The sequence below is a fragment of the Populus trichocarpa genome, chromosome 10 (genome assembly GCF_000002775.5).
Source record: "Populus trichocarpa isolate Nisqually-1 chromosome 10, P.trichocarpa_v4.1, whole genome shotgun sequence".
NCBI classification, from domain to species: Eukaryota; Viridiplantae; Streptophyta; class Magnoliopsida; order Malpighiales; family Salicaceae; genus Populus; species Populus trichocarpa.
This window is the reverse complement of record NC_037294.2, coordinates 11687939-11758698: the sequence shown is the minus strand read 5'-3', so window position 1 is coordinate 11758698 and position 70760 is coordinate 11687939. Positions and strand designations below refer to the sequence as shown.

General features: G+C 34.7%; 6 protein-coding genes, 1 non-coding gene and 1 pseudogene across 9 annotated transcripts; 4 read left to right on the top strand and 4 right to left on the bottom strand.

The window, feature by feature from the left end:
- Positions 1–15419: 15419 nt before the first annotated feature.
- On the bottom strand, positions 15420–15503 carry TRNAY-GUA (transfer RNA tyrosine (anticodon GUA)). Its single transcript is given in 2 exon segments — positions 15420–15455; positions 15467–15503. It is a non-coding gene; the product is annotated as a tRNA-Tyr (tRNA).
- Positions 15504–22002: 6499 nt separating this feature from the next.
- LOC18102525 (alpha-amylase 3, chloroplastic) lies at positions 22003–32892 on the top strand. Of its 2 annotated transcripts, none has more exons than XM_006378345.3 (11): positions 22003–22641; positions 22733–22846; positions 22989–23115; positions 23850–24166; positions 25452–26107; positions 26510–26699; positions 28342–28448; positions 29685–29934; positions 30808–30930; positions 31728–31895; positions 32294–32892. In XM_006378345.3, exons 1-11 carry the CDS (start codon positions 22132–22134, stop codon positions 32450–32452), a joined length of 2721 nt encoding a protein of 906 aa, XP_006378407.2. In that variant the 5' UTR covers positions 22003–22131; the 3' UTR covers positions 32453–32892. The 2 variants fall into 2 exon arrangements, with proteins under 2 accessions (XP_006378407.2, XP_024466049.2); XM_024610281.2 differs by having other exon boundaries at positions 23817–24166.
- A 2427-nt stretch (positions 32893–35319) lies between these two features.
- Positions 35320–38058, top strand: LOC7474231 (AP2-like ethylene-responsive transcription factor AIL5). Its single transcript, XM_052456362.1, has 7 exons — positions 35320–35974; positions 36118–36346; positions 36463–36551; positions 36698–36771; positions 36859–36909; positions 37013–37089; positions 37255–38058. Exons 4-7 carry the CDS (start codon positions 36728–36730, stop codon positions 37878–37880), a joined length of 798 nt encoding a protein of 265 aa, XP_052312322.1. The 5' UTR covers positions 35320–35974; positions 36118–36346; positions 36463–36551; positions 36698–36727; the 3' UTR covers positions 37881–38058.
- Positions 38059–38344: 286 nt separating this feature from the next.
- On the bottom strand, positions 38345–44727 carry LOC7474230 (uncharacterized). The gene is made up of 13 exons (XM_002314685.4): positions 44561–44727; positions 44416–44477; positions 44126–44203; positions 43949–44030; positions 43662–43732; positions 43403–43504; positions 43074–43163; positions 42461–42535; positions 42108–42140; positions 41262–41339; positions 40756–40821; positions 40143–40279; positions 38345–38767 (listed from the first exon to the last, which is right to left on the bottom strand). The coding sequence occupies exons 1-13, from the start codon at positions 44613–44615 to the stop codon at positions 38746–38748; spliced, it is 951 nt and encodes a 316-aa protein (XP_002314721.4). The 5' UTR covers positions 44616–44727; the 3' UTR covers positions 38345–38745.
- Positions 44728–48502: 3775 nt separating this feature from the next.
- On the bottom strand, positions 48503–53811 carry LOC7459042 (uncharacterized). Of its 2 annotated transcripts, none has more exons than XM_024609700.2 (8): positions 53489–53811; positions 53316–53374; positions 53053–53218; positions 52845–52933; positions 51203–51332; positions 50077–50169; positions 49724–49826; positions 48503–49070 (listed from the first exon to the last, which is right to left on the bottom strand). In XM_024609700.2, exons 1-8 carry the CDS (start codon positions 53771–53773, stop codon positions 48673–48675), a joined length of 1323 nt encoding a protein of 440 aa, XP_024465468.1. In that variant the 5' UTR covers positions 53774–53811; the 3' UTR covers positions 48503–48672. The 2 variants fall into 2 exon arrangements, with proteins under 2 accessions (XP_024465468.1, XP_002314720.2); XM_002314684.4 differs by having other exon boundaries at positions 53316–53371.
- Positions 53812–53962: 151 nt separating this feature from the next.
- LOC7459041 (single-stranded DNA-binding protein WHY1, chloroplastic) lies at positions 53963–57549 on the top strand. The gene is made up of 7 exons (XM_002315757.4): positions 53963–54273; positions 54401–54501; positions 54573–54665; positions 55024–55118; positions 55764–55837; positions 56324–56412; positions 57179–57549. The coding sequence occupies exons 1-7, from the start codon at positions 54036–54038 to the stop codon at positions 57302–57304; spliced, it is 816 nt and encodes a 271-aa protein (XP_002315793.3). The 5' UTR covers positions 53963–54035; the 3' UTR covers positions 57305–57549.
- On the top strand, positions 57451–63238 carry LOC18102524 (glucose and ribitol dehydrogenase-like; annotated as a pseudogene).
- A 3499-nt stretch (positions 63239–66737) lies between these two features.
- On the bottom strand, positions 66738–69338 carry LOC127905864 (uncharacterized). Its single transcript, XM_052456476.1, has one exon. The coding sequence runs from the start codon at positions 69336–69338 to the stop codon at positions 66738–66740; it is 2601 nt and encodes an 866-aa protein (XP_052312436.1).
- Between the last annotated feature and the right edge of the window lie 1422 nt (positions 69339–70760).

The following is a 70760-nucleotide window of genomic DNA, read 5'->3' as shown; positions in this document are numbered from 1 at the left end:
GGTTTGCTCCCTCTGTGGTCTCAGGTTCGAACCCTGTGGTTGCTTATATGATGGCCACTGGAGACTTACATGGTCGTTAACTTCAGAGCCCGTGGGATTAGTCGAGGTGCGTGTAAACTGGCCCGGACACCTACGTAAAACTAAAAGAAAATAAAAAAAAAAGAAGAACACGGCGGAAAGATTGATGGAACTTTTGAGCAAATTAATCTCCTGCTTCTGTCTTTCACTCATTACTCCCACGATGGGTTTATGTCACGTTTGCCCCTTTACTTTTATTTTTCTATGGATTTTGCCTATGTACAGTGTTTTTTTTTAGATTCTACCCTTGTGCAATGGATTTCTTTACAACTTACGTCTAACCCGGAAATTAAATTTAATTCAAATAGTTAAATAAATTCTTTTATTTTAATTTTTTTATTATATTAATTTAAATTTCAAATAAAATTCAATTTATTAAGAGGATATAAGAATAAATCAGATATGATACCCTTTAATTTGCTATAATAATCTCTTTTGAAATTAATATGAAAAATAATATTTCAAAAATACACATATATTAATACAATCCTTGTTTTTGTTGTGTCTCTCGTACACCTCTTTCTTTCCTTCCAAAAACCATTTGCAACGCAATAATATTTTTTTCTCCACTTGACATCAACCCTCACCAAGATATTTTTGTTCCTCATAAAGTATGTTATTAATCTTTCCTTTTTCTTTTTTGTCCGAATCTTTCCTTCCTTTTTTTTCTTGGTATTGCTAGGCCAGTTTTGAAGTTGAAAGTTGAAACTTCTCATTGCATGATATGCATGGTGATATCTTTTGAATTATCAAAGCTAATAATTATGGTGTCTTTTTAAATTATTAACATTTTAAAAATTATATTAGTCATTAATTTGTTTATTTGGTAATGTGATTTGTGATGGTTTAGTATTTATTTTATTTAAGATTGATTTGGGTAGAATATTAGAATTCTTATTGGAATATTTCTATACTTTTTTTGTCTCAACACTCCAATAAAAAGATCTTGAACGAGAAGTTTTTCAATAAATATATGTTTTTCAATAAAAAAATCAACAAATATTTAATTAACAATTGATATGAGATGGGTTTATAATTCGTATTTTTTTTAAAACGCCTATATTTTATGTCAATAGTTCTTATCTAGAAAATATAATTAATATTGTTAATTCAGTTCATTTCCATGAGTATTTAAGATAATATAATTAAATTAAATTGTATAATTTAATATTTTATTTCAAATATAAAAATTATATTTAATTTATTACATGATTTGATTATAAACGAGATGTTGATATCGTTGATATCCTTGACTGCATAACATGTACTTCTATTAAATTAAGTGACTTCTATTAAATTAAGTGACTTGCATGTGAGATTTGAAAACTTGACATCGTAGTCGTCATTATCATAGTAATAATAATAATAAAATAATTTTGAATGAAAACAATATAAAAAAAGTAAAAATGAAAAAAAAAAAACTACCAATGAAATAGATAACTTAATAATCAACCGAGAAGCCACCATTAATTAACTATATATAAGTTACAAGAACTTAGAAAGATCAACAAAGTTTTTTGTGGTTCAGTGTAAGAGCTTGGGATCAAGAGGTTTGTTTCCTTTGTGAACTCAGGTTCGAGCCCTGTGGTTGCTCTTATGATTGTCATTGGAGGCTTACATGATCGTTAACTTCAGGACCCGTGAGATTAGTCGAGGTGCACGTAAGCTGGCCCGGACACCAACGTTAAATAAAATAAAAAACAAAGATTAAAAAACAAGAAGCAAATAAATCACAAAACACTCGAAAGAACTCACATTCACCATACTCGACCTTTATCTTAAAACACCGCGTCGGCGCGTCCAAAAATCTAATGGCTTGAAAATTGGATCTACTTAAGATTAACCGAAAACATTTATCGAAGCAAAAATTATAAAAATATTAATTAATTTACATGCATGAACGGGTTCTTGCTTTCGGGAGCGGCGCGCTATGGAGGAAAGTTTGAATATTGATGAATGGCCAGCAACATACACTTCAGAAACTATCTTCCACATCAAAACACATTATTACTGTATTTGACCATTACAGACCACTACTCCACACCTTGTGTGATGCTGGCATCATCGTACACTTGTCACTCCATTTCCCTCTCTCTCTTTTTTATTTATTTATTAATATATGGATTAAACATGTAAATATTGTGACTTTTTATATCCATGTACTACTGGAAGTATATCTCATCTCAATATTCGTGACATAACAAGAGTTTGGACAGAGCTAATTAAATATAGATCTATCACTTTATTATTTAAAAAAAACAATGATCATACATATATACTCCTGTGTTACCCTTACTTGAACCTCATATTTTAACATGAATAAATGATTTTTTTTTCTTTTTAGTTTAACGTGGGTGTCCGGGCCAGCTTGCGCGCACCTCGACTAATCCCACGGGCCCTGAAGTTAACGACCATGTAAGCCTCCAGTGGCCATCATATGAGCAACAACAGGGCTCGAACCTGAGACCACAGAGGGAGCAAACCTCTTGGTCCCAAGCTCTTACCGCTGGGCCACCACCTAGATGGTTAAATGATTTTTTTTCTTATTATTTGATGTTGTGGTGTGGATTGTTTTTTAAAAATAATTTTTATTTAAAAATAAATTAAAATAATTCTTTTAACATTAGTAAATCAAAATTATAAAAAAATTAGTTTAATATTTTTTCAAAACAAATACATTTTTGAAAAGCATTTAATTTAAAGACAAAAACTACTATGTTCACAAACAACTTCTTAGAGCGTGTTTGGTATTGCGACCAAAACATCATTTGTCAAAAATTTAAATTTTTTTTAAAATTTTTTATAGTGTTTTTTTATTACTTTGATATGTTGATATTAAAAATAAATTTTTTTATAAAAAAATTATTAAAATATATTAAAAAAACATTTTAAAAAACTAATACTAGACCCGCTCAACGTGCATGCGTTCCTTGCTTCCATTCCATTATGGTGCCTTTTAATATTCCATATAGTCACACATTTGCTGTAGAACGTGTTAAAAAGTGTTTCGAGCGCTTCATTTTAAATTTCAAAGTTTTTGTTGCGACGTGGATGGTGCTGCCTGTTTGGTCCATGTGTACACGTCGCTTTTACGTAGTGATCGAGACTCTTCACTCTTGGAGCCCCTGTCTGATACAAGTTTAATGGCTGGTGATGGCGGTCCGTCGTCGTAGATGCTCTCTTCTGATAAAAATAATAAATGGAGATAAGTACCCTCGAGAATATTGATATTTTCTGCTAATTATTTTTTTTATATAATTGTATCATTTTTATGTTTTTCTAAACTCTCTTGTACTCAAATGAATAAAAGCCATATAGTTTTAATCTAAATAAAATAATCAACGAGATAATATCACAGTAAAACTGTGAGGCATGTTTTATGATGTGGTGGGTAGTAAGAGGAATATCAATTATCTCATGACGAATCTTATTTGCACTCTTTAGTTGAGGAGAGGTTAAAGGCCTGGCAAGGTGTAGCTTTCAAGAGGCCATAGCACAGCTCAATAATAAGTCTTCGGCGTTGTTTTGTTTATAAGTGAATTATAAATTATGTTTTATTGGAGTCTATTTTTTAAATATTTTTTTATTTTTTAAAATATTTTTTAATGTAATAATATCAAAAAAAATTATAAAAAAATTATTTTTTTAATATATTTTTTTAAAAAAAAATAATTTGAAAAACAAACACAATTAAACTTTCAAATATATGTTATGTAATTATGGATTGAAAACACGTGTGACATGTCTTTCATTATATGGTGTGTAGTTTTTTAAAATAACTTTTTATTATAAAATGTATTAAGATATTTTTTTTATTTTTTTATATTAATATATTAAATTATTAAAAAATAAATATATTATAAAAAAATTATAACACACAAATTTATATGTATTATAACTAGAGATGATCATTTTCGATTCGATTCGGTTTTTATCAAAAAAAGTAACCAAACCGAAATTTTTTTTTTTGAAAAAAAAACCGAAACCGAACCGAAACCGGGTCAGACCGACTGGTTTCGGTTCGGTTCGGTTTTTTATGGCAAAAACCGGTTCAAACCAGTTTGGCTCGATTTTTCCGGTTTTGGCTCGGTTTTTTTCGGTTTGGCTCGGTTTTTCCGGTTTGGCTCGGTTTTGGCTCGGTTTTTTTCCTGGTTTTTTTCGGTTCGGTTCGGTTTTTTGTTTATAAAACCGAAACCGAACCGGCCGGTTTTTTCAAAAATTTAATCGGTTTAATCGGTTTTTTTTTTCGATTCGGTTTTTTCGATTATTTTTTTTCTAATTTTCTCGATTTAATCAGTTTTCCAGTTTTTTTACTCATCCCTAATTATAACAAGTCTTTCAGGTCACATCTCCCATCATATCCATGATAATTTATTAGTTAGTGATGAGCCTTGTCTGTATATTTGGCTCAATAACAAGCCTTAAGTATGGTGTAAAGCTTCTTGGTAATTTCCTACATCTCTATGCATGCATGGGAGTAAAGAGAGTTGAGTTTAATGCTAGTTTATTCGAGTATTTCTGTACTTCTTGATAATTTCCTACATCTTTATGCATGCATGAGAGTAAAGAGAGTTGGTTTAATGCTAGTTTATCAGAGTATTTTTGTACTCTAACACTTTACAAAAGAAACGATAAAATAGCATGATATAAAAAATATTTAAGAAAGTAGTATAATTTAGAAAGTTGTCAATAATATTTATGATTTGTGAGTCGTACATCTCATATATGATTTTTTTAATTTTAAAAATAAACTAACACAATTTACAATAAAAAAATAAAAAACAAGGAAAAAAATAAATAAAAAGACCTCGAAAACATATCAAAATTCCAATGATAACACCACTAGAATTGTTGGAAATATATCAATTGTAAAAAAGACATGGAAAAAAAGATTAGAGTCAACCCGGTCAAATCTTTCTAACTCATTACCCAAGAGGCTAGTAAAATCCTAATTAATAAAATCTTGATGTATAAAATAAAAAAAGAGGTTATGGTGAAAAAAGGATCAAAACAAAATAAATAGTAATCAGAAGAAAATGGATCAAATATGATATAAAATAAAATAAACTAAAATATTGAGGGATACAATTGGAAAAAAAATTCAATTAAAAAATGATAAAATTATTGCGGGATGCAATTGAAAAAAAATTCTCCAATTAATATAATGATATAAAATATTGAGATATATAATTGAAAAGATAATTAAATCAAGAGAATAACTAAAAATCAAAAAAATAGGGATCAAATATGATTGGTGAAAAAAATCAAAGAATGATTAAATTGAAAGAAAAATTCAATTCCATGGATAATATAAAATAAAATAAAAACAATAAAAAAAGAGCCAAATATAAAAGAAAAATAAATTGAATGGGTGGTTGAAAAACGTCCTGAAGAAGGCTTTGAAATTAAGGAGAAAATAAAAAATAAAAAAAAAATAGTTATGGGCGCAAAACTCCATAATTTTTTAGAATCAACTAATGTTTTATAATTGACTAAATACTAAAACTGCACTTGATTAGAATTAATAATAAAAAAATAGAAAAATAATTAAAATCCAATGATCAAAGGCAAAGACAAATTTAATCTGAGGGTATTAGGTAATTTTTATGTGCATCTTAAAAGAAAAACAAAAAATACCACCTACTCTAGCTTCTTCTTTTTGGCCTCTAATAGAATATAAACAATTTTACTGTGCATAAAACAATAAAAGACCATTTTACCCCACTTTAAAAGCTAACTGTGTTATATTTACTATGCAAAATCGTCATTTTACTATTCCAACCTACAATTATAATTATTGTAGAGTAATTAATGTACATGGGCGTTTTAGTTTCTTTTTAACAATACTGTATTATTTAAGATTTGTATACTTCCACACAGCAATTGAACTTTTCATTGCCTCTACCGTTCCACGCGTGCAAAACGAGTAACCTTGTCTTGTCATTCTGGGAATGGGAGAGCCCTCCCAGGACGCCCAAGGCCCAAGAGCATAAATTAATAATAACAATAATAAAAACCACAGATTAACGGCATGGCCACCTCAATGGACGTCGTTTTCTTGACAATAAATCTCCCGCCAAAACTATGGCGAAAAGGTGTGGCTACTGATTGGATAAAACAGGCTCCATACAAGAGTAAAGCTACAAAATAGAAATGATCATTGAAACGGAGATAGAAAATATGCGAATTGACATGTTAAAGCGGAAATAACTGGCAGAGACACCTGGGGGGGACGGTGGATATTTCCCCCACAAGAAGCCATCAAACAGCAAGATAAACCCCCATGGAATCCTATTTAAGACTTTCAAACCTACTTTCGAATAATTAACCACACGAAACGCATACACAAGGACCCTAGCAAAGCTTCTTTTTTTAATTTTTTTCCCAGAGAGTGAAAGGACCCTAGCAAAGTTAGGCAGTGCTCAAAAAGTTCAAGAAATTCTACATATCTATGTGGCCTCATTTTTCGGCTTTGATTGAAGACGAACATCGATTTTTGTTCTTTCGGTCCTTATCTTGTTACGGCTTGACTCTATGTGCCTAGCTCACTTTTCCTATTATTGTTTTATTGTACTGATATATCAGCTCTCTCTCTCTCTCTCACACACCAAAAAAAAAAAGGAACTAGACAAAATGTGGTGGTGTGATTTTAATCTCTTTTTCTTTGTGATCTTTGACGAACATAAGTGAAAATCATTCGACATGCAGATGCTAGATAGGGTGCCCAGTAAGGAGTTATGGACAGTAAAAATACCTAAATCTGTCAATGCACCAGCAAGAATTTCACGATGAAATTTATGGTCCTCTTTTTCTTTTTTGGGAGATAGAAAATATATGGTGATTGTTCTTGCATATGGAACTAAAGAAAGAGGTGGATTGTGTCAAGATTTTTACATCTAGCTAGAGAGACCTGCTAGCTACGAGTCCCACATAAAGGAGGTTGATATATATCAAACTTCTTAGCAACCTGTTCATCTTTTGAGAAGGGAGAGAGACGTGGGGATTACGAATATATATAAGTGAGAGAGAATAATTTTGAACAACTTGTTATAGATATCACCCTAAAAAACTTGTCTAATTAAGTCTCACGTTAATCAACGCTGAGTTGATGAGTTATTTATTAATTTAACTGTTGAAAAAAAAATCTTTATCCAGGCCTTGTTTTTTTAATTTATATTGTTTATGATATTTCTGGATTTTACAAATAAAGAATTAATTTCTTAAATAATTTAGTTTAATTTAATTTCTTAAAATATATATTTAACGTCAATACAATAGTGAACTGTTAAGATTTTATTCACAACACAACAGTGCATTGTCAAATAGTTTAACGCATAGCGCAGAATAGTACAACAAGATGCTATACAATTACCCGAAGTTCATGTGCTAGTCAAATACTTAACCATAACACTCCAAAAAAGAAGAAGAAGAAGAAGAAGTACTGAGCGAAACTAATGTAAATATGCTTTCTGTAAAAGTGAAAATACTTGCCATGATTCGCCGAGCTTGGTAGAGGCCCAAGTTCCGAAAGAGATTGATATTTTGACTGGATGGGGTGGGGCTTAGGCGTCATCTTTTAGCGAACTCATGGTGTCGAGCAGAGCGGCCAACTCAGCAACTATATATCGTCTGCCATGTGTGTCTCCTTTCAAGTTTTCTTTAACCTGGAAAATACAGGGAAAAAAAGGGAGAAGGAATTAACACGAGGGCCTTTTTACGCTCCCATTCTCAACAAAAGGAGAGATGGGAATGATTAGGTACTAAATATTCAGTGAACACATGATAACTTACCTTAACTTTGGACTGCATAAACGGGGCTCTAGATTATGTCCATACATAAAGTTTTTCACTATAACTTGGCTCCATTAATGATGTAGTCTTTAAATTACATTGCTTTTTCGTTTTTAAAATCATCTTTAAATGATGATGATGATGGTGTTGTTTATGTGTGAAATCGATAAACCAGCGCCTGTATGGAAAAGAAAGAGCTCTATTTCGAAAGCTTAATTAGTGAAGATGGCAACAATTTGCCAAGAAAAAAAGGTGCCGATATTTGAAATGGGCCATATTTAATTTGTTTAATAGGAGAAATGGGCTAGTTTATCCCTATTGATTTAATTTTGTAATTTGTCATTGAATCAATTTTATTTTTATATAATGATTTCTAATCTATTATTATGTTAATCTTTTTTATTCAAATTAGCATAATTGAAAACTTAATTATAGGGACATATTAAACTATTTTTTTCATTTGATTATTAAATTTAAACGCTAGGAGAAATGGGCTAGTTTATCCCTATTGATTTAGTTTTTTAATTTGTCATTGAATCAATTTTATTTTTATATAATGATTTCTAATCTATTATTATGTTAATCTTTTTTTATTCAAATTAGCATAATTGAAAACTTAATTACATGGACATATTAAACTATTTTTTCATTTGATTATTTAATTTAAACGCGCATCTTTTTTTCTACCAAATCATAGGTGTATTTGTTATTGCGGTAATATTGTGTTTTTTAAAAAAATAAATTTGTTTTTTAATTTTTTTAATCATTTATAATATATTAATATATTTTTATAAAAAAAAACATTATAAAAATTTACCGCTACACTAATGTCAATGACAACCTTTCTCGAAAGCAATGAGTTTTATTTTTGATATGCTATTTCATTGCGTTGTTCAACTACAGGGCCCATGACCGAACTCCTTTAGACTCCAAGAAACCGATGGAAGGGAAAGAAAGGGCTATTAGGAAAGAGAGAAAAAATTACAAAAGCAAGAAAAGACGTCTTTTTGTCTATAATTTCTCAACTCTAAACAAAACTGATGAATCGTTAACACTTAAACTCTTATAGGTTTGTTAATTTGGTCGTACAGAGTTTAGTTACTACAATCTTAATTTGCTGGTTATGTTTTGGTCATTGTTACTATTGGTTTCATTGTTTTTCTAGAAAGGAAAACAATTTTGTCCGGAAAAACTTTATGACCGGTGAACTGCCTTTTCACTGGATTGATCCAAAGCAAATCTTGTCAAATTTTACCCCTAACAACATCTTAGTCTGTCTTGTTGTTCGTGCATTCTATTATATATTCAAATCCCAGCAGATAAGTTTTTCAAGAAATTATTGTTCTTGCTTTTCCTTCTAAGGGCCCCGATTTGAGATTTGTTTGCGCGCTTCCTAATTATTTCCTTTTCATCAATTCAAGTTGGACTATCAAAAAAGAGGACACCGAAGTCGAAAAAGAAGGCTGAAAAAGAGAGAGTGTTTTTACCCTACAATTAAAACTAATCAACAAAGCCTAGATCAGGAGCACCATTATTAAAGTTTTTATCTTTATATCACAATTCACAAGGGCGATTACCAGTTTTTCAGCTGTTCGATCTCTATGTTTGACAATGGTATGTAATTTTCAATCGATCGAACATGAAGCTTGAACCATAATGAAACTCGGCATACGATTCAATCTTGTCCCTGCTGTTTTCTCGTTTTCCTTCTTTTCCTTTTCTTTTTTGTAAAAAAATCAAAAGGCTTGTTTTTATCCAGGCAGAGTTTATTGAGTGCCAAAATATTCCTTGATCCCATAAGCAATGTATAAGGAAAAGGAAGAGGAAAAAGACCCCACGAGTGGAACCAAAAGCTGCACAGCATATTTTGGAAGGAAACACTTTTGTTTAATTCATATTTTAGTTTTGATGCGAATGTTGGGCCGGTTCGCTTGCTTGCTTGGGATTCCTACTACACCTATGCGGGCTCCATCACTGGTATTAGAGCCACCTTTTGAAGGCTAGGGCTGGATCTTCACTTCACTGATCACTCCCTCTCCCTATCTTTTCTGCAAAGCACGCTCTTGCTAAAGAGAAAGGTTTTGGGAATCCTATGCCCCCTTTCATGCATGTGTATATTCCCAATATTCCCATCACTTGGTTCTTATTGCTATGTCCCCTTTTTCTGACGACCAGATTTCCCATGTTATCATCACTTTCATGTGTATATGCCTTCATCTTCTTTCATAAACGTGTCATAGACTCGTAATATACAGTAGTCTTTTTACCAGTCTAGTTAATTTTTTCTTAAAATTACAGCAAGAGGGGAAATCTACACTAGTTTATAAGATCCTTTCAAACCTGGTCAAGACACACCCTAGTTAGAAGATCCATAAAAAAATCATCTTCTTGTGTATGACCTAGCAGGTTTGAACCCTTGCCATGCGTACTCGCACAATTATATAGAAGCTTCTCAGTAACAATAATACGGCAATGCAACAGTGTTAGCGAGCAGCAGTACTGCATAAATTAAGGGGTGGTCAAATTACAGCTTTTGACTTGAATCGTACACATGCAAAATATATTGGATCCCGGCAATACTCTTTATTACCACTATTATTATCTAAATTGTCCAAAAAACTTAAATATTGTGCTTTCTTTGTATTTGGAAAATAGTTTCTGATTGTTCAACACTCAGCATAGCAGACCATGATATACAGAGACACACCACACTTGAAGAGTGTGTTTTAATTTAAATCGAGGGTCCCGTGAAGTGATAATACATAGTTATGCAAAATACTAAGTGCCTGAGGCAAGGGATCGATTCCCATTTTAACTCTCATTAGAGGGTATGGTCCAAGCTGTGCCCTGCTAAAATGTAAACCTTGCTCCACCTCTTTCTTGGTTCTCCCGCCACTGCACCAGTATAACTAATCGAGTGCACTGCAGAGTATTTATAATTATCCACTGAGAAAAACCACACTTAGTTCCAGAGAATGATGTAGACTGCAATTACATTTATATATGGTGGAGTCATATTGTGATTAGATCATTTCTATTTAAAACATTAAGGGATTTTTGGTAAGTTGAATAATATTGATTGTCCTATATTAGATAGAACTGGACTGGATATGATTGGATAAATAATTATCTTGTTAATTATCTTGTTTTGTGTTTGGTATGTTTTGAATTGGATTCGATAATTTGTTTTATTGATCTAATCTGACCCGGTTAAAAACTCAGGTCAACATGTGACCCGGTCGATCTAGGATAGAATACAGGTAAAAAATTCATTGATTTTTTTATTTTTTGTTCAAAACAAGGTTGCTTTTATTTTTTTAATTTGGGTCAACCCGAGTCGACCCTCCTAGGCCGTGACTCGGGACTTACCTCGAGTCGAGTTTTAAAACTATAATAATAATTATCTTTATTCTTACATTGATTTGGGTCAACCTGAGTTGACCATCCAGACTCATGGTATAGACCTTACCCTAAGTTGACCCCTTCGTTGAGTTTTAAAACTATGATAATAATAATTTTTATCTTTACATTGACTCGGGTCAATGATCAACCTGACATATGATCTAAGTATACATGGTCCCGAGTCGATCCCTAAATAAGATTTTAAAACTATGATAATAATCATTTTACTATCATATCAACTTATGGCGTAGGTCTTTTAATGGGATAAAAATTTCTTTATTGGAATAACCTTAAACATAATAAAAATTAATTTTTATACTGTAAGAGTACACCAATCAACTTTGCAAAATTATAATCATGTTCAGTGTATCATTATTCAACGTACCAAACACTACCTAATAATTCGATGTCTCCATCCCAAAAATTGCCCATTGTCTTATTGGGGCAAGGAAAAATAATCTCAAAGGAAAAGCACATGGAAGATTAGTTATGGACTAGTTATGTATGTAATGGACTGGTTATAATTAACGTACGGCCTATTGAGTTTAAACCTCTCATCTGTACACAGACACACACACAAAAGAAAATAGAAAAAACACCGAGGCTTGTGGCCCAGCAATAAAGACAAGGTTTCCTTGCTTCTGTTATTTGGATTCGAGCCTCAGCGTGCATGTCTGTCATCCCCGCAGTGTTTTACCTGCCTACTGGGCTTGCAGGGTGTTCAGTGGATCCAGGGATTAGTTGTGGTGCGCGTAAGCTGACCCGGACACCCCGGGTTAAAAAAAAAAAAACAAAGAAAAAAGAGAGGCTATACAGTCTCATGCAATATTATTTCATCTGGATTGTTCCAAAAAAGCAAGACTTATAGTCTTATTAGTCTAACTAGAGGACTTTTTATGGGCAGGAAAGAACCTTCAGTGAGCTACTGGAAAGAGGATTTGATGACAACCTGTCACTCATCTTTCACTAAAGATATGCGTCCATAAAACAGTTCGGCCACTTACCCAACTTGGCAGACCCCCTTGAGTCCTTGACTCTCTGCCAAACAATGACTTGACACTCCTCCTCCCTTCTCATAGTCCATACAAACTTTCATTACAACAAACAGGTAAACCATTAAACAGTGTTCTAAAGACCTCCACTCCTCGTGACTTGTCAATTCCTGGCACTGGTTGGGATGTGGTTGAGACAGTGTTTTATAACAAATAATTTTTTTAATAGATTTATATTGTTTTAATATGTTGATATCAAAAATAAATTTTAAAAAATAAAAATATTATCTTAATATATTTTCAAATAAAAAATACAAAATATCAGTTACCGCGTTACCGAAAGCTACCTCTTTTCAGGACCTGAGGTCGGTCCATTTTTCGGATTTTCTTTACAACAAACGGGTAAACCATTAAACAATGTTCTAAAGACCTCCACTCCTCGTGACTGGCAATTTTTGACACTGATTGGGAACGCGATTCAGACAGTGTTTTATAAAAATTAATTTTTTTAATAGATTTATATTGTTTTAATATGTTGATATCGAAAATAAATTTAAAAAAATAAAAAATATTATCTTAATATATTTTTAAATAAAAAATACTTTAAAAAACAACAATTACCGCATTAGTAATACTACCTCTTTTCAGGACCTGAGGTCGGTCCATTTTTCGGCTTTTCTTTTTTTCACTGCCCAAGTCTGCTGGGATTCCATTATTCCATCATTTGATTGAACAAGGTGTATACATGGGACATACAGAAATGTGTCAGCTGTACCCTTGCCCGAACTTTTGATGATTGATGAACTTGTACTTCAAAAACTACCACGCTGTGCGGATTCATAGAATTCTAAACCCAAAGTTCAAGGAAATTAGCCCAGGTGTATTCAAGGTAGAAAGCCCAGTACAAATCCAGCACCAAGCCCCCATTATCCGAGTCTCCGATATTTTTATACTAGCAAGCTTGTTTTTTAATACGATATGGATACGGATATTTTTCAAGAGATTTTTTTTTAATGTTTTTAATGGTAGCAAATAAAAATCATTTTAAAATATCTAAAAAATAACTTGATGTTTCTACAATCTCCTGAAAAAACACTTTTAAACACAATACAAATGTATCACCGGACACTAATTAAGGAAAAACTCTCCGAGGAGGGATGATGATATTTCCCTCGAGGATGCTATCCCGACTCCAAGATATCCAGCCTTCTTGAATCTTAAAGTTTACTTTGACACGTAACAAAAACTATAGTCATGAAAGGGGACTACATTCCAAATAAGTGTTGATCGAGGATAAAGAAGAAGTCCATTCATATCAATAAATTAATATTTTTTTATTCGATACTAAAAGATATTTTTATTCAATACATACAAAATTCTATCTCTTGTGCTTCTAGTTAAAAATAAATTAAATTTAACCAATGAGGCGAGCTGCGCTTGAGGAAGGAAGCGGCCACTTGGTCTGCACTTGAAGTGCAGAAAATTACAAAATACCCTTAATGTTGGATTAAAAGAGATGATAAGGGCTAATGAGTTGGAGCTCAATTTGCATTGGTGCATCGTCTCTCTATGATATTTTAGGCTCAAAATTACTTTTTACAATCCAAAAAAAAATAAAAGATGATAAGAATTCAGAAATATCTTCAAGGGAGGAGAAATAACTTTGTTTTATTTTAGGCTCAAAATTTATTTTTACAATTCAGTATTAATCTTGTTTAATTTGTTGTTCAAAACAAGATTACTTTGATTTTTATTTTATTTTGGGCAACCCAGGTCGATCCTCTCAGGCTGTGACTCGGGACTTATCCAGAGTCAAGTTTTAAAACTATAATAATAATTATCTTTATTCTTATATTGATTTGGGTCAACCTAGGTTGACCATCCAGACCCATGGCATAGACCTTACCCCAGGTTAACCCCTTCGTTGAGTTTTAAAATTATGATAATAATATTTTTTATCTTTATATTGACTCGGGTCAATGATCAACCTGACACATGACTTAAATATATATAGTTTCGAGTTGATCCCTAAATAAAATTTTAAAATTATGATAATAATCATTTTATTATCATATCAACTCGTGGCATAGGTCTTTTAATGGGATAAAAATTTATCTACTTGAACAACCTTAAACATGATAAAAATTAATTTTTCTATATTAATTTTAAAAATGATTTAAACATTACAAAATTAAAACTTATTGTTTAACAGTGTATAATACAATTAATATGTCCGGTGTTAAGGTTGAGAAAATATGTTTTCTTCGTTCACATTTTGGATCGATATCTTGGATAATTCTACCGTCATATTACTCGATGCATTCATGTAAATTTTAATAAATTATCCAAGAAACTAGAACTAGATTAAAATAAAGAAAAATAAAAACTCTAGAAAATCTATGGACTTACTAATTAAGGATTTTGGTTGAAATATAAATGGATTATTAGAAAGAACAATAATTAACGTTAAACCACAAGGTTCAATTTAACATTCCACGTAACCTACATTCTCTCTTATCCTCTCCAAATCAAAGACTCGGTTTCTTTCTTCTCCCTTGAAGATTTTTCTGAGTTCTTATCATCTTTTATATTTTTGGACTGTAGAAAGTAATTTTGAGCCTAAAATATCATAGAGAGGAGATGCAACAATGCAAATTGAGCTACTACTCCATAGCTCTTATCATCCCTTGTAATCCAACATTAAGACATTAAGGGTAATTTTGTAATTTTCTTTATTTTAATTTTCTGCAAATCATCCTCTCCAAATCAAAATATTTTGTAATTTTCTGCACTTCAAGTGCAGACCAAGTGGCCGCTTCCTTCCACAGGAGCAGCTCGCCTCGTTGGTTAAATTTAATTTATTTTTAACTAGAAGCACCTTATTTATTATTAAAAAAAAAATGAAAATGAAAATCAATCCTACTCAAGAACACGACATCTCTATTCAAATCCTAAACGACACCGATAATCGTGGAAGTCAAAACCTCGACACCGATAAATGGTTTTTTAGCGTCCCACCCACCCTTCAAATCAAACCAATCCCATGAACCCAATAATCAACCGTCGCCCAAGCTTCCAGCCAGCAAGTCTGAAAGAAGACCGCCGGAGAATAAGAGAGGAAAAAACAAAAGGAGAATAGGTGGTTAAAATGAAAAATCCGACCTGCCGGATTCGAACCAGCGACCTAAGGATTACAGCGACAACTACAGTCCTCCGCTCTACCAACTGAGCTAAGGTCGGCTTTTTATCAACTTGCTCGGTTAACTTGTATTAGTCGCAGATGTTTTCTCTTGCAGAAACCATAGAAAAGTAAAAGACTGTATTAATATCCTTGTTGACTCTCTTCTAACAAGAACTCAAAATGAGTTTAGAGAATGGAGATTGGTAACCATTAAAATTTCACTGATTGGTGCGTTTAAGTCAAAGAACTTACATATCACATGAAAGCTAGAGAGTAATTTCGGTGTATTAGGCTGAGTTTTATCATATTAATTAGACACGTGTCGTATTAATTAAAATTTTAATTTTCTCAGACAAATAAAATCACAAAAAAAATTTATCCACGTGTGTGTTTATTTAGTATTGTAGTGTAGTGTGATTTTTACTTAAAAATATATATATATATATATTTTTATTTTTAATATCAACAAATCAAACCCATAAAAAACTATTTACATGTTAAGCAACTCTGACCTAAATAATATTCTCTATTTTCATATATATATATATATATATATATATATATATATATATAAAACACATTAATTTGATTACAAAAGGAAATACTGAACTGCAAGGGATAAAAATCCAGCTTTTAATTTATCCATAATTATATATTTCCCCGGATAAATTTTATCATTTGATTCTCGGAGATACAGCCTTATTGGCTTATGTAACCCTTCAAGAATTCTAAATCATGACGGTCTTCTCAACAGGGTAATTAATTCTCAGTAAATTCTCCTAATTTTAAATCGTAACAATAAAACATATTATTTTCAACTCCTTAGTCCTTCGTTCTCAAAGATATGGCTTAAAAAAAAAAGTCAAATATCTTTCTAGATGTCCATTGAGTTTTGATTAGTCACATCCTTCTACTACATGTATGATTAACGGGTTTTATTACTATGTATTATATTAACATGAGTTTTTTTATCCCGAGAGATCGGTTAAGCTAGTGACATGTCATATCAGGAGTGCAACATATGTCAAAAAATTGATGTTTTTTTTTTTTAACAAAAAAACTTAAAATTTTTACCAGCTTTTTTATTTATTTATTTGTTGATAGCAATTGTATTTTTTTTATTTGTGTTAACCATGCAAAATTAAATAAATTATTAAAAAATCATTAATCTTTTTATTAGTTTATATTGGATATTTTTCAGTATTTTTCATTCTTCTATATTCTTATTTTATTTAAAAAATAAAAAATATAACTATAAATCAAAAAAAAGTTATATATAATAAAATACAATGAAAATTATACATGTAAATAAAAAAGTACATAAGATTTCAAGTTATTTTTTAATGTAGTAAAAAAATAAGACAATATTGCAATTGCTATAATGAAACATCATTTCTCTTGTCTTTATATATAGTATTTTTTTAAAAAAATATATAAAGAAAATAAATTATAAAAAAACTAAAAACTACATATTTGTCATGATACAATAAAAAAAATAAAAAAGTATGTAAGATTTTAAGTTATTTTTTAATATAGTAGAAAAATAAGATAATATTGCAATTGCAATAATAAAATATCATTTTTCTTGTCTTTTTATATAGTAATTTTTTAAAAAAAAAAGTGTAAAAAAATAAATTATAAAAAAACTAAAAATTACATATTTGTCCCGATACAATAAAAAAAATAAAAAAGTTTATGATTATACCATTTCTTCAGTGAAAAAACCCTTTCCTTTTCGTATATTCATAACAATAATAATGTGCGACACAAAAGGAAGATTTATTACAAGTTAGAATCAAGGAAAAAGTATGTTTGAGTTAATCTAAAAATCGAGGCGCTTGTGAAGAACTGGTTCAGTATCGAACTAAAAAAAAAAAAAAAAACTCTTCTATATGTGAAATAGTTAGATGGTGATATTAGCTGTAACTTTTTTATGCCTTAAAGTTCGATGGCGACTGATCACTCATTTATACATATAATGAACTTATCATTCAGCTTTTGTTTCGGGATAAAACCTAGGAAAAACTCTAGAAGTTAGCGTGAAAAGTTACTTGTAGAGCAGGAAAGATGAAAATGACCCAGTGAAGCTCCTCGGTCGTAGCCTCGTAGGGTTGCTAATAAGATTCAACAAAAGGGATTGTATTAGTTAAAAGTAGGTGCGGTAGTTCCTATTTTTCTATACTTTTTAAAAGTGTATTTATTTTAGAATTATATTAATTTTTTTTTTTTGATGTAATCATATAAAAAATAAAAATAAAATTGTTTTTGATATATTTTTAAGCTGAAAATATTTTAAAAAAACTATTGCACCCAACACCAAACACACCAAGGGTCTATTTGAAGATGCGATAGATGTTAATTTTCAAAATATTTTTTGATTGGAAATATATTAATATAATATATTTTTTAATTTTTTAAATTTATTTTTAACAATATGAAATAATAAAAAAATAATTTAATTTTTTTTAAAAAAAAAAACATAAACACGGTATTGCCTAGTGGAGCCTATGTTTGATATCCTGCCTTGCTTCTATATTCCTACGGGGTGGGTTTTTTATTTTTTTTGGTAAAAGCTAACTTTCTATTTTTAGGTAATCCAGGGTCCAGGGGAAAACACTTTATTTCATCCCCGTTTATTGGTTCGAATGGAAGTAGTGATTTCGATTTCGATCTCTTTATCATTTTCGGTCGAAACCGGGTTATCGGAATCCTTCTAACGCGAGCTAGTCTTCTGGGATTTTCGAAATCCTTTTCCGAAAAAATGAACAATCACATGACACGTGAATAATTAAGATTAATTATGAGATCATGAGAGTAATTTAACTTATCAAATTTTAAATTTGTTTTAAAATAATAATGAGTTTGAGTTAGTTTAGAGATTTACATAAATGTTAATTTTATAATTTGTAAGATTACTCCGCGTAAACTTTTTCTTCATCTTAATAATAATAATTAAATGGGCCATACGCCGAATGTCCTTCTTGCGAAATAAAGATTAAGGATACGAAGTACACATACTTGGTGTGTTGCTTTTTTATTAAAATATTTTTATTTTTGCTATTTAAATGTTTGTTTTTTTATGGTTTTTTATAATTAAACACATCGATTAGATTGTGTGAAATATTGTCTGATATGAATATTAAATTGAAGCCGACATGCCTGTCAAGTGTGAATTTTTATTTTTATTTTTGAGTGTTTATTTTTTCTGGTTGATTATCTGTATTTTAAAAAAAAATTCCACGTGATATAAGATAGTGATGATATCATCCCTTTCTTAACATTTATTACGAAGAGTACCACGTCATAAAATTAAAATTAAAAGTTGAAAAATTAAAATAGATGAAACTGAGATACTCCAATACAAATTTAATAAAAGATCATATTTTAAATACGTGTTTTTTAATTTTTTCAATTCACACCCACATTTTTTTTTTCACATGGCACGTGATTACGATTATTTTCACCATTTAACAGATATAGCATGTAAATTAACTAAAATCGAAGTAAGATTATTTAAATAAAAAATCAATTAAGGCTCTTTCACGATACAACACATCAATGATCAGGGTGTAGCTTGCTGGTCAGGTTTTAAATTTGTTCTTTGAAGATCACCAGTTCGAGTCTCATAAACCTCAGGGCTACTAAAATCTTATATGGTCGTTAACTTCAGAGCCCATAAGATTAATTAAGATTCGCACAAACTGACTCAGATATCCACGTTAATATATATATATATATATATATATATAGAGTATCTTTCAGGATTTTATTTTATTTTTTTAAAAAAAAGACTGTGCCCTAAGCCACCGCATAGGCTGCACAGCTGGCTCGCATTGTATTTCAACGGTCAATTTCCATTTCAACCCGTTTGTGAATCTTGTTTTCTAAGATACTATTCGAAATTTTATATCCATATCGAAGCCGATTAACTCTGTCCTTTCGATGCTTGGTTGGGATCGTAAATATTGACCCTTACTTTATACGCAAAGATGACCCGTTTCAGAAAAGAAACGAAAAGGTCGGATCCTGAACGCCCGGAATTAGAAAAAAAAAATCAATGAAAAGATTCGTGTATTGATCTTTCTTTTTTCTTTCCCTTCGATGTTTGTGGATAACGTTGATGCGAACAACAACTGAAATCTTTTATTTTTATTTTTTAATTTAACAATAAAAAGGAATACATTTGATTCATCTCCCGAGCTCCAACCCATCTCACGAGTCATGACTGGCTTGATCTTTTCAAATCAGGCTTCGGTCTTAAAAAGAGTAACGTTTTCGAAGATAGTATTTGATACAGCTGGCTCTCCCGGTGAAAACTAGAAAGATGGCGTTACACTATGAATCAAACCAAATTTTTTCTAGTACAAAACAAATGCTTTTTTATCAGTGGCTTGATTAAAAAATGATGACAAATTATGTTTAATAAATTTGGTTGATTAAATAATATAATAAAAAAAATGATGACAAATTAATCAAATACTGAGAGATTAAATTGAATACAACATCCAATTAAAAAAAAATGATAAAAGAAACAAATAAAAAGTAATCAAATGAACAAATGCCAAATTTGATATAAAAATAAAATCAAATCAAATGTCTAGAGGTGAAATTAAAAAAAATATAATAAAATGATCTAAAACAATTAATAGTCATAATAATAAGGATCAAATTTGATATAAAAATTAAATGAAACCAGATACTGAGGGATAAAATTGAAAAAAAATCCAAATATAACAAGTAAAAATCAAAAGAACAAGGACCAACTCTTGTACAAAACAAAATGACATGATACCTTTCAATTATGACAGGTTTGCATGTTTTTTTAGGAGAGGAGATGAGAGAGAAAAGAAAAAGGACACGTTGGATAATTAAAAGGATCGTTGTACAGTGCTTTGAAAGCAACCACGAACGACACCAATACATTGCTAAAAGAGGCCGCGTGCACCATCTGAGCACAACGATCTCTTCCCACACACTAGTGCATGTGGTGCACATGTGAGCAGGGTAGCCTTGTCTGTCCTTTCCATACCCTATATATATTTTTTTAAAACGTTAATTGTTCTAAATCACTAAAATTATATTTTATTTTGCTAAAACCAAACATTTTTTCCTTGATATTATGGAATCTTCATGTCTAGGCAATAAAAAAAAAACTATCAAGTCCAGTTTCCAAAAACTGAACATGAAATGGTCAAATTATAAAAAATCTAAGGAACAAAAAAAGGTTGAATCTCTCCTCTAACCATGAGGACCAAGCTGTCATTTTAAGAGAAAGAGATAGAATATAAGTGAAAAAAAGCCTAGCCAACAATAAACCAGGCACCCAACACTAACACACATTGCCACATATGAAGAGGACATAAAAACGTTTCCAACACCATGATGGAACGACACTTTTGGCAGCAGAGAGGTGCTAAACACACCATCCACATACTGACGCGTGCTATGCACACAAACACTAACTTTTATTTTTTTTAATTATTTTCTTTATTTGTCAAAAGACCCAAATTGCTCCTTATCTTATCACATAATAACCAAAAAACCCTTATGAAACGACGAAAAGCTCCTTGAGACCAATTTTAAGTTTTTAGCTCAGTGAAGGATCAAATTGCCCCTCGTTTAACATGAAACCTACGTAAAAACTATTTAAAAATTCAAAAGTGCCCCTTGACTCTAGTTTTTTTTTTAAAAGGTGTTTTAATTGTTTCACCGTACAATCTAAAAGAGAAAATATTTATTTTTTCCCGATCAATTTAATAATGACCGATGTCCCTGGTAAAAAGACAAAAACACCCCCAATTATCGGTGTTTTTTTTTTTTTTTGAATAGAGAGGCAAACCCGTTAAATCACTGTTCAAGTTAAATTAATGAGCTCCTTTGGTTTTTTGAATCCACAGTGTTTGCTTCAGGTTAAAAGAACAAGACATCAATGAGCTCTTTTAGTTTTTTCCCTCGCAACAAGATTCATTAGTGTCCTCTCTTTCGGGTAAGATTCGGTAGAAATAAGTCAAATAACATACAGTGCATCTTTATACATGCGAGGATGGCAGGAGGCATGGATATTTCGTAAAACCCCAATTTCATACTGGGTACTTTTCAATTATACATACGAGCCTGGTATGACCCAATACGTATCAGATACATAAATAAGAAAAAAAATAATTATCGACGAGGACACAGCATCACAGGTGAACGATACAACTAGAAATTAACTGGAAAATTCCAAAAGATTGACTAAAATATATGAGGATTTTTTGAGTAAATTCTAGACAGAACAAGTTATTAACAAATATAATAAAAGATATTTAATAATTCCTCACACCTTACGGGCTAATTACTAGTTTAGAGACTATTTTATAATTGAATAATAAATATGATTTAAAAGAAAGTATATTACAAACAAGAAATGTTTAGCACGCAACCAGCACGAAGAATTCCATGAAAATGTCGCTTTCACTCCAATGTCTACCTTTTCAATGTATTTATACACACATGTACGCTCCTAGTAATTTTACACAGATGTAATAAAAAAGGAACCAACCTTTCATCACCACTGCCAGTTGTTATAAATATCTGGGAAAAAATCCCCGTCTTCCCAGTGCCCTGCTCCACTCAACTCGGCTCCCCTCCATGACTATACCGAGTGCATAAAAAGATCAACAAAATCAGAGAGAAGATCTAAGAAAAATGTCGGCAGTTAGCGTAGAGCCTTTCCTTCGATACTCTCGCTTTGAAAAGCCCGGATATGCTCGTAGCAGGAGAAAGGCTGCTATAACTGTCACTACTGCTGCTCTCATCAAATCTCCTTCGTCTTTTAATTGTTGCTGTTCACTAATACCAAGACGAAAACTCCTGTCAAATGCCTCCTACTTCCCTTTTCTTGACCTTCATAGGGTCAAAACCCACACGGCTAGAGCTAGCTCCACCGATACGGCTCTTGTTGAGTCCACTAATGATGTCGTATTCAAAGAGACCTTCCCTCTTTCGCGTACTGAAATGACTGAAGGAAAGATTTTTGTAAGATTAGATCAGAGTAAGGCCAAGGAGAAGGAGGATCAATGGCAGCAGCTTACTGTAGGGTGTAGTCTTCCAGGGAAATGGATTCTTCATTGGGGTGTTTCTTATGTCGATGATACTGGCAGTGAATGGGATCAACCTCCTGAGAATATGAGACCCCCTGGTTCGATTCCTGTAAAGGTAAATCTTATTTATTTATTTATTGCCTTCCAATGGCCATGGCACTTGACCGTCACTGGCTGGAATGTAATGTAACGTTTTGCTTTTGCAGGACTATGCCATAGAGACGCCGTTAAAGAAGGCATCAGAAGGAGATAAGTTTCACCAAGTGAAGATAGGGATTGATCCCAAAAGTCCGGTTGCAGCCCTGAATTTTGTTTTGAAGGTTTTGAGTTTAGCATGCTGCTTTTTTTTTTTTTTTTTTTTTTCCACTTGTCCTAATTATTTTTCAATTTTATGCTGGTGGTAATAATTCTCTCTCTCTCTCTCTCATTTTTGTGGGGGATTGCGGTGGCTGGCTGGCACAGGATGAAGAAACTGGAGTTTGGTATCAGCACAAAGGGAGAGATTTCAAGGTGCCTCTTGTGGACTGCTTGCTCGATTCTGGCGGTGGAAACGTCATAGGAGCAAAGGGGGGCTTTAGTATGTGGCCAGGTTATAAAATTAATCACTAGTATTATTTTCATATGCTGCTATTTACATGATCTCTTTTCTTTCCCCATGTTTTGTACTACAGATTTGTTACCATTTGCGAACAACATGCGTCCGTGTTTATGGATTTGGTTTTTTAACAAGATTTTTTCTAAAACTATCACAGAGGATGGTCCTAATCAGAGATACTAATCTGATTGATCCAGAGGAAGGAAAATCCCAAGTAAAATTTGATCACCATGTGGATGAATAGGATTTCTGGAAAACTAGAAATCGGATTAGTGTAACTTTCCTTTGCCTGTTTTCCATTATAGACATACAGAATTGCTGAATAGTGAATCAAATCATTTTAGTTTCTAGTCTTTTTCCTGTTCTTCACTTTCCTTTTCCACATAAGTTGCAAACTGGCATAGTTCAATGCTACATTGCTAATCTTCCATAGTTTGTTAAGTACTCTGTTGCCTGATTTCATCGTTTACATAAATCTTGGTTGAATTAGAAATCGACTGGGAAAATAAATCAGGTGGCATACTTGTGGCTAAGTTGTAGATCCCAAACTCATGCTTGCTATTATGTTGGCGGTTAGTTGGGTCATGAGTAGGTGGTCTATGATTTCTGTTTGCTCCTCTCTGTAGCTCTCTCTCTTCTCCATTTTATATTTGCTGATGAGCTGACAGATTGTGTTAACTCATCTTCAATTCTAGGGGCAATGCTTTCTAACATGTTCCTCAAAGCAGATGCATTGGCTTCTGAAGGTAAAGATAGCAGCAGCAGATCCAAAGACCCTAAACAAGAAACTAGGAAGGTAGAAGGATTCTATGAAGAGCTGCCTATTGCTAAATTTGCCGTGATTGAAAACTCAGTGACTGTTTCAGTTATCAAGTGTCTCAAGACAGCCAAGAATCTTCTCTATTTAGTAACTGATCTACCTGGAGAAGTTGTTGTTCACTGGGGAGTTTGCAGAGATGATGCTAAAAAATGGGAAATTCCAGCTGCTCCACATCCACCAGAAACAACTGTGTTTAAGAACAAGGCTTTGCGGACTGTGCTACAGGTATAGAACTTAATTTACTGTATAAAGAGGAAACTGAATAGCGTACCTGGACATTTTTTCCAGAATGTGCACTGTTGTTGCCTTGTAAAAATATTCATTGCAGGTAATCATGGTTCAGTTAGGTAATGATATATACAAAGCTATAATTAAAATTGGCATGCACTTTCTTTATTTCTGGATAGTAATAACTGCCCATTTTATGTGGTACTATGTAAAGTTCATCAAACGAAGCTAGAACACAGATTGCCAAGGCTAAAAGCTCTACTTTGGCACAGGGACATGTAGGCCAACTGGCACCTCTATCTTTCCAACAAAGTGATGTCATTGGTTGGAATAGTGAGGAACTATAGACCAAATGACACCCCGCAAAAATAAAATATAATTATATTCAAGTCTATCCAGATTCTTGCTTCTCTGTTCCTTGTATTTCCTTGCCATGGCTGTATCATGTTTCTATTTTTTCTTTACTCTGTTTTATTGGGCAACATTTGTATACTAATTGAAACATATCAAGAAAATTATTTTTCTTACAAGTGCATGTCAACTTTGCTGATTGATTCTTATTTTTCACTTATATACTTTATCATTGGAAGTTTAATTTATTAAACATGCACATAAATCTTCACTCACTTTATATTAGGTCCAATTGTTCCACTAGGCTTGTAGATTTTTTAATGATCTAATATTAAGGATAAAGAAAATTACTGGTAACTAACACAACTCTCTGCTATCTATCACAAACATAACCTGCATTCATCTGTTGTTTTCATCATTCTTTTTCCTCCTCCAATGTTGACTCTCCCTTTTTGCATAGAAATGGGATAAGGTGAAGTGTTTTTCTCAATTACAAAAAATAAAGGAAAATACCCACTGCCAAGAACACAATTATGTTTTTATTGTGGGCTTTGTAGCTGCTCTTTTACTTCTTATTCTTCCCCCTTTTCACTCTTTAGTGGCAGTGGATAGTTTAGCTGGAAGTTCAGAAAGATAGGCCTTACATCAAGTGGATGTAGAGGATATTGTCAAATTTTCTATTTAGTACTCACATACACTCAAATGTTTGTATAAATAGACATGATACACCATCATATATGGGTTGGGCTGGAAGCATTATTTGGCTTGTAATTTACCTTTTAGCATGCATCATTCGTTACTTGTGTTTTCCATTGATAATTGGAATTTGGGGTATCTTGATGGTTGGTATTGTCGGCTTATCTATTTTAATGTTAAGAATTCTTATTTCTTGCTTTTACTTTGTCACTTAAATGGCCATCCCATTTTGCAGGCAAAAGAGGATGGAAATGGACGTTCAGGGTCATTTACTTTGGACGAAGACCTTGTAGGCTTCCTTTTCGTTCTCAAGCTAAATGATAGCACTTGGTTGAATTGTATGGGAAATGATTTCTATATCGCTCTCCCAATCTCAAGTAGCATTCCTGCTCTATCAGGAGCCGGACAATCTGAAGTTGCACCAGTATCTGAAAACACTGTAGGAGCAGATCAAGAAGTTTCTCATGCTATATATACTGATGGTATAATTAATGAAATACGGAGCTTAGTTAGTGACTTTTCCTCTGAGAAGAGACAGAAGACAAAAACAAAAGAAGCACAAGAAAGCATTCTCCAAGAAATTGAAAAATTGGCTGCTGAAGCATACAGTATCTTCAGAAGCTCAATTCCAACTTTTCTGGATGAAACTGCTCTGGAATCCGAGGCAACAGAGGCTCCTAAAATATGCTCAGGAACTGGCACTGGTCATGAAATATTGCTCCAAGGTTTTAATTGGGAATCCCATAAATTGGGACATTGGTACATGGAGCTAAAACAAAAAATTGAAGAAATATCATCCCTTGGATTCACTGTGGTTTGGTTGCCCCCACCAACAGAATCTGTGTCACCTGAAGGTTACATGCCAAAAGATTTGTATAATCTTAACTCCAGGTACATATTATAAAATTATAAAAATGCATAATACTCGTCACGGTCTTCTTTAAATGATTTTCAGATTGGACTTGGTCACAGAAGCTGATGCTAGTACAGATCCAATTGTTCCTTTTGTGTTTGCTCCAGAACTAACCATACCTTTTACGTTAACATAATTGACATGTTCTTACATAGAAGTGAAGTTCTATAGTTTTTGGATATTTTCTTTCTTACCTTTTAACCTTTTGTGCTTGGAAACAAGTATCATATTTTAAGCCATCAAATTCATTGTCTGTCAATCATTGAAATTGTTAGTAGGTTATCAGATTTTGTTTTGTTTTTCTGAATGACAGATTATGGGCACTATCATCATACTGACCATGAAGTACTATTTGATTTCTATCATGTTGTATATATCAGATATGGAAATATTGATGAGCTGAAGGATCTTGTGAAGAGATTCCATGGAAAGGGTGTTAAAGTTCTTGGAGATGCTGTTTTGAACCATCGTTGTGCACACTACAAGAATGGGAATGGTGTATGGAATATTTTTGGAGGCCGCTTGAATTGGGATGACCGGGCAGTTGTTGCAGATGATCCACATTTTCAGGTACTTGAATTTTTTTATGTGATTCCCAAAGTTGGATAGCTGTGTTGCTGTTGAATGAAGAATCAATTACTCTAAAGGATAACACAGTTGCTAATTTCTTACGACTCAAATATTAGGCAGCAGGATGCTTTTACCAGAAAATGCTAGTTGTTAATATGCATAGAAAAAATGCCCTGGTGCCTTCAAACATAATTTTAAAACTGATAAGCAAAAAAAGGAAAGAGAATGACCCTGGCTCGTATTTACTTCTAGAAAGCATCTGTACTTTTTTTATCCATATATTGAAAAGATCTCAAAAGGTAACATTTGTCAATGCATAGTGAGGTCATAAATAGTCATAATATTGTGACGTCTATCTTATCCAAAACTCTAAACTTCTTCGAAAAGAAATAATACTAGCGTTCATATCTGAATATTTCAAACTTAAAGAGTGTTGATTTAATACTCAGTGCCTGAAATTAATCTGTTTGTTCATTATTGTATCCATGTGAACTGGTTTTGCTTAAGTTTTGGATACTTAAAGAAGGCATGATAACAATGGACACATATCCATGTGCATGTATGATACCTGTAGTTTTTAACCAAATTGGCTTTGTGGTATGATTTTCAACAGCATGAACTTCATTTATAGGATTTCCCAATGCTTGCTTTCCGAATCATTAAGCTATTCCAATGAGTATTTTTGCAATTGCAAACGTGCTGTCAATCACCACATTCATGATAGAATGACAGTTTAATGTGTTTGGATATTTCCGAGACAGCTAAGAATGGAACCTGGTACACTTTTATGTGAACTGCAACAGGAACTTGAATATAAAAGAAAGGGAACTCTTTTGCTGATGTTGCTTCAAGTTACTCATTTTTCTCAGATATTTATACTTAATTTGTCCTTTCCTAAACCAAGATAGTTGAAACCTGTGTCCAAGTACTCTTTTGTAAGTTAGCAGTGGCAAATAATATTCAAAATGAACATGTCATTGACCACTACTTCCCTGGATTTTGCTGCAGATATTAGTATTACTTGTGGATTCTTTGTTCTGATATCCTGAACATACCCCTCTACTCTCAACTGCAGTAGGAAAAGGGAACTTTGTTGGGATGATTAAATCAGTTTATGACTCGACTGTACAAGTTTACATTCATTTATGTTGTATTTCTGGGGACTGAGGTGGATGCATCTGAATGTCTGAAGTATGGACGTGGGGGAACATTTCCTTACTGACGCAAGAGACGAAAAGATTAGCATTTATTTGTCATTTAAATTCTAGGATGCTGGGTAGTTTGGTACCTCATTTCTTTGCTGGAAATTTAAACTGTCCTGTGTCACATATGCTTGTCTTGGAATGTTCTATTTCCTGTAACCTTGTTTGCATGCTTGCAAATTATGGCCTACAACCTTGATTTTGCAGTTAATCTATAATAGCAAGACTTGTACTGTCACAGGAGGTTTGTCTGCTGATTTGATCTGCCAACTGTGCATGTTTGCTCTTTGTGCTTGATGCATTATTTTCACGCAAATGTAGTGACAAAACAGCTTTCAGGACTGTGCTCTTATTTCTTAATCACAATTTGCTCCTTGATGGTAAATGTGCCTGTAAAATATACTCTCGCATTTGTATAACTCCTGGGCTGTATCATGCAGGGTAGGGGAAACAAAAGTAGTGGAGATAATTTTCATGCTGCCCCAAACATTGATCATTCACAAGAATTTGTAAGAAAGGATCTCAAAGAATGGTTACTCTGGCTAAGGTAATAGTCCTCTTCCTTGTGTTTGTAAGGACTTGTATATTTATTAGTGAACACCAAGTAGAAAATATGTATCATCGTGAGAGAATGAAAACTGAACTTCATTTTTTATAACAAAGCATTTCTGAGTCTCTGACAGTCAAACTTGGTATCAGCATCCTAATTTTCTCACTTAGCATCACTACCATTTTTCTTCCAAGAAATAAATGGTACGGTGCTGTGTGAAATTCCTGCTGGAGAAGATCATCATCATGTGTTTCAAATCAATTGGTTAATGATGCAATGTAGGCTTTTTCTTGTTCTTTTTATCTTCTGGCTTTTCTAGCTCTCTTATCTGAAAGCAGGTTCGCTCAGCTCTAGGAAGCATAAGGAGCATATCAAATTTTTTTCCCACTTCTGTGCCTAAGATCATCTGATTTTTCTTAATGGTTCATGTTATTAGAGCACTGGGATATTTTCTCTGGATTTGTTTCTTTTTCCAGGAAATTCGCAGCGTATTTTTTTGTTTAAAACCTGTTTTATATTACTTTCAACCAACTTCTGCTGTATTTACTATTTAGTCTTTTCGTAAGCATCATGTTGGGTCTATGCCTGCTGGTCTGCTGTTAGTGTCTTTCTTCTTATTGCTCATACCAATCCTATGGAAATTCCAGTTACTGTAGTTCTAATGATGATCTAACCTTTGTGTCATTTGCAAATTATGATCTATCCTCTTGTGCCTGAAATGAATTTATTTATGGTGTGAAGCTTTTTTTTGCCTCCTATTCCCTGTGGTTTTGATTGCTTTAATGAGTGGATTGGTGGTGCCTTCCATATTGTTTGGTGACTGAGATGAGCTACAGACAATAAGGAGTGGAACTTGTATTTGCTGATTTCCCCTGGATTTCCTTCACATGCTCGGTTATTGCCTTTTCCTTCTGCTTTTAGATTTTGCAGGGAGCTGTAATTTCTATGGCTAAGATCAAGCTTTTTTTGTGCTTTGGATGCTGTAATCTGTTCTGTTTTGGAGGCTGAGCTGAGCTTACTAATAATGGAGTGAAGCTTGTATTTTGTGATTTTTTGTTGCCTTCCCTTCCCTTATCATGTTCTGTTGTTGTTTCTGCCTTGTGCTTTTAAATGTTGCAGGGAGCTAATTCCTATGGTATAGATCAGTTTTTTTCACCTTTGCATGGTTTTAACATATTTTATTTGGGTAGCATCATAACTAACCTTATTTAACTGGTTGCATCTTGCATGCAGAAAAGAGATCGGGTATGATGGATGGAGGCTTGATTTTGTGAGAGGATTTTGGGGTGGTTATGTGAAGGATTACTTGGATGCAAGTGAACCTTATTTTGCTGTTGGTGAGTATTGGGATTCCCTCAGTTATACATACGGTGAATTGGATCACGATCAAGATGCACATCGGCAGAGAATTGTTGACTGGATTAATGCCACCAGTGGGACTGCTGGTGCATTTGATGTCACCACAAAAGGGATTCTTCATACGGTAAGTGCTCATTTACATTATTGATCTTAGATTTCTTTGATAAATATGCTTTAAAAGGCCAAAAGGGTGCGCGCTTCTATATGTATGTACAAAGTGTGCAAAATGAAAAGAGAAAAACAAAAGACATACATATGCTCTGATGCAGTTGGTACTGAATTGAATTATTTGTTTAATTTCTTGATATCTCTATGTTTTTTTCTCCTGATAATCTTTTATTTTATTTACTGTGTCAGTAGATGTTTCGAGTAAAGGGATAGGAATAACAAGAGCATTTAGATGATACTTCTGGTTAGACCTAGATACTTCGTGCAGGTTCTTGCAGAAAGCAGCATCTCTCGTGGATCTTGTATCAAAAGAGTTACTGAATCATAGAACACAGGGTTTTCCACTTCTGATGTTGATCTTTTCTTTTCTTGCCCACAAATGACGAGCCTGGTTGGCATTTCCTGGGTTATATATTTTAGACTGTAACCATAGATGGGATTGTAGTTGAAACATAAGAAACTGTTCTTGTTGCAAGTAGCACCCAAGCACCTAACTGTTTGGCATCTAGATTAATTGAGTTGAATAATGCCATAAACTGCTAGATGATCATTTTTGCCAATTAGTTTATGACTTGAGTGGTGTCATTGTATAATCATTAAGTTGGTGACAAGATGTCAGTTAATCAAGTCTCAAGTCTCTCTCCATGATACTTCCGTGAAAAGTATCCAAGGAAAGACTAGCTTTTTTTTAGCTTTCCAAGTGCTGTAAGCTCGTGCCACATCCCTGCCCTTTCACTTTTACCTTTCCATTTGTTTTGGTTTATTTGTTTGGTATAAAGGTAAGGTGGAGGATAATCATATTTACAACTTATATTTTTTCCCCTCGTAGACACTGGAAAGGTGCGAGTATTGGCGATTATCAGATCAGAAAGGAAAGCCTCCTGGGGTTGTCGGATGGTGGCCATCTCGTGCTGTTACCTTCATAGAGAATCATGACACTGGTTCTACCCAGGTTTAAATTTCTTTATTTTTTATATTTCTGCTGTACCTCTATTGAAGGAATTGAACAATAATGATCGTAAATCAGAAATTACGTACTCCAGAGAAAAATAGAAGTTAAAATTTGCTCATCCTTGAGGAACACGATTTCAACTTCTTCAATGTTATGGGATTAGTTACAGTTACATAAAGGCTGTAATGTCGTCATTTGTTTGAAATGTTATTATATATCTTAAAATGTCACATAACAGCAATGAATAGTGAAAAATACATTAAATAGCAGTCATTGCATAGTGTAATGGCCCTTTGTATAGATATATAACCATGGGATGAGCCTTTTCTTCCGTGACTTGGTCCTGTAAAAGTGGGTAGTTGTTTTAAGTCCACAAAGCGATGAAGCATCACTCTGAATCGCCAGTCAGCTTTTCGTCTCAGCTGTGAATTGGTTACCTTTTGGATTCATATTATTTGTGATTATTTGCATTTTCAAATGAGCCAATTGCGTGAGAGGATAGAAAGTGTACTAAATGGAACGGAGTGTAAAACAACAGATAAGAACTCAAAAGGGAGAAGGACAGACAAAAAAAAGTAGTTCTTAAAAGTAAGGAATTCATAGAATACCAAACGGGAAGATGGAAGATAATTTGAGGATGTCATCCAGGATCTTGATTTTGCTTAACTTTAATTGGTGGGTAGGAAATTATTTATTGGGAGATGCAAAAGGAATGCAAAACCTATATTTTGTGTTGCTGTCGCTGTTTCATACTGTGAAGTTATCTTGTTACTAACCAATACTCTTTCTTTCTTAAGGGTCATTGGAGATTTCCCAGTGGAAAAGAAATGCAAGGATATGCTTACATCTTGACTCATCCAGGAACACCAGCAGTGTTCTATGATCACATATTTTCTCATTATCAATCTGAAATCGCAGCTCTCATCTCTCTAAGAAACCGGAACAAAATCCACTGTCGGAGCACTGTAAGTATTGAAATTACATCTTTATACACATATTTTGAGCATCAAGATAATATTAGAATCTTTCAAAGATGATATATAGTTTATTTTTATCCTTTTTAGCATATTAAATAGTGTATGTATTGTGTAACTTCAAATTATATAACTTCTTTCTATGATAAGACAGAGAAAAGAAAAGGTCCATGTAAATAGTCCTCATCCTTGATTCTACTTCTCTACTGCTTGTTACATTAAAAATTATTAGTTGCATTCGACACACGTTGTTTGCTCATTTATTTTCTTGGCATCTAATTACACTTTGGTCATGATTCCCTTACAAACATATACTTGCATGGAAAAAAGAAAATGAATAAACAGCAAGCAATAAAAAATTGATCTCTTTGCTGGTTTGTTCATTTAAGGTTAAAATTACCAAGGCGGAGAGGGATGTGTACGCGGCCATCATTGATGAGAAAGTGGCGGTGAAAATTGGACCGGGTCATTACGAACCGCCAAGTGGGCCCTACAGTTGGTCTTCAAAAATCGAAGGGAGGAATTACAAGGTCTGGGAAGCATCTTAATATATCCATATTAGTATTGCTGAGTGTGTGATCAAGAAAGTGTCCGCCTGGACAAGTCCGCAGAATTATATTTACAAAGTAAAAGAACAGCAGAACAAGAAAGTCTAATAATAGTTCACCAGGGTGGTTTGCGCGCAACCAAATGAAGTAAAATCCCCATTCTTGACTTTACACCAAAGTCTAGCTTCTGGAAAGAGGTGTGCGCAGAGTTTACATGCTGGGTGCGCATGGGAATGCCGGGTTTTGAAGTTTCGAGTATTCATAGTATTTATTATATATTATTATTTATTATTCGATAAAAAAATAATAGTTAATATATATATTTTAAGTGTGGATATGTATATTAAATGATAAAGGGATAAATATTATATATAAATGTGTTTTATGTCTGAGATATGTATATATTATATTGTAATAAAAAAATTTAAATTTTCTATAAATATATTTATATAATAAAAAATATATTTTGGGATAGGTTTAGACGGAATCTGGGTTGAGTTTGATAATATTTATATTTTATCCCTTATTTATTGGGTAAAATAAATCAAAAAAATACTTGTTTATTTTGGTCGGGTTGGGTTAGTATTTATCAGGTTTGGGTTATATTGTCATTCATATATGAACATAAAAAATAGTATTTACAGTCGTGTGCTATATATTCATTTGTAATAATACATTGGGGAAATATCCTATTATTGTTGCAACATTGCCATAATGAAGATGCCAAAGGTTATTGCATGTACGAAACTTTAATGTTGCATGTTATATGTAAAAATAATGATCGCAAATATTATTGTTGGTATTATTATGTATTGTGATAATTGCAAGAATTACTCATTCCAATGCCATTTTAGTGATTATTTAACTTTACCGTTCAGCTGTGTTTTTATTTATTTTCTCATCTAGTTTTAAATTAATATTTTTTGAAAGTGTTTTTTATCATCTAGTTTTAAATTAATATTTTTTAAAAGTGTTTTATATCATTTTAATGTTTTGTTGAAAATAATTATTTAAATGTATTTTTAAATAAAAAATATTTTATAAAAACATTATATATTTTAAAAAGGCTTTTATTCGAGCTCTTGCTTGTGGAGGCTTCTTTGAGATATCAATATTTGTCAACCTGCGACGATGTAACTGGACACCAAAAAGTGCCATAACCATGGTACTTGATAATTCAAGAAATTATCCAGACACAAAACCTCTAAAATTTAGCTATACATACCATAAAAACTGAGAGGAGAATTAAGAGAGTTTAGATACCTGATTACTATATTTTTTTAAAAAAATACCTGATCAATAAAACTATACAGATATAATTTTCTTGATTTTTAAGGCGTGTTGGGCTGGCACGTGCTAGCATCAAATGTGCCCCAATAAAAACGTGTAGTCTGACACTGGCTAAATTAAAGCCAGACTTAACTCTTGCTAGGTTTGGCGCTACTAGACCTAATTGTTGATGGGCTGACAGTAGCTATCAGGTCTCATAGCTTGGCGTGACGCTGCCAGCCAACAAGCTAGGCCTAGCGCGCGGCTCTCGAGGGTGTTAGCCTGTAGATTTGATGGTTGCAGCTCATGATAGCTACTAGCTAGTAACGAAACCATTGATGGGAGGGGAGGGGAGCCAATGTGCATATTGCTTATGGCGCTGGTATTACTATCCCAATTAATTTGTACAAAATGTGATCATCCATGGCCTTCACATTCATGACATTGTTTTGGGATCTGGTGGGCTCATCAGGGATTCGGCGGATCACTATGGATTCAGGATTAAAAGCGATGGAGATGGGATTTCAATCTATGATCCTCTAACATTTGGTTGCCCTAGTACACCACGAAGGTTTTTTCAAATTTGAATTTTTAAAATTAATAATTATAATTTTTTTATAATATCAAATAGCTATTTTTTTTTAAAAAAAAAATACATTAACAACGTTAAAGTATTATTTTTTTATATTATAAGGTGAAGCATGAGACACCTAACTAGTTCTTTTGGTCTTTTATATATATAAATAAAAGAGTTTTATATACATAATTAGGGAATCCTTACATTACATTATATTTATATCTCTCGAGAATTTCATGTTAAGAAAATGTGCTCTTTTAAACAATATATTTTCTTAACATAAAATTCTCAAGAGATATAATGTAATTAATGTAAGGGTTTTTTTGTCGAATTATGTATATAAAACTCTTGTGTGTGTGTGTGTGTGTTTGTATAAAAACAAATAAGATGAAGAAGTTGGTATGTGCTTAATTATTAGTGGTATTGATTTGCTCCGATTTTATTAATTTATCCCTATCACTGTATTTTTTTTATATAAAAAAAATAGAATGTACTATTAATTATTTATTTGAAAGTATAATATATATATATATAAAAAAAGGGGTGGATTTCATGGAAAACACCGCGCCATAATTTAAAGTAAGAATACGAGACAAAGCCAAAACAAGTCTGAAAACATGACCAATAAGTTGACGAAGAATCCCATGGATGAATGACCAAGCTAAAGGAAAAAAGAAGACGAACGACGAGAATGCGGTGTTTGTCATGTAATTGTACACTTGTCAGGTTTGCATCGCAGAAAACAAAAATCTATAAGGCATTTTGGAAGCTTCTCTACTAGTAAAGCCAAATTCATTTTTGTCCAAGCTCTTGGTATTATTTAATCCGTCAACTTTAATCCTCCAAGGATTTCAACAGTGCATTTTATTTTCTCTTTTGGTTACAAGTACAATAGTAGCTATTAATTTCCTTAAAACTACTGCAAGCTATGAAATTGAAAACTGTGGTAATTAAATCCGGGCATTTACCTTAAATTCAATGCATTTCTGATCATTTTCCAGTAATTAAGTTAATAATTAAAGATGCTGTTAAACTTGAGCACAATCGTATATAACGGATCTAATTTCGAATACTACAGCAAAGAAATCCTGTCAAATTTTTGAAATCTGATGATACCGAAGAATATAATGGTTCGGTGTATGTGCAAGGATCTGGAAATAATTTTGGTGATACCCTGTAATCATGTAGTCTTAGCTAGCACCTTATTATAATGAGAGTGCAGACAAAGGGAGTTTGTCGCAGATGATATCGTGAACATCGACATTTCTTTGTCTGGGTGGGCACTGCTGAAGCATATAAGCAGTTGTTACAATACTTGCATAATTAGTTTTTGTAAACGTCAAGCAAACATATTAATAGCTTTTGGTCTGGTCTGGTCTTGTCACTTTCTATATTCCCTGGAGAGTCATTTAGACAAAGATGGAGATGACAAGGAATACTGGCGATCAGATAAGCCTAGGAAGGCGTCGCTTGTGCATGATAGAAGAAGAAAGGAGAGCCGGGGAGGCTGGTAAGTGTATTAAAAGACGACGAAGAGACCCTTCCACATTTGCATTAAGCTGCAATATTAATGATCAACAAAGTGACCAGCAGCAGCAGCAACAGTCACTTGGTGATCGAACTGCAGCTGTTGCCACTACTGTCAAGAGAAGTTCAAGATTTCGGGGAGTTAGCAGGTTTAATTTGATATAGCAAGCTAGGATCATTTTCATGGTTTTTTCTACATATCATTATCAATGCAATTATGTTTCTCGTTTGCTTGACTAGTTGTTAATTAGAAGCTAAACATGTGTATTCATGTGCTAATTATTTACTACAGGCACCGTTGGACCGGACGATTTGAAGCTCATTTATGGGATAAAGGAACTTGGAATCCAACACAGAGAAAGAAGGGTAAACAAGGTACGTACGTAGTTTCCAAGCCTTCTTGGCTTGTTAAATCTGCTTCACCGTCCCTGCCTCAGATACTTAAGGTACTTGATTACTCACGATCGGCCTTTTCATCTGTGTGCATATCAACTTCATTTTGCTCGGGGAAGTTTATCTTGGTGAGCACTTCGCTTTCTGGTTGAAACCAATCTCAATTAATTTGCTCTAGAGAAAACTGATTAACAAAGAAAGAAGAAAGCCAGTTAACCTTTGAGAACATCTGCAAATGCAACAGGAGCTTATGATGAAGAAGAATCCGCTGCAAGAGCATATGATTTAGCTGCTCTCAAGTACTGGGGAACGTCAACTTTCACAAATTTTCCGGTAAAGATTACTGCAGTCTATCTGATAAAAAAATAATTATTTTTTATGTGAATTTCTTATTTGATACTTGCTAATATATTTATGGAGCCGAGACAATTATCTTTCAATGTTAAGTTATATTCTGTGTGATCATCAATTTGTTATAGGCGTCTGACTACGAGAAAGAGATTGAAATAATGAAAACGGTAACCAAAGAAGAATATCTAGCCTCCTTGAGAAGGTTTGTTCTTGAGCATTCTCACCAATTATACATAAGAACTTTGGGGTATAATCAGAAGAATTAAGAGAGTATAGTTTTTGTTTATAGGAGAAGCAGTGGGTTTTCAAGAGGTGTATCCAAATACAGAGGAGTTGCTAGGTAAGCGCAACACCCTTTTCTGCTTACTAATCTGAAGGAATTATGCATGCATGCATGCACCAGTTAACTCGGAGACAGGTGGCCGCTTTCTTTGAAATTTCAGGCACCATCACAATGGGAGATGGGAAGCAAGGATAGGGAGAGTGTTTGGAAACAAATATCTTTATCTTGGCACGTACAGTGAGTTAATAACCTGAAACGTTGTTTTTTTTTTTTTTTTAATGAAACATGAAAAACAAAATATAATCTTTAAAAGATGGCATTGATGAAGCATTTGGCTGGTGCAATCTAATCTGAGCCGACGTCCTTGCAGCTAAATACAAGATCTGTTTCCTCCTATTGCAGGCACTCAAGAGGAAGCTGCTCATGCCTATGATATAGCAGCCATTGAATACAGAGGGATCAATGCTGTAACCAATTTCGATTTAAGCACATACATCAGATGGCTGAAGCCAGAAGCCAGTCTTCCTGCACCTCAAACTCAAGAATCGAAGCCAGCTTCAGACCCCCTGCCGATGGCAACCTTCTCCAATCACCTTCCGAGCGAGAAACCAACCCAGCTATCCGTTCTCCAGATGGACCCTTCTTTAATGGATAATTTAAACACCCCTAAAAACGAGGACATTTTTCACAGGAAGACGCTTCCCGTTAGCCCCCTCACTAGGTCATCCTCCTCGACTGCCCTTAGCCTCCTCTTTAAATCTTCAATATTCAAAGAGCTTGTGGAGAAGAACTTGAATACCACCTCCGAAGAAATTGAAGAAAATGATTCGAAAAACCCGCATAATGGCAACAACAATGCTGGGGAGGCATTCTATGATGGACTCAGCCCCATTCCTCACACAGGCACTTCAACCGAGGATCCGTTCTTGTGCTCAGAGCAAGGAGAGACAAATACATTGCCACCATACAGTGGAATGGAGCAATCTCTTTGGAATGGAGCCTTGAGCATGCCTTCTCGTTTCCGTTAACTAGAGATTCCAACTTCCTTCTGCCTCTTCCTTGCATGAGGCAATGCAGCTAACTAGTCTGTGAATGAGTACCATAAATTGCTCTTACAAATAAATGCAGATACCCTCTCCTCCCTCCAACACTCTTTAAGTATCTCATCTATAATGAAAATAATACACTTCCTATTTTCATGATCAATTATTGTGAACATGAAGCAAAATCTTCTTAAGAACAAGACTACTCTTTTCATTCTTCATCCATGGCACCAAAACACTCTATTCACAGTTGAGCAAAACTAAATTATACAATTACACATCCAAGTTTGTAGCCAAACTAAACTATATCGAATCAATTGTTAGGAATTAAAGGCTTGGCCTCGATAAATAAAACTGAGAAGTTGGAGGGCTTATTTTTAGTAACCAACTGGTGAAAACAGCAAAAAAACTAACCGAGAAAATCACACATCCCTGGAATGCCAAAACACTTTAAAGAAACACAAATACATTCGCACTTTACCTTTCTAAAGAAACACATAATTCTTATGTTCCAAAAAATAAAAAAATCATCATAACAAGCCAATTTTGACTATAAGTGTCGGTTTAATACCAAAAAATTTTATACTTTACAGGACTACGGGTAGTTGCCATAACACTTGCAACCATTAAACAATACTGATAAAATGAAACGTTGTAATACAAACAGATTGCATGTCTTATTGAATTTCTAAAGCAGGGCATCGTGGGGTAATCTACTATAAGAAATCAACCACCATTTCCGAGATTGTTCCTCAGTGTGGTTAAAAATCTCCTTTATTTGTACATAAAATAATCAACGAGACTGTTGCAGAGATGCGGTTTGGTGATGATTGTGTTTAAGGCATTGCAATCAACACCTGGCAGAATTAAACCTGCAAATGTTAAGCCATGAGTAAGCAACATAATTGCATGTCAGAACAGGAAAAAGAAAAGTGGGCATGGGCATTTCAACATTATATTTCTGAGAAACAAATAATTGTGAGCAACAAGTTAAATCAACAGAACCTAGAAACTTTATCACCACCTTTCCTACCAGAAAGCACCAGCTCAGTGTGAGAGATGACCCAAAGCTTAATCACCAACCATCCTAGAAGGATCCCTAATCCGTTAACAAAAGCTTTCTTTCATTATTGCATATACTCAAATCTCAGATTCCATCGTTTCCCAAGCTAACAAAATGCAGAATAAGGAAACAGGGTGTGCTACCAAATTATGAAATGTGGTTATACTGGTCAATGACTTGGGAACCAAGAACACAAATTTGGTTCAAGGAAAGCTTATAAATTACCAATAGAAGTTCTATCTCCACATCATCAAACTCTAATCTAAGGAAAAATATCAATGCGACCCACATTATCTTCCTACATTCTTTCTAGCTAAGCATCCAAACACTATCTTCTCCTGGGGTCACCCCTCATTCATCCCTCTCTGCAAAAAGCCACACTAACCCACCCTTTCTGCAAAAAGCCAAATTAATTACTCAGCAGTAACACCAGAAGAATTCGAATATTTAATTGACATGACCGATGCCAAAGCAATTTTTGTAGCACTAGAGTTCTGAAGCCATCACCAGCAATAGCACCCTTATTTTTTTAACACCAACCTAAAGCCTTGCCATTAAGTTCATTTCTTTTAGCACTCCATATACAAAAGCTCACCAAGTCCAAAACAGAGGGGTCCAACACTTGAACTCCAGCAATGATGGTGACCAGATGGGAGATTGAAGGCCACAGAAGAACAAAATATTTGTAAGACAATGCCTAATATCAAAGTAGTTATTGGACTTAGATTGCTTCAAGAAAGAAAAAAACTAAAGGAGCTCCCTCACCATCACAACTTGTAAGAAGAAAGCAGAGGGAGGGAGGTAACAGCAATAAAGTTTGGGTGCAATTCAATTTGAAACGTCAAATTCTTGGAATTCAAATTGAATAGATATCATTGGAATTGTCCAAATTTGATATAAAAATCAATTAATTATTCACCTTACAAACAACTTGTTAATGGTCTCATGTAAATAGATTTTGGCTGTGGAAACATACCCACCCTAAAAGTTTTACTCACTGGTTAACGAGCACAGAATATGATTAATATGATTTTCCCTTTCAGATAAATAAGAAAAATAATAATAAATAACTGATTGTTCTGTCGGCAACAAAGAAACTGTTCCCAATTTACTGTTATATGCACAAGCACCATCTTCTCTGGCAGATGAATAGCAATGAAGTTAGAAAATGATGGAATACAAACCTGAGAAGAGCTCTTGGTTGATCATTACGTGGGGTTCTTAGCTGGTCTTCCAGATTATCAGTTCCATCTTGCAAAGTAGCATCAGTTGCTGGCTTGCTGAAAGTTTGGGATAAATCATCTGCAAGCTCCTTTAGACCCTGTCAGGAAAAGGAGAGCCATCAAATTCGAGTTCAGACTATACTCGGTGAACACAAAGCATTTTATTGTCACCTAACATTTTCACCCCAAATCCTCAATGTTTTGAGCATCAAGATTTCCCGTTACCTGCAATAAGCAGTACTGACAGACCAGGAAGCAGGAATGGGCCGGGTCAAAGCAATCCATAAACCAGACATGCAGCATACATTTTACATTTGTTTGCATTCTCTCCCATTCATCTTTTCTGGGATTCAAGACTGGTTTAATGGGACATGATTGTGTATTAAAATGACAGTGCCCAGCCCATTGGGGATAAGTTTGCATGTGGTGGCTAAAGGATCAAACTGTAAATTGGCAGCAAAGCTGCACGTCTAACTTCAGCTAATCTGTATCAGGGTATTAGGACACACGTGTGTGCAAGCGAGAGAGAACCAGATCACAAATTAAAATTAAATTCATTGTATAAGAAAGATACCGTCAAACTTGGGACTTCAGCGTATGCGAGTGAGGCACGAGTTCTCCCTGAAGGTTTAAGCTGATCCTGCAAGATGTAGAAACAAATATTCAGGTCAATAAACTGAAGTTAGATATAAAACAGGACTTTGATAGTGAGAGAATAGTAAAAGACACTGAGTCAGAAAATGAGTAATATGGAAAAGAAGCAGGGTCGGAAGATAGTTGAGAAGAAAAGTTCAGCAAGGAAAATTATCCATCAATTGCTTCAATGATGGTGTGTTTTTTTGGTCTTGTGTAGAGAAAAAATCCCTAGCTTATATGAGGTCTAAAGGCTCAACAAGACAGGTAAATGAAAACTAATACTGTCCTCTGTCCAAAATCTCCACTTCAGGATGGTGGTGAGAGCTTCATTTTACAATGTGATAATTCAAGTAAGCAATACCATTTAGTTATAATGCCCGCTAACAATTTCTATATGAAAATCAGATGCATTAAAAAAAAACTGCATTAAATGCTATATCCAACCTCCAGAGCTTTAGGCATTTTTGCTTTTTTGCCACCAACAAAGTTGCACAAGTACATCACACCCATATTTGCAATATCCTGTCACCATAAAATTGGATCAGTACATCAGCAAGAATACGAACAGGAGATCAAACAACAAGATCACTCACTTATGCAATTGCAAGGCATAAAACACTGGTGAGTACTCTCACAGATGTATTCTTAGGAAGTGACCAATTTATCATAAGCAACTATAAAAGGAATTCCACTATAGTCATCAAAAAATAAACAATAAAAAGATTAAGAGAACACTCTCAGCTTTTAGTTAACTTCAATATTAAGGAACAAACACATGATGACAACAGTATTGCAAAAGAAAATTCAAGTATTCATCTGACTATCAGAGCACTCACAACTCAAAGATTATTACTTTCAACTCTCAACAGGAATTTGGAACAGGAAAAGGTTTGTTCATCCACAAAAACTTTACATAATTTCGGTTAAGGATCCCAGATGCTCAAAATAGGGTCTCTGAACTACTCTTCAATTCCTTGAGTAAACAGGAAGAATATCACAAAAAAGTGTTTGATGTTTATGACAAGTAAACTTCAACATAACAAAAAATTCATTCAAACATCTTTGACACAAAACTCGTCCAATGTATTATGTATCTACTGTATATTCATTTTCCTGCAACTCATAAAAATGGATAAATAAACCAAATAGAGCATTGCAAACTATTCATAGGACAGATGTTAAGCAAGCATCAGTATGTTCTAGAAGTGCTGGCAGCACATGGATGTATGGTGTGAAGATATGATTTTCAATTTAAATTGAAAAATGTATATGTTTTAAGTGTTGTTTCACCTGTTTCTCCTCCAATGAACCTATCTTCCCATCCTGCAAAAAGAAACAAACAAATTATAATGAATTCAGTTAAGGGACAGAGAAACAATGACAAATGTAACGGGATTAAAATAAAAATTTGGACTATTTCATCCCTTCACTATCATTTAACTTTTTCTCCTTTTCCTATTTCAAATTAAAATAAAACATATAAGGAAGTTTCATAGAGCACATCTTGAATTTTTTGGTACTTCAGTAAGATTAATGGGGGTGAGTGCAGAAACGTGAGTTTGGGGATTTGAGAGATATATTGACAAAGAAAGCAAGAGCTAGCAAAGCCAAGAAGTAAGGAATAATATTTAGGCAAAACCTACCAGACCAGATACCAAACACTGCAACTGCCACAGCTCAGAACCAATTAGTGTTAGATTTTCAGAGGCAGCATTGACCTGTATAAAAAAATCAAGACACATTAGGATGATATTGCAGATAAATCTTTGGCATGCAATAGACTGTTCCACAATTACCTAATATCACCTAGAATATCATAAAAATAAGAAGAAAGTGAGACTGATGTAATAAGTTTCAAGTGATAACTATGCGGCTAATATATCACACTAGAATATTTATTCATCAACAAAAAAAAATACATGCAATTAGATTTTTAGCACCTAAGATGTACAAAATATAAAGTTTATTACTTGAAAGACAACTTCAATGAGATCAAATCCTTCAATCGGTGAATCAATTAATAAGAAAGCCAACCAGAATCAAGATTTCAATTATTGCATTTAAATGATTCTGTATGAAGCTTCATACTGTTTCCCAAAACAAAGAATCACAAATTTGATGATGAGGTCAATCAAAAAGAATAAACCTGGTCCTTCATTCACAGTTTAATGTTTTGTAGCAGTTTTAATGCGAATCTAGGGTCTAAATCTTGATGTAAGACAAATACCCCATGAAGAGAGAAAGATATTCTCTTACATCATTTTGAATTGCCTTTGAGATCTCCTTTTGACTCTCCATTTTATCATCCAAATGTTGTATTCTTTGTGTTAAATGTGTCTTGGCAGTCTGACAAAAGAATAATAAATAAATAAAATCAACAGCATAAATGGAAAATCAACAGCAAATAATGTTAGTGACCGGTAGAAATTGGCTGATCGCATACTACTTTTATTTCTTCAGAGATGGACTGGTACATTTCCAACTTAATTGAAGCATAAAATACTCTTTACCTTTTCTCATTAGCCACATTCTAGCACCCCCTCCCCCAAAAAAATAATTGAAATCATCAACAAAATAGCACTTACAGACAGAGCCTCGGATACTTGCTCCAAATGTTTTGTCAAGTTTGAAACAGCACTTGCCATACTGCGCTTTGTTACATACATAAGATCTGAGAATTTTAGACCCTGGTTTTTAACAAGGAAAAAAAAAATCAGCATCCTGAAAGTGCCTCGCTTCATCTTAGAGCCGCTAAATGAATAAAAAGGAATGAATTTTGAGTATATGAAAATAAATCCTGATAGAAGGAAACCCATGATAATGCATTGGTATTTAAGTACATACCTTCCACCACATGTAACCGTAACCCAATGCCCCCAGGGTGGCAGCTGGAATTATAAGACCTGTGAGGTTACCTGTACCAGGTAGAAGGGATTAAAACCCAATAAGAAAGTACGCCGCAATAAGAAATGATAAAAGGAATACTTAATCTCTAGTACCAAAAGTCTAACGTGCAACATTTTGCAAGCCAAGGAAAAAATATCCTAGTACTGGTTTTATACTTAAGGAAAAGAGAGAGAAAAATAGAACTGTTCAAAGAACCATTGAATAGGAAATACAGTAGAGGATACCCATTTGGCCAGGATTCCCACTGAGAACTGTTATTTGCCGTGCAGAGGCCAGTTGCCGAACTTCCATTGCCAACCTACGCACCTGTAAGGAATTTCAAAACAGAAAATTATTTGCAACAACATGCAAAGTATTGTTATATAATTCACTCTTTGAATTAAACTGTAAATATTTGTTACCTGTTGGGCAATGGCATCAGAGTAGTCAGAATCACCATCAGATTTTTCCCCGGATTTTTCCATCCCCTTCACCAAGCTCTAACAAACACAAATACGCATTTAATTATATAGAAATCAATTTTATTTTCAAGAAGGAGAATAAAATTCAAACCCCCAGTCATTTTCAACAAACAAATACAAGGCCAATCTAACTAAGCTACAACCTATCTGATCAAAACAAAAAGAAACTATATGATTCTTTAAAACAAACAATAATGATGATGATGATAGTAAAGCAATAATAAAAGCACCTGAAGTTCAGCGATTAATTCGGATAATTTACCGTTTTTGAGCATGATCGTACCGGTGTATCCTAGTAAATAACACGGCCAGCAAAAGTTAGTCAAATACGTGGGCAAGTACACATGATTGATCGGCGATTAATAATAATAATACCTGCTCCGGCGAGGATGAGGATCCTAGAGACGCCGATTCCAGCTTGCATAGCCATGACTAAGTTCGGTAAATCAGGAACCCTGTAGAGAGAGAGGAAGAGAAAGAGAGAGAAGACTCTGATTCTTTATTTGAGGAGGATCAAGTTGAGTTGTTGATCAGTTTGTGCCTCGAGCATGGTATACTGGGCCGGAGTCAATTTTATGATTTATTGGGCCCAATTTTCTTCACTTGGCCTTTTGAGTTTCGAGCGACCTCACTGGGCCACTCAGCCCATATACGTAGGCTCGACGGGAAGTAAAAAAAATCACTTCCATTTCCATATGTAGAAGATTAGAAATTTAACTCCAAGCAACCATCGGTGTGTTTTTCCATCAGTAAAGTGGATGACATGTCACCTACGATCCAATTTAAGAGGTTTTGATGGATAAATATCAAGTATATTTATTTATCTAGGTGATGGCCAGTGATAAAAACTTGGAACTAAGAGGTTTGCTTTCTCTGTGGTCTCAGATTCGAGCTATGTGGTTGTTCATATGATGGTCACTGGAGACTTACATGGTCGTTAATTTCAGGGTCCGTGGGATTAGTCGAGGTGCGCGCAAGCTGGCCCGGACACCTACGTTAAACTAAAAAAAAAAAGTATATAGTTTTATATTTTAAAAAAATCATTTATCAAAATTAAAAAAGCCTTGTGTTCTGTATAAAATGAAATATTTTTTATATCATAATATAAAATATATTGAATAAATCGATTAGAAAAGAGAGATTTTAAATAATGGGTCAAAGACAAAATTAAATCTACTTATATCTATTACTAGCGTTTCACTTGTCTCAGTCTGTAAGTGGTTCCTCATTTTTTTAACCAGCATCTTTTTTCCCCTCTTAATTTGGATGTAAATGTTAAGTTGTCCACAATTTATGTGTTATTTCTTCGTATGATTTTTGACTGGTAAATTCATGGGGTGCTTTTAACCATTGATTTATCACCTGTTACGATTCTCCGTGTTATTTTTACAATTACCGTAAATGCAATATGCTAGTATGCTTTTTATACAAGTCAAGCGGAGTGCATATGTTGGTTCAAATATATTATATATTGTTCCTTAAAGACCTCAGTTTATCTGTATGTTTAAGTAACCATCTCTTATTCACTGTTGATGTTAGTTTTTAAGGAAAATCTCAGCAAAATTTTGTAATTTTTTTTTTATTAATATAGATGTCCGGGCCAGCTTGTACGCACGTTAACTAATTTCACGGGCCCTGAAGTTAACGACTATGTAAGCCTCCAGTGATCATCATATTAGCAACCACAGTGCTCGAACCTGAGACCACAAGGGAAGCAAATCTTTTAGCACCAAACTTCTATCACTAGTTCACCTACTATATGGTTAAATTTTGTAATATTTTAGTTAGCTATGTATATTTATTCAATTTCTATCTTTTATCCTGTTAAAATAATTATAATAATAAAATAATTCATAAATTACCTTCCCATTTCATTGCCCGCTAACCTTGCAATTGCAAGTTACCTTGAGTCAAGTAGTTAACAATATAATGATGTTTGCATTGTGCGAGTTAATATCTCATCAACTGACTTCTTCTGCTTTGTTTTGGCAGTGGCGTATCATCCTTTCATCTCCTAATCTTGGATCTTGACATACAATTGAGAGCATGTTCGGAACGAGATTTAGTTTTTTAAATTTTTAAATTTTATTTATTTAAAATGAATTTTTTTATATTTTTAGATCGTTTTGATGTGCTGATATTAAAAATAATTTTTAAAAGATAAATCTTTTTTATTTTAATATATTTTTAAATAAAAAACACTTTTAATCGTCACCGTTGTCACAATTTCAAACATATTTTAAATTGAGTTGGCTTGATGAATCGATGTGTTTTTTTCCATAAAAAAAACTTTAATTTATTTGATAGTTATTGTTTGTATCATCGTGTTTGTTTGTGTGACAAAACCATAACAAACATGACGAATCAATACTATAAATAGCTCCATCAAAAAAATTAAAAAGTTAAGTTCAAAGATAAAAAGGCAATATGTTTTTTACATCAATTAAAAGTATTTTAAAAGTTCATCAAAAGGCACAAGCAAATTCAATTATAGGATACAAAAAAAGGCAATTAGTGTATTTTATATCAATCAATAACTTTTAAAACCTAAAAAAACCCTTAAAGAGCCCCCGAAATAAAAACCCAGGTTTTTCCGGTTTTTAACATTAATTAAACAAACCAAACTGAACAAAAAATTATTAATTTGAACTAGTTTCATTCCTGATTTTTTTTTAAAAAAATTGAGATTAGTTATTTTTTAAAATCAAATTGAAAATTGTCAATCCTAGTACTAGGAACGCATAGACCAAGAATGCTAGTTCGTAAAAATAAATAAACAATCTATAAAAACACCAACTTTTATCCAGACCACTGAACTACTCTATGAGTATACAATTGCATTTGCAGGTTCGAAATTATGAAACAGGGCAAAGATAAGGAAGAGAAATGGCACCGTTGTCTTTTTACCTCTCTAATTCAGTTCTTTATATATATATATATATATATATAAAGAATTTTAATTTGACATTTTTCGATATTTTGATGCAAAATTAATCCCTAAGAATGATAACTACCACTGTTGTCTTTTTTTTCCCCTTACATTTTTTTTTTTTTGAAAGTATAAATCGTTGTTCATCTGGATGCCATTGGATTTCATATAAAAGTTATTTTCAAGTCTAATATATGGAATTTTATTTTTTCTATCACATAACGTCGCACATGAAATTTAATCTAATTAATTTAGTGATTGCGTGTAATTAATTACAACCACAGAGTTATATATTTTATTTAAATAATTAACCAAGCAAGTCTTAAATTTCAAAATGTCGAGTATTGTTGTCAGTTGCATGGAAAAAACATGACAACAACCTAATTGAAAATTCCAACTGCGATAAAAGGTTAATACGACATTTAACAACGTAATAAGCTACCAACTAGCGAGAGAACCACTTGTCGAGTGGGTGTTCGATTATTGTTTTTTAATTTATAATTAACTCATTAATAGTAGATTCTCATATAATTTATACGACGTCGTGTGCTTGTAAGTTTTTTCATAACTACATGAATTTTTTTCAACCATATGTTCTCTTCCCGCGGTTTTAGGGTTGCCCTATTTTTATAGTATGATTATTTGCAAGTAAAAAATCTCCGATCATATTAATATTATCATACTAATTGATATAATTTTTCTTATCAATACTAGTCTAGTTTTATTTAAAGAAAAACAATAATAAAATAGATGCCCGTGAAAGATACTTATTAACCCAAATTTTAGAGGTCGTATGCTGCAATATTATTAATCTAAATTATTTTGTTATTAACTCAAAACACATGTTATATCAAATACATTTAATAAAAACATGCTTATTCATCAATTGATTGTTAATGATATGAATTAAAAAAAATGATAGAAAAAAAAACAAAAATAAATCGTTGATATATTTTACATTCTTAAAGTATATTCAATTAAAAAAGTTACAAAACTTGTATTTTGTTAATAAATGATTTAATTGAAAAACAATAAGGTTGCAAACGAAATATAATTTAACTATTGTACTATTATAAGTTTTTAAAATAATTTAAAGGGTTGTGGCAAGGACTGATCTAGCATGGATAGATTTTTTTTTTTTCTAGTTCTACTTCCCAACCAAAAAACATTAAATATACCTCTTAAATTAAGGTTTACAACATGGATTTTTAATTAATTTAAATAAAAACAATAAAAACAAATATATTATAAGAAAACGATTCAGATTTTCATACTTATTTTCTCAATCGTCAAAGCTGATGTGATATTTTATCTATCATTATTATTTTTTATTTCTTATATCAAAAGGCTAATCTTATTTTATAAATTTTTTATATAACATAATATGATTAAGAAATAATAGATTCCTTACACATTTAGTATTTTACAGAGGGATAGATGTGTCCTCGTAATCGTTATACAGAGCACCATCACAATTTTTTTTTTTTTTGGAGTTTCGATCACTTAAACATAAAATAATAGGAAGAAGCAATAATTCACCAGAAAGGCTGGTGGCTTCCTATTCACGTGGAGGACTAAGCATTGCAGGCCTTGTGTTTCTGCTAGGACATGTCCTCGCATTGTGGCCCTTTTCTCGACACAATCGACAAGTGTATTTTCTGCTTCCAGAAACCATAAAACCTTTGAATGTATCGCTGCCACCAAATTTTATCCCAACCACTTGAGGGCAGGACCTGCGATTGTGGCCTCCTTGACGACATATCCTGCAGCGATGATGCCATGTAACTTTGCCTTTATGATTGCTCATTCTTGACTTTGGACAGGTTCTTCTGTTGTGTCCCTTTTTTCCACAAAGCCGACACTTAAACCGCCTATCTACCAAGCTATCCTTGAGTTCTGGACAGTAGTGTTTCCTGTGCCCTTCACGTCCACAATTGGAACAGTAAAATTTCACTCCTGTTTCAGAAAGAGAACATAGTTGGTACTCCGAAATCAAGCTGATGAACACACATACCAAAGAATACATGAAGATTACTCATCTCACTGGAAGCAGCAATTCTGGTGGGGATCATAATTATTCAACTATTCAAGATTGATGAATGAATTAGTTTGAGTCAATAAAAATAATCACCAAGGATTGATTAATGAATTAGTTTAAATTACAAAATTCTCATGCTAATTGTCAAAATTAGTTTTGTTTATAAATCAATTCAGAATGACAAATAAAAGATCAAATGTTGTAATTGATCAATCAAGAACTTAGTGATGATAACAAAATCATCTGGAGTAGCATTCCCCCAATACCAGCAATATACAAAACGAATTTTTTGCAGATATTCCTGTCATACTCTCTCCCCAAATTTATGACGCTCTTAAAAGTCCTGAACAATTTTTTGGAAAGCTTAAAATGGATACCATGAGCAGAAAAGGCAGGAACCACATTAAGAAGAAAGGTAGCCTTCATCCAGGTTATATTCATAGATCATGGCAATAGGAAATAACTGAAGTAAATTAGTAAAAAGTGAGACTTGTATTAGTTTGGGAAACCAGAAACAGAACATTATATCGTGACAATGACAGCAAACTTTTAGTGGATGACGTGATCTGACCTTTCATGGCAATGCTCCGTTTTTTACGGTTCTCGGGATCACTAAAGAAAGCTTTCAAAGTTTCAGAAGCTCGTTTTCTTGCCGCAGCAGTTCCTTTTGCTTTCTGCGTTTCATATTTAAAGCACACCTTAGAGAGCAATCTCCATGTAATATTATGTTTAAAATTAATAGTTCAATTATATTCACTATCTCAAGATTATGAGACCATTTTGACGACTCTCATGCATCTTAGTAATTGAACTACAATTCCAACGCTGCAGGGCAGAATTTTGGATATATACTAATGGCAAAACAAACACAGTCAACAAAAATAAATGAAAACCCAAAGGTAAAGGAAATTATGAATCTTATACCTTGATTGCAGCCACTCGTTGTGCATGAAGCATAGGATCACGATGGATGATCTTCATTCTTTTACTAAATAGTCCAGTTTTCGCATTGAGACTCTGCAATTATCCAACTAAACAAAGAAGCTTAAAATCATGATCTGGCTACTTCAAACTTCCTTGTAAACATGTGCATCAGCCAAAACAATCACAGGAAACAATAAAGATTTTGTAAACTGACAAAGGATAAATAATTTAATAGTTGCCTATTTGAGGATTGCATTTACCCTGCGAGGAACTATAAATCCAATATAAGCTCTCTAATCTGAGTAACTAGAAAAGGCCATTAACTCAAATTCAATGACATCTTAAGTTTGCAGAATTGCAAGCAGTCCCCAAAATGCTTTTGCTCACATTATTTGGAGCTGCAATGACCAGGTGTGAAGATTGGTGCCTAGTCTACCTCCACCTTCTATTGGTCAAATGACTCGGTTTTCCTTTCCTGTCTGGAAGTGGCAGTTGCAATGTACTTACCCATTTGGTTTTTGGACCTATAGCAACCGACTTAATGCTAGGCTATACACCTTAGCAGCACAGGTATATTTCTTTGGCATTGCAGCCAAGAAAATCAGACGGCTTGCACCATGAGGGTTTTGAGGAATTGTTTTTCTTGCGATTCTTTTGAAGTATTATTTAGAGGATTGTTTCCTTCGGTGCTTTGGGGTTTGGGTTTGTGAGTGTTTTCTTGTGAGTTTTTTTCTTTGGGATGGTTACTGAAGTTGTCTCTAATAGTAATAGCCGAAGTTAGGGGATTAGGAGATTTGCCAGACCATATTAAACTTTGTGTGTCCTTATATTTTGTGTTTGGTTGCATGGGTTTTGCATAACACCTTTATATTAGGAAAAAAAAAACAATTAGAGACTAGTACAAGGGGCTGCACAGAGAGGATCCAGAGGACCATAATGCCCTGGCTGGATGAGGGTCCATACCACCTAGTCTACATTTACTCGATGAGGATAAAGATATGCCACATAACAAGGACACATAGCTGTGATTGCATGTTCTCACGTATGGTTCTAGATTGTCTTCATGAAACTCATGCATCATGCTATGAATATAGAACGTATAAGCGGATTGAAGTAACAAACTAACTTTTAGTGATCTACTAATCTTCAGTCCAACTTCAGGAGACAGTGATTGGTAAACACGCTTTGATTTTTTCTTCGCCAGCTCTATTTCCAAATTGTCTACATCATCGTCCTCCTTCACCTTGAATGGAGAACTGACAAAACACAAACCAGACATAAGGCCCATGCTCTGTCATCTACAAACTCAGACATTTAACAAACAAGCAAATCAAAATTATCTTTTTCAAGCTACACTCTTCACACCAAGCAAAGCCATGCATGCAATTTAAAAAAGTAAATAAGAAAACATACCATACCACTCCATAAGACAAATTCCTTGCCAACCAAAATTAGTAGCTAACAGGAGAGTTTTATCATTAGATTTTCGATCCTCTACATATCACAATATGTATGGGAAATCACTGCATGTCACAGTGAAACGAATACAAGACTGTTGCATAAAGGCATAAAAGATATAAAACATTACATACCTTTATGCTTTATGTGTAGTGCAAGGAATTCATAGTCTCTTACACTGTCAATGCATGTACATCTAGTTTACATTTTCTATGTGTGTGTACGGTTAAAAGACTCTAGATTCTCAACTTTTACTGCATTTCTCATTTACAGAATTGCCCTCGATTAGTCACGTGGTCGCGCATCTATATCAACAAGTTTCACAGCATTATTCTCATAAGCATTGATTACAATCTAAGTTATTTTATCATTCTATGAGTATTATTATCATGCAAAATCATGCTAATTCCCTCATTTCATCCTTTGATTATCCCATGAATATGGAATAAACATGCTTGGATGAATTCATCAGAAAATGTGCCTTTCCACTTGAAAATTTCTTGTTGTCAAGGACAGTTATCACTAATTTCAGCTGCACATAGTATAAGTTATGGGTTGGTGGCAGGATCTATGGACTAACCCGAAACTAAAAGAATGAATTATAGATATTTGACTTGATGGACTCCACATGGCTCAAGACCCACAGACCTTCATATTAAGCTTGAGTACAATCCAGGTTTTTTTCCTTGAAAAATGGCACCTCATTAATTATCTGCATCAAATTCTTGGCATACTCTCATTGGCCAGCCAACTATCAACTCCTCTATATTATAACTGTGCTCTCAAGCCTATCATTCAAGGATTTTTTCCTCATTTTTACATCGTCTTTTCTCTGTCTAGCCTCATATACAACCATGCTTGCATGAACATCCCCTCACGAATCATACCTGCTATCTATTATCCTAGTCATTCCTTATAATTACCCTACTTCATATTTATTAAACCAGGGGAATTCCTTGCAGCACCTTTCTAAATTACTTGCATTTGGGTCTGCAAGTCACGGCACATGTTTCATTCAACTACGAGTGCCCTCTTGTCCTCTCACTCCTCTCCCTTACTACTCGTGCATGTTATTAGAGTGCCATGGGTATGGAAACGAACTCCATTTATACCTCACAAGAACCCGTCATCCACAAAGATCAACACCGACATTTGTTTGTCATCTATTCATACGTGTGACCAAATGAAAAAGATATTAAAACATGGATATAGGTGTTGATCACACTCACTATGTAACAACTAACAGCATGCACTTAGAAAGCAAGATGTAAGAAGCATGTAAGTCGAAAAGCATGATATGAAGAAGTTACATTGAGCGGGCTTTTTCCCATGGTCGCTCGTCAATTGACTCTTCCCATATGACACAATCACCCAAGCATTGACGACAAGTCATCATACCCTGTTATGATGATTGACAATGGTGAAAGAAGTGAAATTCAACAGGAAAATTAAGTTTCGTCATGTTTATAATTAGCATAAATAACTGGTACGATGGGAAGAGGCGAGCAAAGTAAGTACCTTTCCATTACAGAGTGAACAATCTAATCTGAATCTGTCAATTCCACACTCAGAGCATGGAGTATAACCCCTTCCTCTACAACTTGGGCAGGGAAGCTCTCTGATATACTGACCACTCGGACCAAACCAAGACCTTGGTTTTGGTGGATCGGAGGATATATCATTCCTGGTCATCAAATTGCTATTTTAGATGAATTAAAAAAACCGATAAATGAAATCAATTTAATAACATATATATATATATATATCCAAATGGGAATGACCTTGGCTTTGGATTGACCTGGATTCCAAGTAAGTCCGCTGAAGGATCATAACCCAACTGCTATTAATTAATTACAAAACCAAAACCAAATAAATACCACCAATCGCATCCCATCACATTAAAAGAAAAACACACAGTGAAGTATAAGAAAAGGGCAGAGAGAGATGCCAGTGCCTGAGGAGAGGTTTGTTTGGGCAATGAGTTGTGATTGTTTGACGATGATGATGAGGAGGAGGAGGAGCAGGAAATGAGAGGAGGAGAGCTTCTCCGAGTGGTGGTGGAACAATGAAGCACAATGAGGAAGTGAGTATTACTGTGCCTTCTCCACTTATTGTTATTATGACCTGTAGAGGCAGGAATAATGGTCCCAAGCCCAACTCCAAGAGACCATAAGGAGGACATGTTTATGTTTGTGATCTCTATCTCAATTCTTAACTGACCAACAACATAGATTCTCATAAATCCTGCAAGAAACAAGAGATGAAGGAGGAAAGTTGTGTGGATATTATGAATAATTGAATCAATAAAGTACAAATATTAATAATAAAAAAAACTAATAACACGTGTCACAAGAAAAAGTGTCCATACAATAAAACGACATGTCAAAACAGCGTTTTGATGGAAAGGGAATGGCAGTCTTTTTTATAATTTATCCATCCCTCTCTCTCTGATTCTCTCTCTCTCTGGTTGCTCAGCAAAAGAAAAACAAGAAAGAGGGAAAATGTTGCAGCTAAACAGTGTGAGCTGGTTGAGTAGTACCACCCAAAACCCTATGCTATGGCTTCCCCAATCCAACAGTCAAAGCTCACAAGATAGTAGCGCATTTAACAGTATTAGTAATAGTAAAACCTCGAACACCAAGAAGAAGAAAAAATTGAGTGTGAAATACCAGTACTACGACCACCAGCAGAAGAGCTTCACCTCTTCCTCACGGCCGTCTTCTTCTTCTGCTCCTCCAGGTTATATTTTTATATTTTATATTCATATTTCACTTTTAATTAACTCGAATCACCTGTAGATGTTTATTTATTTCTATTATTGTTACTTAATATATATATATATATATATACACACACGCGCGCACAGTTGGAGAATCTCCGCCCAAGGTTTTTGTGGGCCATTCAATATACAAAGGGAAGGCTGCTCTTACAATCGAGCCTCGAGCCCCAGAGTTTTCCCCATTAGAGGTAAGCCTACTGCTCTTCTCATCTGTTTTTTTTTGCTTCTCTTTATGTTTTCAAATTAATATATATTGCAGTCAGGGGCATATAAATTAGTCAAGGAAGGCTTCGTGCTGTCACAGTTTGCTCCTGCATCTTCTGCTCGTCAATATGATTGGACGAGAAAGCAGGTAACCTACAATTTACTTGAAACATTGCAACCTGTTCGAACTACTGTTTCAATTGAAAAAAAAAAAAAACCCTTCAGATCAGGTTTACTCCAGTCCTTGCCTAGTTAATGATTTTATAAGTGAAAAACCAGGACCATAACCACCTTTTGTGGATCCCCGAACTCCAAACCCCAAGTGTGTTTGACCCGCCATACTCCACATATTGGAGAAGCAGGCCGTTGGCATGATTATAAGAAAAACGTGTTCTTGCGTTTGACATGTGGCCTGCATCACAATTTATCCTTTAATTTATGTTTAGAGTTTGATTGATCTCGGTAGGAGTTTTCATTGCGGGTGACAGAAATTGGACATCTTGTAGGTATTTTCATTGTCGGTGACAGAAATTGGACATCTTGTAAGTCTTGGTGCAAGAGATTCCTGTGAGTTTTTTCACGATCCTAATAAGGGAAGAAGGTACTTTCTAATCTTTCACGTGGACAGCAGACTAAACATTTTGAACTTGTTTGCATGCTCTTATTCATTCTATATTCTTCTTTGTAATCTTGTGTTCCAACAATGATAGCTGATACGGATTATATAGCCCTAAACAGCTGGCCATGCTATATTTGAATGCTTTTTGTACTCATTGTTTTGAATATATATATATAAATTCCATTTCATCTGTTGCAATCTGAAATTAGTTCTTCAATGAAGAATATATGAAAACTCTTTTTTGTGATTCCATCTTCCTGCCAGTCATCAAATGATTATAATTGATGAGCAACAATTTCTGTTAATTTGTAATTGCATCCAATTCCAACTAACAGTAGACACGGTATGTTTCAACTCTCATTATTGACTCACACTGAAATCTGCAGTTTGTTATGAGCTGAGATACTCAGAATTTGAGACTGGCTTTTATGTTCCTTAACAACTGTATCGTGCCCACCCTATTGCAATGTTTGTATCCTGTATGCCTATTGATGTGGATTTATCATTCTGCTCAGTATAGATTGCAGGAATGCTTATTATTGACCACGGAAAACATGAATATTTGCAAGTTATAGCAGTAGTGTTTTAATAGTTTGTAAAGTGTAACTAAACTGTTGATATTTGCAGCGAGGAAGGTAAGGTCAGGAAGGTGTTGAAGGTAGAGCCACTTCCAGATGGTTCTGGTCACTTCTTTAACCTCAGTAATTCTCTTTTCCCACAACTCCTGGTACTGAATTCCAAAAGCATGTTCTATGTGAAGATGATGCATCAATTCTCAGTTAATTTCCTGAGGACTTATCATATTCACATGAGTTCTTGCTCATTTATCACCCTGATAAAGCTTCACATATGTCTACTACCACATCTGGGCGAAAAGAACCATCAATTATTATTAGTATTTAAATCATGTGTGATGTATGGTTGAAATTTTGGGAACAGATTGTACCCATGGATTAATTCAATTAGTTTTGTTTTGGCTTTGGATTCTACCATTGTATTTTGGGGTGGTATTATATCAAGTGCTTCTTCCTATATCTTCATCAAAACTCAATTCTGTTATTTGTGTTGGAACAATAATAAATTCTCATGTGTAAATAGTAATTGGATGGTCGAGTATGTAAATGTGGCTCATTTACATTGCGAACGCAAGTTCATCCAACATTTCCGTGCTTCTTGTTCTTGTGCAGGTGTTCAAAACAAAGCTCTGAATATAGATGAGAGTATATACATTCCAGTCACCAGGGCAGAGTACACTGTCCTCATCTCCGCTTTTAATGTACAACCCCTCTCTCTATCTCTCTCTCTCAATTGCAAGCATCAGAAATCGAGGGATTCTGTTGAATTAATGTGATAGAATTAGCTCTACCTCTTGCCCAACATGATGAATGTTGCTATCCAGTAGCCTTTGGATGGTCAATAAAGAAGCAGGACAGTGTGCAAAATGTAAAATGGCAGACCTCAAAATAGTCCCCAAGTGTGAATTGATTCTCAATATAGTTCCAAACTAAAATGTTGTTCACTTGGGTCGCTCGTCCTAGATCTTCCCCTTTTTTTTCCAGAAAATGTCAAATCCAAATCTATGTTGTTTTAGTGCATACTATATGCAAGTTAGATGGAGACATTAAACAGACATGAATGTATTGACTCGATAGAGAAATATTTAATAGTTTGGGAATCCAGTTGAGAAACTTCATAGTTTGGGGACCTAGTTGAGAATTGGTGGATAGTTGGAGAAATAATTTGAATTTGCCCAGTCTAAAAATAGAACTTGATGGCTCTTATATAATTAACACCAAATGCATTTGGATCTTGTGTAACAAGTAGTACATCTTTCAAAAATTTTTTGCTTCTTGGCCTTTGAACTACTTGTTAAATCCTTGGACATGAGTGAAATACTGGGGAGATTGAATTTATGGTGGCTTATATATTTGTTTTTAACTTGGCTTCAAAATTAAGTTTCATTTTGGAGTGAACATTTTGTTTTATTCATTCCTCCATTCATTTTGTTATTTCTGATGCTCTTCATTTTTTGCCCCCTGCAGTATATCTTGCCATACCTCCTAGGTTGGCATGCCTATGCGAATGCAAATTCCATAAAATCAGCAGACAGTAGCCGGGAGAACAATGTGAATCCAAGATATGGGGGAGACTACGATTGGAACAGGTAGCAGCATTAATGTTGCTTAGAACAATGGTGGAAACGCCCCCCCGCCTTTATATCAATTGTGGGCTCCTTGTCTTGTTATGAAAACTTGGACATTGTATTCCAGGTTAGTATGTTTTTTAGTAGGATATTTCTGCAGGAGGTACATCAATGGTAGACATTATCCATGTGGCGCGTCCTACTGACCTTGAGAATTTTGACATGTACTTCGGTATTTTCCTCGTTAAAAAACGACAGTGTTTTAATGTATAGGTTCCAGACAAGGAAAATCTCAAGACGACATAGAGATTTAGAGGAAAAAGAATGATCAGTTGTACAAAGAGAGAAAAAAAGAACTGAATTGGGGAAAAATAGACCACTTGGAACAGATTGAAAAACATGAGAGTGGATCCTTACATTCCTTTATGCATTCACCTTATAAATTGAGATAAGCATTTCTTCATCTTCACCCGTTTAAAAATATAACATAGGAAAAAATTGAAATTTTCGCTCTCATTTATTTTTAAGAAATTATTTCAGACCTCATATTTTTTTCTCACAGATAAGTCCTTAACTTGAAGTTTTTTAGTCCTCATGTTTTCTTGTAAAATACAATTAGTTCCTGAATTAAAAAACAATTTTGCAATTAAGTCCCTTTATGTCAAACAGTAGTCAAATCTCGAAAGCTCTATTTTCCTAAATTTAGAGTGTGTTCATTATTTGCAACCTCCAATGGAGTTTTGTAGCTTTAAATGATGATGTTAATTTGCAAGCATAGAGGGTCAGCTTCATAGAAAATGTTTGCGGCAGGCAGGCAGGCAGAGTTTCCTTCAGACGGAAATTCGTGTACCAAAGGAGTTTCCTTGTGGAGTACACAGGTGGAAGTCCGTGTATCAATAGAGTTCTCTTTCTCGCGGCAACATTTTTGGAACATAAAAATGACATGTGTCTGTTGTCTCTTTAAAGAAGAAGAAAAAAAAACAGAGAGAGGCGTGTTTCCCTTCAGATTTTCTTTTTCATATCGACGTTTGCAGGTAGAATTCAGTTCTTCAATTTGGTGATACTGATGCCTTGTTTGTTTCAAGGAAACCAAATTCTTAGAATCTATTTTTTTTATTTTTCCATATTTGGCAACCATCCAGAAAGTTAGTCAAAGGAAAGTTTTTTCCGGTAAAAAAAAAAACTATCTTTTATCATAGGAAAGTGTTTTCCTTTCCTTGTCAAAAGAAAAACATTTTCCTATCTTTACATAAAACACATATCTGAAATACTTTGTTAAATTTTTTCCATACCCAGTTTTCTTCTTCATCTTACATCGTCACGTTCAAAAAAATTCACAGAAAAAACCAACCAAATTCATCACAAGCAAGCCATAAAAATTATTGCATTTTTTCTTGCACATTCAGTAGCTTCTTTACGGAAACCAAACTTCCCCATCCAGTCCCTACCCTGTTTCCCCGTCCCCGGATCCAGCACAAAGGGAGAGACGCAAAGTAAAAGGGGGGGGATCAGTGAATCTGTTGTTTGCTCTCTTTCCCAGCGTTATCAGTACATTTAGCCGAGGAAGAGAGGGATGAGAACTGGGAAGGAGGAGCAAGTCCTTGAGGTCTAGCCCTCTTGCCCTTGCCCCTTGAATCTGTGATGTTGTCCTGCTTCTTGAGAACAGGGGAATGGCGAGAGAAAGCCAGGGGAAGTTAAGGACCGAGAGAGAACAACCGATAGAGAAAGTTAAGGACTTACGAACAGTGAATGGTGAGAGCGAACAGTGAATGGTGAGAGAGAACAGAGAAAACAGGAGGGGAAACTGAATACCAAATACCCAGGGGAATTAGAGAATGAGGGGAAACCGATAGAGGGGAAACCAGGGGAATTAGAGAAACCAGGGGAAACCATGGGAAAGCGACAGAGGGGAAACCAGGGGAATTATAGAAATCGAATGAGAGAAAATAGAGAAACCCATGATGTTGTCTTAATTAAGTTATGGGAGAGAGTTAGAGATTTGCAATGCAAGAGCTGGGGAACGGTGGGGTTTTTTTTATTTATAATTATACTATATATTTGTAATTTCAGTTATAAATTATGTGTTTAATAACATAATGAAATCTAATGTAATACAACTCTAGGTACGTATTGTTCCCCTAAAAATAGAGATTAACAATAAAATCTCCCTAATTTATAACTGATGATGAGGTAGATTAGTTTGTTTATCATCCAAATATTATGTACCAGCCTTGCCTGCCTATTAGTGCTTAAACTCAACAATCTCCATGGTTATAACTAACAAATCAAAATAGAATAGAATTGAACCTAGCCATGAACTCGATCGTGTGTTGTGTTGCTGCATGCGGGGTGATTTTTTAAACTTATTTTTATTTAATTATTCGATAATCAGATTATTTTTAAGAATTAAAATGATTGATCTTATTGATCGTTGTGAACTTATGAATTGTATATTTATTTCTTGATGCTTATTTGATATATATTAAAGGGATATTAAAAGGATAATTGTCTTTACCCATAAAAAAAAATATTTATCCAAAAAACCCATCAAAATATTTTTGTATGTATTTATCTTTTAAAAAATTCTTCATACCAAAAAAAAAAAACCCAAATATATAACTCTTACCATAAACTAATTTGGCTTTCTTCATATGAAAAAAAAAACTTATTTTAAGTTTTTAAAATTGAAAAAAATATATTAATAGGTTTTACTTAAAAAATATTTCACAAGCTTATTTCTCTATAATATAATATGACATATATAGTTATATTTTATAAAATAAACTATGTATGAATATAGGATATAATAAAAAAAATTCATCATTATACTTTTTAGATTTCATTCTTTTATTGTAAGTGATTAAATATTTATATTAAATATTTTATATATATTAGATAAACTTGAAAAAAAAATTAATTCATTAATAAATTATTTTTCAGTTCATTTTCCATAACATAACCAAACACTGGAAAGTGTTTTCCAGTTCATTTTCCATAACACTACCAAACATCGGAAAATACTTTCCAAAAGGAAACAACTTTCCTGCAAACAAACGGAGCCTGATATGTCAGCTGGTTTCCTCCCTTTCTAATTTTCTTATCTATCAAAAGCCAAAGTTATTTAAAACAAAAAAAGTTTCTTCATTTTTGCACATCAAGCAATTTTTTCTGTGCAATTTTCTTCCTTTTTTTTTCACTTCTAATATGTAAAGAAGGTATTTGAGAATCTATGGTAGTTTTTTAAAGTATTTTGATTCAGAAATACATTAAAATAATAATTTTTAAAAAATATTTTTAATATTAATATATCAAAACCATTTTAAAACATAAAAAAATTAATGCATCGAAACGAAGCTAAGTTAAATTATACATAAAAAAAACACCTAAACAAATGATCTTTTATATATATATATATATAAATTTGGATAAGAAATATATTGGGTGGAAAAATATATACCTTATCAATCTCATTTTTGTATGTACAGACAGTACAGTCGTCTCTGGCTGCATGGATGCAAAGATGGAGCTCTTAAATTCTGGTAGAACTCTATCCATGCACTCAATTTCTTTCTCTCTTCAATGAAATGGCAAGGGATGAGGACAGATGCATTTAATAGGATTTGACTCATAGGCCCACCAATTAGATAACCCAAGTCGAGGACCCCATATAGCTTTGGCAAAAACTTCAACATTAGACGGCACCCAAGTAGATTTTAGATGGTAGGATTTGTCTGCCTGATACCACATTGTCAATAAATATCCAACCACGAATGCTGCTCATCATGCTGTTCTCAAAGCAATCAAAAGTTTCTCGTTCCTCCCTTTTGCTCTCTTATTACAGTTGAATTGAGTCGAGGAGAAGAAATTTATTATTTCTGGCACAAGATCGCAACTGGCAATGAACAGTTTCGGTTTCCACTGCAGACTCAGCCCCAGCAACCGGGGAAAAATATCTCATGCATCCACTTCCACAGGCCATAAATCCCAAGTACCAGCCTTCCAACAAGCTCCATGTACATCCTTTTCTTTTAATATCTAGATCATGCATATATGACATAATGTTTTCTTTCACTATTTTATTTCTTTCATTGCTGGGTACGAATTTAAGATATTGTAGCATTTGAATGTCAGTGATCAAGTGGCGATGCATTGTGATCCGTTGCAGGGAAAGGTAGCTCTGGTGACTGGAGGTGATTCTGGGATAGGAAGATCCGTGTGCTACCATTTTGCATTAGAGGGTGCAACTGTGGCCTTTACATATATATGTAGAAGGGATAGAGGACAGGGACAAAGATGAAACCCTGCAGATGCTACTCAAGGCAAAGTCAAATGATGCAAAAGAGCCTATTGCCATAGCTACCGATGTTAAGTTTGAAGAGAATTGCAAGAAGGTTGTTGATCAAGTTGTGAGCGAATTCGGGCAGATTGATATTCTGGTGAACAATGCAGCTGAACAGTACTACGTAACTGCAATTGAAGAGATTACCGAGTCTAGGCTTGAGAGAATTTTTAGAACCAATATATTTTCTCAATTCTTCATGGCCAGGTAAAGAATCAAAATTATACATAAAAAGCGTATATGAATCAACCATGCCACCTTTCTGTCTGGTCAAACGGTCTTGTTCATCTCGGTTAGAGAATGGAACTGGAGTACTTGTATAACTATACTAGGATTTCTTAGAATCTAAACTGGAATTATGCATGGTACAATTTAGAACGAAGATGGATTATTATTTTGTAGTTGGCTCTTAATCAGTTGAATATTAACATCGTAGATCTATTGAGCGTAAAGTAATGGATTTTATCTCGTAGAGATTATGTGTCCAGCTAGCTTGGGTTTAAGCTATTATGTGAGATGATAATTAGCTTGCAGAATCACTCTACACCATGTATCAAACAATAATTTGATATCAAATCTCATGCATACCTTGAAAGAGATCGAATTGAAGGAGGATCGCCGACTACCCTCGGTAGTACAAGGACTAATGATTGTTTCGTATTGGTGTGCATAGGCATTCTCTAAAATACATGAAAGAAGGGAGCTGTATCATCAACACAGCATCTGCTAAAGCCTACACCGGGGGCTCACAATTTCTGGACTACAGCTCCACTAAGGGAGCCATTGTAACTTTCACCAGGGGTTTGAGGCAACTACTTATAAGCAAGGGGATTCGTGTCAATGCTGTCTCTCCAGGTCCAGTCTGGACGCCAATACAACCAGCATCACTGCCTGCTGAAAAGGTTGCGAGCTTAGGGTCTGATGTGCCAATGGACAGGGCAGCACAGCCTTATGAGATCGCGCCTTCTTATGTGTTCCTAGCATCCGATGAGTGTTCCTCCTATTTTAATGGCCAGGTTCTGCATCCTAATGGTATGTATGGATGTTTTAGAGCATCAATGATCTAATTTGAGCCTGTATTTACTGTTCATATGTAGTGATTTTACAATCTTTTATCGCATTTTACTGCAGGCGGGCTAATTGTCAATGCTTGATCTGGTCATGGGTTTTTGGCCAGCTCTTTTGTTCTGCTCGCTCTGCAACTAGCCCTGTATTATGGTGGGGAGACAATAAGTATTTGGGCTGAGCATGGTAAACTAGGCAAGGAGTCAGGTTCATGAGGAACCGTTCCTGTGATTGCTATACTAATTTATTATCGTTTCTTATCCCTATGTTTATGCATATGAAGCCTGTGGTTATCCTGGCGTTTCAGCGAACTCCGGTAGTTTAATTGGTTGTGTTTCCTATCCTTCTGTACCATTGTTATCTCAGGCCCTGAGGGTATAATCCCAAAGGAAACAGAGGAGGGTTGAGCTTGGATTTTCCAGCTTCAGGATTATGTGATGAAATTTCATTGGAACAGGGTGTGGAATTTATGGGATGGTAGACAACGTTGTTATATAATTTCAAAATTCTATTAATGAATCTTCTATAATGAAAGAAATGCTTGCTTTGTGATCATTGAGGGTATTCACTTGATTCTGAGCTGAGAAACTTTTTGAGTTTACTTCAGTTGAGCGACCAAGCTCCGATTGCAAAATATTATTTTTTAAAAAAATATAAGAATCTTAAGCTATCCATAGTCTCGTTTATTCATTGAAAAATGAATTATTAAAGACGTTTGATTGTATTAACAAAATGAGTTGGAATATATTTTTTCAATGTTAAACAATTAGAAATAAATAAATAAAATTAACATGTAACGTGCAAAATGATTTTTTTTTTCTAGAACTGGATTGAAATATTAAATATAAATATAAATAAATTCATAACTTGAATGAAATATAAATTAATTGTTATTTACATTATAATTAACATTGTAAGTTGATTAAACTTTTAGAACAAAATGAGGGTGCGAAGTAAGATTTTCTATGCTAGAATGAAAAGGGAACAAAAAGATTTTACTATACAAAAAGTGATGAACAACAAGTTTTAAAATAGTTTAAAATGAAAATTGCAAATGTGACTTGACATATATCATGTAAAATTGAGCGAATTGATCAAATAATTTGTTCTCACGATTTCATGATCTGGATTCTAAACCAGATTAGATCCTGAATGGGGTTAGATCTTAAATTGATCCGGTAACAGTGTGTTCATGATATATGTCAATCGTGAGAACAAATTATTAGATAATTATCTTTATGCATGTTGTCTGTAATAAAATTGGATATTGACTTTTCTGTTGATAAAATGAAAGAGTACGAAACTATTATTGAGTATGTAATGGAGAGATCATTTATTTTCCTTTGTCATGGGTTTCGTCAATCATGAACAAAATTTTTTATTTAGAAAGTAAAGGGAATCAACTGGTTTTTTATTCTGGTTTTCACGAACGACGCTATTGACAAAAAAAATTAAAAAAAAATACTTCCCGCAAAAATAATTTTCTTGGCTGACGAAGCTGAGATGATGAGCGGTTCGTGTAAGAATAAATCCCTTGTGAAATAGAGGATTCTGATGCATAAGTTAGTGTATGTGTAGAGAAAACAATATACAAAAGAAAATAAAGTGTGTGTTAGGAAGTCTGGCATGGCTGTCAAGGGTTTCGTTTGGGTTTCATGGCTTTGTGCTGCAAGTTAATTTTCCAGAGGATGATCAAACTACCATGGGAGGGAAGAAGAAGTTTTGAAGGAGTGAGGAAGAACAGGTCATACGTTCAGCATGGGGTTTTCCCTACACACTGATTGAGAGGGAGAGAATTTAGGAAAAGATACTGAATTCTGTTATATCAAAAGTTGGAATGTTTCTGTTACATCCTTGGGTATTTATCATAAACCAAATTGTTCCCTTAATTCTATATTTCCCCTAGCCATTACACGTGGCTTGATTATTTCATTTAAACTATCCGGGCTGCATGAAACGCAACCGTTTAACTAATGTTTTAAATTCTTTACCGCTTCCTTCCCACGCTGTCGTTTTATGCTTGCTTTGAATTAAATCCCTCTTCTTCTGCGCTAGCCCTCATCTTCTTTGGTTCCAGTCGTGACAATGCCCCCTCCATGACCACCACCTTGTCCTCAAGGTGAAACTCAGGAAATCGGAAACAGAACTCATCAGCATTTTCCCAGGTGGCTTCTGTCAAAGGTATGTCCTTCCATACTACTAAAAATTGAGTAACCGCTGTATTGCTTTGTTTAATCATTCTTCTTTTGATGATTTGTAGAGGCTGCAACAGGGATCGATGCTGAGGATTGGGAAGATCAGAGTGGACGACATGATGGCCCACGTGTTTCTTGAGCTGGGAGACGTGGAAGACGGGGTGAACCGCCGCTGTAGCAGGTAACTGTAATTCATATGCTACGGTGCCAATTTTCTTAATAACTGTATAGGGACCATAATATTTGGCTGATAGCTTGTGGGAAACTCTCTTGTGAACGGAGTATTGTCTGTAAGGTTGTAGTTTGACATACACTGAATCCCCCACCGAAAAACTTCGTTCGCTTCTTTTCTTGTTGGCTTGCTGGGTCATTCTGTGTTGAGATTGTAGGAGATTACTTCTGATTTCTTTGAACATTTCTTCTCGTTGTGTGAGGTAGTGATCCACAGCCTCAACTGGGGAGTCCTTATGAGTGTAGGGAATGTGAATTGGTGGTGCCATGCCATAGAGTATCTCATAAGGTGTCTTCTTTGTTGAAGTGTGGTAGTTGGTGTTGTACCACCACTCGCAAGCACTCAACCATTTTCCCCATAAGGTTGGGGCATTCCCTGTCATGCATCGGAGGTACCCTTCGATACACTTGTTAACCACCTCTGTCTGGCCATCCGATTGGGGATGATAGGCGGTGGAGTAGTGCAGATTGACGCCCTGGTGTTTGAACAATTCCTTCCAAAATTGACTGAGAAAAATGCTGTCCCTGTCGCTTACTATGGTGGCTGGCATTCCATGGAGTTTGTAGACATGCTCCATGAAGACCTTAGCTACAGTGGGGGCAGAGTAGGGGTGGGAGAGAGCCATGAGATGGGCATATTTGCTAAACCGATCGACTACTACCAGGATGACTTCCTTCCCTTCAGATTTGGGTAGGCCTTCAATGAAGTCCATGCTGATGTCAATGAAGGGGGCAATAGGAATGGGTAGAGGTTGTAAAAGTCCTGGAAGCTTCACATTCTCGGTCTTGTTTTGTTGGCAAATGGAGCATTCGCGGACATATTGCCTTACCAATTTCTGTAACTTTCTCCAATAGAATACCTGCCCCAATCTCTTTGCAGTGACCGTGGCTCCTGAATGTCCTCCAGCTGCAGAGTCATGGTAAAAGCTGGTGAGCTTAGTTTGTAGTTGTGAGTCTCGACCCACCACTACCTTCCCTTTCCGAAGGAGAGTTTTATTGACCCATGCATAGGCAGGATGCGAGTTGGCATCTTTTCTCACTTCCTTAATGACTCTCTGTAAGTTTGGATCAGCTGCCCAGGTCTGTCTGATTTCCTCCATGATATTGGTGGAGATTGAGGATAGGGTTAAGGCACTCAATTCTGTGCTTGAGATCCTGGAAAGAGCATCTGCTGCCAAGTTGTCTTTGCCCTTCCTGTATTCTATATCATAATCAAAGCCTAAGAGTTTAGTTAACCAAACCTGTTGTGCCTCATGAGTTGCCTTGTGATCGAGTAGGAATTTGAGACTTGAGTGGTCGGTTCTGATTAGGAAGCGTCTTCCTCTTAGGTAATGCTTCCATTTAGTGACAGCATAGACAATGGCCAAGAGCTCCCGTTCATATGCTGATAGATTTAGTTGTCGAGGTCCCAGAGCTTTGCTGATAAAAGCAAGTGGATGCCCTGCTTGCATCAAAACTGCTCCCATACCCACTCCTGATGCATCTGTCTCTACGACAAAAGTCTTGTCGAAGTTTGGCAATGCCAGAACAGGGGGATTAGCCATGGCGGCCTTTAATTGATTGAAGGCCATAGTGGCCGAACTAGTCCAGTTGAAGGAGCTTTTCTTCAACAGCTGAGTAAGGGGTCTTCAGAGTTCCCCATACCCTTTCACAAACTTCCTATAGTATCCAGTCAACCCCAAAAATCCCCGTAGTTGTTTGATATTAGTAGGAATAGGCCAATTCATCATTGCTACCACTTTGTTAGGGTCGGTGGCCACTCCTTCTTTGGTGATAATGTGGCCCAAATACTCCATCTGATTGCTGCCAAATACACACTTCTCCTTCTTCGCAACCAGCTGGTTGGCACATAATATGTCAAACACAACAGTAAGGTGATGCAAGTGGTCTGTCCGGCTCTTGCTATAGATCAATATATCGTCAAAAAAAACTAAAATGAACTTCCTCAAATGTTGCCTAAAGATGTCATTCATTAAACTCTGGAAGGTTGCTGGGGCATTAGAGAGCCCAAAGGGCATGACAAGGAATTCAAAATGGCCATTGTGAGTGCGAAATGCAGTTTTATACACATCTTTAGGGTCCATTCGAATCTGATGGTAGCCTGCCCTTAAGTCAATTTTAGAGAAAATGGTTGCTCCTTCCAATTCTTCTAATAATTCATCAATAATAGGGATGGGATACTTATCTTTTACAATCAGCTTGTTGAGAGCGCGAAAGTCCACACAAAATCGCCATGTATGGTCTTTTTTCTTGACTAGCACTACTGGAGAAGCAAACGGACTGTGGCTTGGTTGAACAATTCCAGCGTCTAGCATTTCAGCCACCAGTTTCTCCAAGGTATCCTTTTGCAACCCTGAGTATCTGTATGGCCTTAGGTTGACTGTCAGGTTTTCATCTTTCAGAGGTATCCTATGATCATGTCCTCTGGCAGGAGGTAGTTCCACTGGTTCTCTGAAAATATGAGAATAAGTATCCAATAGTGCCTGAATTGGAAACTCCTCTGCATGCTGGGCAGGAAGGTACCCTTCCTGATAGCTGAGTGTTGTGCCCTCCACCTCCAGCACTCTTAGACTGCAAATATTCACCTCTGCCAGCAGTGTTTTACGTGCAAGTAGTCCACTTAACTCTTCCAGTCGAATGGACTGGGTGAGTATAGGATTGTCCCCCTTTAGTGTCACTTCATTTCCTTCCCACCAAAAATTCATCCATTTGTCTTCGTAATTGGCTAATACATTTCCCAGTAACTTCAACCACTGTATGCCTAGGACCATATCGTAGCTTTGTAAAGGCATTACAAAAACATCCGCCTGGAACTGGACGCCTTGCATTTTCCACTGCAGGTTCTTGCAGAGCTTAGTACAAGACATGGTACCCCCATTTGCGGCTTCTACTAGCATAGGTTTGATGGGTGTCAGGAGACAATTCTGTTTACTGGCGAGGTTGGCATTAAGGAAGTTGTGGGTGCTGCCTGAGTCAATCAAAATGAATATAGGGCATTTGTCTAGTTTGCCCCATACCTTGATGGTGTGGCACCCCGTGGTGCCCTGCAATGCATGTAATGATAGATGAGGGATAAGGGCTTCTACATTCATGGTTTCAATGGTTTCCTCCTCTTCAGAGTTTTCTTCTTCGTCTTCGATGATGCATAGTGAGTATAGCTTTCGGTTTTTGCATCTATGTCCTGGTACAAATTTTTCATCACACCAAAAGCATAATCCCTTGGCTCTACGCTCATCCATCTCCCTGGTTCTAATAGGTCTGGAGGGTCTGGGGTTGGAGTTGACAGTTGCGTTGTTGAATGGTGGCCTGTTAGGGGTAGGTAGTAAGGCAGGCTGGGGAGATTTAAACGTAGTGAAGGTGGAGTTGGAAGTTGAACTGCTGGAGGGAGTGGGGTAAGCTGGCCTTTGGTTGTGTTGGTAAGTATTTGTTTGAGCTGGAAGTTTAGTGTAATGGGGAGTGTTTTTTCTATACGTGAGTGTGTTATCATGGAGCCTAGCTAGGTTATATGCTTGTTTGAGAGATTTGGGTTCAAACATTTTTACTAAGTTCTTAATCTCAGTCTCTAACCCTCCCAAGAAAAATACTAAGGCTTGCTTTTCCGATACCTGAGCTCTATTCCAGAGCATGTCAAACTCCTTGATATAGTCTTCAAGATTCCCAGCTTGTTTGTGTTCTGTTAACTCCTCCAAGGGGTCCTTTTGTCCTCCAAACCGGCAGCACAGGGCTTCAACATAATCTGCCCAAGTCGTGTCCTGTCCTTCCAAGTTTCTGATGAAGTTCTGGTGCCAATACAGTGCCAACCCATCCAAGTAGTAGGAGGCTAGTTTCAATTTGTCTGGCTCTGCTATCTCTTCAAGGTCGAAATATTGATTGCATTTATACAACCACTTATGCACATCTTCGCCTTCAAATGTTGGAAAATTCCTCTTGGGCTTGTGAAACCTGTAAGACCCTTGTGAACCTTCTCCAACCCACCCTTGACTGCAGTTTGTTGTAGGCGGTTGAGGAGCATGGGGCCTTTGGGAGGAGCTAGTCTCTCCAGTGAGAGTTTGTAGGGTGTGTTTTATCGCAATCTGCTGAGTAGCTATTTCTTTCATCATAGCCTTGAGTTGGCCAAGATCATCCGACTGTGTGTTCAGTTTGATTTCTATTCCATCGATTCTTTGGTTAGCAGCTTCCAAGGAACCGTCACACCTTCTCACATCTTGGGACCTGGTCTCTGGAGGCATTTTGAGGAGATCCAAAGATGAAGCTCTGATACCACTTTGCTGCAAGTTAATTTTCCAGAGGATGATCAAACTACCATGGGAGGGAAGAAGAAGTTTTGAAGGAGTGAGGAAGAACAGGTCATACGTTCAGCATGGGGTTTTCCCTACACACTGATTGAGAGGGAGAGAATTTAGGAAAAGATACTGAATTCTGTTATATCAAAAGTTGGAATGTTTCTGTTACATCCTTGGGTATTTATCATAAACCAAATTGTTCCCTTAATTCTATATTTCCCCTAGCCATTACACGTGGCTTGATTATTTCATTTAAACTATCCGGGCTGCATGAAACGCAACCGTTTAACTAATGTTTTAAATTCTTTACCGCTTCCTTCCCACGCTGTCGTTTTATGCTTGCTTTGAATTAAATCCCTCTTCTTCTGCGCTAGCCCTCATCTTCTTTGGTTCCAGTCGTGACACTTTGCTTACCTGTGTGCATTTATGCATCAGGCCTTGGAAGTTTCTTCATGTAGAAAATATTTTATCATTAGTAGAAAACTTGGTTTGGCTGATGATTCGATTCTTGGTTGTTGTGTCATGTCATGTCAAGTCATGATCTGCTTAGCTTTTAGCTAAAACATAGGTACTTGTTTTGCATAAAAAGTAGATAAAAAAACATTAAAAAAAACATGTTTGTATAGCGTGTATGAAAAATTTATATGGGTGGCTCACGAAAACCCGTAAAAAAAACATAGGAGAGAATGTTGGGTAGACTAATTAGACCAGGACAACACCGGGTTCAGGTTGTACTTTTTGCTAGAAAAATTCCAACCACAGGTACTATTTATGGACATTTACAGATATCGGATGTTTTCTAAACTGCAGGTGGAATGATTGTCAATGGTTGATCAGCCAGTGGGTTCTCTCGGGCTTATATTCCGTGTGGCGTTTCTCTTATAGCTACCAGCGTGCACAAAATGTATATGCATAGGAAAATCGAAGGGATGGATCTCTGTTTTGTTGATATGAAGAAAGAAATGATCGGTGGATGGCGTTTCGTGTGGTGGTGATAGATATTGCATGCTACTTTCTGTATACTCTATCCTCGCATGTTCTGTATAAATATACACGTCAGGTTATCGCCAAGTAAGAAATTTGCGCGTCTCCGCCCATCAGCAAGTTGCTCCTTCCTCTCCATCCCCCGTTTGGCATGGCATCTCAACTGTAATAAAAATAGCTACCCAATCTATGGATGATTATTGTAAGTTCATATTACAGTAAAGTAAATTCACCAACCAATCATGTAACAAAGTAAATTAGAGTCACCATTTCGTTTCGAACCGCCAAATTCTGCCCCAGGGCTGAATTTCAAAGGATACCAATACAAGGAATACAGAAATGATTCCTCATACGTTATATACAGTGCAGATATATAATATATAC

Bases quoted from the DNA above. Each gene is read 5' to 3' on its own strand.
- LOC18102525 (XM_024610281.2), top strand. From the start codon at position 22,132: ATGTCGGCAGTTAGCGTAGAGCCTTTCCTTCGATACTCTCGCTTTGAA. The intron at 26,700-28,341 runs GTACTTGAATTT...TGTATCATGCAG, and splicing joins CAGATGATCCACATTTTCAG to GGTAGGGGAAACAAAAGTAG. The intron at 31,896-32,293 runs GTAAGTATTGAA...TGTTCATTTAAG, and splicing joins AAATCCACTGTCGGAGCACT to GTTAAAATTACCAAGGCGGA.
- LOC7474231 (XM_052456362.1), top strand. From the start codon at position 36,728: ATGAAAACGGTAACCAAAGAAGAATATCTAGCCTCCTTGAGAAG. The intron at 36,772-36,858 runs GTTTGTTCTTGA...TTTTGTTTATAG, and splicing joins TATCTAGCCTCCTTGAGAAG to GAGAAGCAGTGGGTTTTCAA. The intron at 36,910-37,012 runs GTAAGCGCAACA...TTGAAATTTCAG, and splicing joins AAATACAGAGGAGTTGCTAG to GCACCATCACAATGGGAGAT.
- LOC7474230 (XM_002314685.4), bottom strand. From the start codon at position 44,615: ATGGCTATGCAAGCTGGAATCGGCGTCTCTAGGATCCTCATCCTCGCC. The intron at 42,141-42,460 runs GTAGGTTTTGCC...TTCTTTTTGCAG, and splicing joins AGTGTTTGGTATCTGGTCTG to GATGGGAAGATAGGTTCATT. The intron at 40,822-41,261 runs GTTGGATATAGC...TACATCTTGCAG, and splicing joins AAATGCCTAAAGCTCTGGAG to GATCAGCTTAAACCTTCAGG.
- LOC7459042 (XM_024609700.2), bottom strand. From the start codon at position 53,773: ATGAGAATCTATGTTGTTGGTCAGTTAAGAATTGAGATAGAGATCACA. The intron at 53,219-53,315 runs GTCATTCCCATT...TTTGATGACCAG, and splicing joins CAGGTCAATCCAAAGCCAAG to GAATGATATATCCTCCGATC. The intron at 52,934-53,052 runs GTACTTACTTTG...TCATCATAACAG, and splicing joins GTTCACTCTGTAATGGAAAG to GGTATGATGACTTGTCGTCA.
- LOC7459041 (XM_002315757.4), top strand. From the start codon at position 54,036: ATGTTGCAGCTAAACAGTGTGAGCTGGTTGAGTAGTACCACCCAAAAC. The intron at 54,274-54,400 runs GTTATATTTTTA...ACGCGCGCACAG, and splicing joins TTCTTCTTCTGCTCCTCCAG to TTGGAGAATCTCCGCCCAAG. The intron at 56,413-57,178 runs GTACAACCCCTC...TGCCCCCTGCAG, and splicing joins TCCTCATCTCCGCTTTTAAT to TATATCTTGCCATACCTCCT.
- LOC127905864 (XM_052456476.1), bottom strand. From the start codon at position 69,338: ATGCCTCCAGAGACCAGGTCCCAAGATGTGAGAAGGTGTGACGGTTCC.